The sequence below is a fragment of the Felis catus genome, chromosome E1 (assembly GCF_018350175.1).
Source record: "Felis catus isolate Fca126 chromosome E1, F.catus_Fca126_mat1.0, whole genome shotgun sequence".
Classification (NCBI taxonomy): Eukaryota; Metazoa; Chordata; class Mammalia; order Carnivora; family Felidae; genus Felis; species Felis catus.
The window spans coordinates 12,796,656-12,868,744 of NC_058381.1; the positions used below are offsets into that span (position 1 = coordinate 12,796,656).

Genomic DNA, 72,089 nt, shown 5'->3' on the forward strand with positions numbered 1-72,089 from the left:
TAAGCTAAGCCAATATACAAATAAAATTGAAAGAATATTTATAACATGTCCTTCCAAAAGGTTAATCTACTTAATGGAAAAGAGTTCTTAAAGTTGACAGAAAAAAAGAACAGTGAATGAAAATGGCTCATATGATACACTAAAGATTTTTAATTCACTTATTATATAAATGCAAAAGAAAAACTATATAAAATCTCACTTCTCACCTCTCAGATTGGCAAAAATTCCCAGACCTCAACTACACCCTCTGTAAGTGTGGGGTATGGATACAGTGTAGCAGCCATGGGGGGAAGTTTGACACTATCTATCTAACAAAACCACAAATGCATTGACCTTTTGACCCAGCAACTGCACTTCTAGGAGAAAGCTTGAAACTACACCTCAAAGGATAACCAGCCCCCCCCCCCCAACAAAACACAAAAACCAGTGCACATAAGCTTGCTAATGGCTGTATTGTTTGCAACAGCAAAATATTGAAACAGCCTAAACGTCCATGCTGAGAAGCCTTGTTGAATAAAATACGCTACATCTAAAACAAATTGCAAAACATGCATCTGTGAAAACTAATGAAAGCCATCTGCTTAACTGCTATGGAGTGATTTCAAGGATATACTGTTAAGTGAAAAAAGCAGTTTACAAAGGGTATGTGCATTTTGAAGAAAGAAGAAGAGTAAGAATATATAGATATAGATGCATATGTATTTGTTTCTTCTTTCAAAAAGAAACCCAAGAGGAATAAACAAGAAATTAATGAAAATGCTTTGCTCTCAGGGTTAGATGAATAGTACGGACAGGATAGGGATTGGAAGGCAATTTCTCCGGGTACACTTTCAAAAATATAATTTTGACTTTCTAACAGTGTCAACATTTTACCAATTTGCAAATAAAGCTAAATATAAAGTTGCATAAAAAACAAAATACAAAAATCAAATACAAACAGGAGAACACAAACCTGTGCAGCAAATTGATACCACAACTGAGCACGTTAAAAATAAATAATAAAATGATAAATAATAAATAAATAATTCAAGTGACTTTCAAAAACAACACTTCGAATATGTACTCTTCCCTAGTGGGATGTACTCTAAGAACCAAAAGATCAATAAGGAAATCTTCAACTTTGCTTGACAGTTTTGCTTTTGATGGTACAACAGGCATGGGAGTACTGAAACTATTTTGGGGGGTTATAGGATTGAGGAAATGCATACATTTCCTAATGTTGTGGGGTAACCAGGGCTGTCCCCATGGGAGAAAGGGAATACAAACCAGGAATGGGGAAAAATAGAGAGGAACCTGCTGGTGTTTGATTTAAATTGGAGGATTAGTATAAACCTATGATTTTAAAAACTTACAGGCACACACGCACACCTAGTGCCCTAACTAGTTCCTCAAAAGGTCCTAAAAGCAATGGCATCCTGGGAGCAGGAAGCATACCCTTCCCCCACCGAAAGATACCAGGGAACCTGGGGGAAATGGAAGGCTGGGGGCAAGCGATGTTCTAGATGATCCTGGAACATGTTGGAAAGTAGGACACGCTGAGAGAACTAGGGGGACCTGTCAAAAGGACAAGGCAGCCTGAAGGGGATCCCACTGGCTACATCTTGGACAGTTTGAATGTAAAAAATAAATAATGACAGCTATGGATGAAAAAGACTCCCTGAATAAAAGAAACTTCCACAGCCCCTTTCCATGTCTCCTATAAAAGAGTCTTTATACAACTACACAGGCACAGGGGCGCCTGGGTGGCTCAGTCGGTTAAGTGTCCGGCTTCGGCTCAGGTCATGATCTCGTGGTTCACGAGTTTGAGCCCCAGGTCGGGCTCTGTGCTGACAGCTCGGAGCCTGGAGCCTGCTTCCAATTCTGTGTCTCCCTCTCTCTCTGACCCTCACCCCATTCATGCTCTGTCTCTCTCTGTCTCAAAAATAAATAAACGTTAAAAAAAAATTTTTAAATAAAAAACAACTACACAGGCACAACAACCACTTACTTATAACATGGACTAGATTCATGTTATTTTTCTTTTGTGAGAGGCAAAATAGTCTGCGCCTCCAAGTTGGTGAGTATAAGAAATGCTGGGACAACTTTAGCCACCGAACAGTTTCTCCCAAGAAGGGTGTGGATTCATGTTCAGAGGGGCCTCACAGACCCACCTTTGTGGCGACCAGCACTGAACAATATTTGACTCAAAGGGTTAGAACTCTCCCAATTTCTCCTTGGAATGAGCCATTTGGGAGAGGCCATTGCTTTCTATTTCAAACCCAGTTTTCAGTCAAAATCCAGTATTCGGCCTCTTTGGTGGTGTCTATTCCACAAATGTCTTCTATCCTATGGTGAAAACAGAATCATGGAGGGAAGAGACAGGGAATGATTGACATGATATTGAAATGTGAGTAAGTCAGACATCTTTCCACCTTCTTTTTTTTTTCCCCCTCCATTGTTCATTATTCCTTTCAAATCTCCTTGCTCTCCTCCTGTGTCTGTCTCCATGTACATTTATAAATTAGGGAGGGCAGGGTTTTCCAAACAATGTATGTATTTTTCACATCATCTTTTTCCTAGGGCAGAGATGTCTGTTAAATAAAAATGTAATATCGGCCACCTATGTAAATTCACACTTTCCAGAAGCTACATCGAAACATTAAAGGAGTAAAATGCATTTTCATGGTATATTTTATTTACTTCACTACTTCAAAATATTATTCCAACATGTTATTAATATGAAATTATTAATGATATATTGTATATTCTTTTTATCATACGAAGTCTCAAAATCTGGATATGACACTCACAGCATATTTCAATTCAGATTAGCCCCGTTTCAAGTGCTACAGTAGCTATCGTACTGGACAATGACTTCTATACTTTGCAATTTGCCCACAGTCCACCCACGCAAGCAGCCACTGGTCCAGATTGCTGTTCACCTTCGGGGGCGCATGACTGGTCGCTTCCTTGTGGAGAGACAGGATCCTGTCTAGTAACGAGCGGCTGTCACTTGCCATTGGCCGTGGTGCCCGGTACTACCAGAAGCGTCTGCTTTGGCTGCTTTCTGCCCCGGGGTCTGAAGGGTGTAGACAGGTGAGAGGTCTGGCATCGCAGGGTCAGCTGGAGCTGCGGGATGACCCCTTCTCAGTGTGAGCTTTGGAAAACCGGTGTCCATGGCTGAGGGCCCGGTCATGGGGGAGTCTCCTAAGTGGGGTGAGGGCTGGGGGAGCCGGCAGGAACGCATCTGTGCAATGGTCCCCAAGACAGCGATTTAGGTTTGGGACCTCAGGGAGGCCTGGGTGGGGGAGTCCAGGCGCCTGGGTTGTGCGTCGGGGATCTCTGTGGTTGCAGTTTCTTCTCCTGGCTCGGGCTAAGTGGCGGTGCTGACCGCCCCTCCCCGGTACAAAGCTTCCATGGTAGGGGCTGTGTGGCAGGACAGCAGGCTAAGGGCTCAGTGCCAGCAGGCGTGCCCCGTCTCACCGCGACACGGTCCTTCAGTAAACGTTGGGGGTTGGGCAGGAGGGGTTAGGGCAGGAAGCAGTGGGCTGCAGACCACAGGGACAGTGGTACACTGGGCAATGCACCAGCACAGGGGACAGGAACTCCAGTCTTTTAAAACACGTAGTAGAAGAATCATGTAGTCAGGTCTCTATTCCTACAGATTTTCTTGTTATGATGGATTATTGAATATAGCCTATGTTACTTACACATAATACAAATCTAAACAAAGGCATGCACTTTATCATAAAGGCTGAATATTTGTGTTGATTATACTTTGGTTCCATGAAAACAAGAGTATTAAATATACTCTCTTTTTTTTAATTTAATTTACATCCAAGTTAGTTAGCTTATAGTGCAACAATGATTTCAGGGGTAGATTCCTTAGTGCCCCTTACCGATTAAGCCCATCACCCTTCCCACAACCCCTCCAGCAACCTTCTGTTTGTTCTCCATATTTAAGGGTCTCTTATGTTTTATCCCCCTCCCTGTTTTTATATTATTTTTGCTTCCCTTCCCTTGTGTTCATATGTTCTGTGTCTTAAAGGCCTCATGTGAGTGAAGTCATATGATATCTGTATTTCTCTAACTAATTTCGCTTAGCATAATACCCTCTAGTTCCATCCACGTAGTTGCAAATGGCAAGATTTCATTCTTTTTAATTGCTGAGTAATACTCCACTATCCATTTGGGCTCTTTCCATACTTTGGCTGTTGTTGATAGTGCTGCTATAAACACTGGGGTGCATGTGCCCCTTCGAAACAGCACACCTGTATCCCTTGGATAAATACCTAGTAGTGCAATTGCTGGGTCGTAGGGTAGTTCTATTTTTAATTTTTTGAGGAACCTCCATACTGTTTTCCAGAGTGGCTGCACCAGCTTGCATTCCCATCAACAATGCAGAAGAGATCCTCTTTCTCAGCATCCTCGCCCACACCTCTTGTTGCCTGAGTTGTTAATGTTAGCCATTCTGACAGGTGTGAGGTGGTATCTCACTGTGGTTTTGATTTGTGTTTCCCTGATGATGAGTGATGTGGAGCATTTTTCCATGTGTCAGTGGGCCATCAGGATGTCTTCTTTGGAGAAGTGTCTATTCATGTCTTTTGCCCATTTCTTTCCTGGATTATTTGTTTTTTGGGTGTTGAGTTTGATAAGTTCTTTATAGATTTTGGATACTAACCCTTTATCTGATATACCATTTGCAAATATCTTCTCCCATCCCGTCAGTTGCCTTTTAGTTCTGCTGATTGTTTCCTTCTCTGTGCAGAAGCTTTTTATTTTGATGAGGTCCCAATAGTTCATTTTTGCTTTTGTTTCTCTTGCCTCCAGAGATGTGTTGAGTAAGAAGTTGCTGCAGCCAAGATCAAAAAGGTTTTTTCCTGCTTTCTCCTGTAGCATTTGGATGGCTTCCTGACTTACATTTAGGTCTTTCTTCCATTTTGAGTTTATTTTTGTGTACGGTGTAAAAAAGTGGTCTAGGTTCATTCTCCTGCGTGTTGCTGTCCGGCTTTCCCAGCACCACTTGCTGAAGAGATTGTCTTTATTCTATTGGATAGTCTTTCCTGCTTTGTCAAAGATTAGTTGGCCATACGTTTGTGAGTCCATTTCTGGGTTCTCTATTCTGTTCCATTGATCTGAGTGTCTGTTTTTGTGCCAGTACCATACTGTCTTGATGATTACAGCTTTGTAGTACAGCCTGAAGTTGGGATTGTGATGCCTCCTGCTTTGGTTTTCTTTTTCAAGATTGCTTTGGCTATTCGGGGTCTTTTCTGGTTTCATACAAATTGTAGGATTGTTTGTTCTAGCTCTTTGAAGAATGCTGGTGTTATTTTGATAGGGATTACATTGAATATGTCGATTGCTTTGGGTAGTATCAACATTTTAACAATATTTGTTCTTCCTATCCAGGAGCATGGAATCTTTTTCCACTTTTTTGTGTCTTCTTCAATTTCTTGCATAAGCTTTCTATAGTTTGCATTGTATAGATTTTCCACCTCTTTGGTTAGATTTATTCCTAGGTGTTTTATGGACTTTGGTGCAATTGTAAATGGGATCGATTCCTTGATTTCTCTTTCTGTTGCTTCATTGTTGATGTATAGGAATGCAACTGATTTCTGTGCATTGATTTTATATCCTGCAACTTTGCTGAATTCATGAATCTGTTCTAGCAGTTTTTTGGTGGAATCATTTGGGTTTTCCATATAGAGTATCATGTCATCTGCGAAGAGTGAAAGTTTGACGTCCTCCTGGCTGACTTGGATGCCTTTTATTTATTTGTGTTGTCTGATTGCTGAGGCTAGGACTTCCAATACTAGGTTGAATAACAGTGGTGAGAGTGGACATCCCTGTTGTGTTTCTGACCTTAGGGGGAAAACTCTCAATTTTTCCCCATTGAGAATGATATTAGCATTGGGTCTTTTGTTATGGCTTTTATGATCTCAAGGTATGATCCTTCTATCCCTACTTTCTTGAGGTTTTTTTTTTTTTTTTTTTTTTTATCAAGAAAGGATGCTGTATTTTGCCAAATGATTTCTCTGCATCTATTGAGAGGATCATATGGTTCTTGTCCTTTCTTTTATGGATGTGATGAATCACACTGATTGTTTTGCGGATATGGAACCAGCCCTGCATCCCAGGTAAATATCCCACTTGGTCGTGGTGGATAATTTTTTTAATGTATTGTTGGATCCAATTGGCTAATATCTTGTTGAGGAGTTTTGCATGAATGTTGATCAGGGAAATTGGTCTCTAGTTCTCCTTTTTAGTGGGGTCTCTGGTTTTGGAATCAAGGTAATGCTGGCTTCATAGAAAGAGTTTGGAAGTTTTCCTTCCATTTCTATTTTTTGGAACAGCTTCAAGAGAATAGGTGTTAAGTCTTCCTTAAATGTTTGGTGGAATTCCCTTGGAAACTCTTGTTTTTTGGCAGATTTTTTATTACTAATTCGATTTCTTTACTGGTAATGGGTCTGTTGAAATTTTCTGTTTATTCCTGTTTCAGTCTTGGTAGTGTATATGTTTCTAGAAATTTGTCCATTCCTTCCAGATTGCCCATTTTATTGGTGTATAATTGCTCACACTATTCTCTTATTGTTTTTATTTCTGCTGGTTGGTTGTGATCTCTCCTTTTTCATTATTGATTTTATTTATTTGGGTCCTTTCCTTTTTCTTTTTTGTCCAACTGGCTAGTGGCTTATCAATTTTATGACTTCTTTCAAAGAACCAGTTTCTGGTTTCATTGATCTGTTCTACTGTTTTGTTTTTGTTTGTTTGTTTGTTTGTTTGTTTGTTTGTTTTGGTTTCGATAGCATTAATTTCTGGTCTAATCTTTATTATTTCCTGTCTTCTGCTGGTTTTAGATTTTATTTGCTATTCTTTTTCCAGCTCTTCAAAGTGTAAGGTTAGGTTGTGTATCTGAGATCTTTCTTCCTTTTTTAGGAAGGCCTGGATTGCTATACACTTTCCTCTTATGACCACCTTTCCTGCATCCCAGAAGTTTTGGGTTGTGGTGTTATCATTTTCATTGGCTTCCATGAACTTTTTAATTTCCTCTTTAACTTCTTGGTTAGCGCATTTATTCTTTAGTAGGATGTTCTTTAGTCTCCAAGTATTTGTTACCTTTCCAAAATTTTTCTTGTGATTGATTTCGAGTTTCATAGCATTGTGGTCTGAAAATATGCACTGTATGATCTCAATCTTTTTGTACTTGTTGAGGGATGATTTGTGTCCTGGTATGTGGTCTATTCTGGAGAACATTCCATGTGCACTGGAGAAGAATGTATATTCTGCTGCTTTAGGATGAAATGTTCTGAATATATCTGTTAAGTCCATCTTGTCCAGTGTGTCATTCAAAGCCACTGTTTCCTTGTTGATTTTCTGATTATATGATCTGTCCATTGCTGTAAGTGGGCTGTTAAAGTCCCCTACTATTATAGTATTATTATCAATGAGTTTCTTTATGTTTGTGATTAATTGATTTATGTATTTGGGTGCCACAACATTGGAACATAAGTGTTCATAATTGTTAGGTCCTCTTGGTGGATAGACCCCTTAATTATGATATGATGCCCTTCTTCATCTCTTGTTACAGTCTTTATTTTAAAGTCTAGATTGTCTGATACAAGTATGGCTACTCCAGCTTTCTTTTGTTGACCGTTAGCATGATAGGTGGTTCTCCATCACCTTACTTTCAATCTGAAGGTGCCTTTAGGTCTAAAGTGGGTCTCTTGTAAACAGCGTATGGATGCATCTTGTTTTCTTATCCATTCTGTTATCCTATGTCTTTTGGTTGGAGCATTTAGTCCATCGATGTTTAGAGTGACTACTGAAAGATATGAATGTATTACCATTATGTTGCTTGTAGAGTTGGAATTCCGGTGATGTTCTCTGGTCCTTTCTAATGTTTGTTGCTTTTGGTCTTTATTTATTTATTTTTTCCATCTTTTCTTCCCTCAGAGAGTCCCCCTCAAAATTTCTTGCAAGGCTGGTTTAGTGGTCACAAACTCCTTTAATTTTTGTTTGTCTGGGAAACTTTTTATCTCTCCTATTTTGAATGACAACCTCGCTGGATAAAGAATTCTTGGCTCCATATTTTTCTGATTCAGCATATTGAATATATCCTGCCACTCCTTCCTGGCGTGCCAAGTGTCTGTGGATAGGTCTGCTGCAAACCTGATCTGTCTTCCCTTGTAGTTTAAGGACTGTTTTTTCCCTTGCTGCTTTCATGATTCTTTCCTTCCCTGAGTATTTTGTGAATTTGACTATGGCATGTCTTGTTGATGGTCCGTTTTTGTTGCATCTAATGGGAGTCCTCTGTGCTTCCTAGATTTTGATGTCTGTGTCTTTCCCCAGGTTAGGAAAGTTTTCTGCTATGATTTGCTTACATAACCCTTCTACCCTTTTTTCTCCCTCTTCCTCTTCTGGGACCCATATGATTCTGATGTTGTTCCTTTTTAATGAGTCACTGATTTCTCTAATTCTTAAATCGTGCTCTTTTGCCTTAATCTCCCTCTTTTTTTTCTGCTTCATTATTCTCCATAAATTTGTCCTCTATATCACTGATTCTCTGTTCTGCCTCGTCCATTCTTGCTACCATGGCATCCATCGAGATTGCAGCTCAGTTATAGCATTTTTAAATTCCATTTTGTCTAGTTTTTACGTCTTTTATCTCTACAGATAGGGATTATAATCTATTTTAAACTTCAGCTAGTATTCTTATTATCGTGATTCTAAATTCTGGTTCAGACATCTTGCTTGTATCTGTGTTAGTTAAGTCCCTGGCTGTCGTTTCTTCCTGCTCTTTTTGTGGTGAATTCCTTCATTTCATCATTTTGCAGGAAGAAAAGGAATTAATGAGGTAAAAAATTATAAAACAATTAAAATTATAAAAAAATTAAAATTAAGACATTAAAAACAACAAACACAAAAAATCAAATAAATGATGCTAGATCCTAGGTTTGTTTTGGTCTGGGGGTTGAAAGGGGCCTGATAGATTAGAGAAAAAAGGAGAAAGAAAAAAAAATAAGGAAATCGTTTGAAAATTTGAAAAAAATGAATACACTGAATTAGAATAAAATGAAATGATGGAAGTAAAATACGATGTAAAAAATTTACACAAAAGTAAAAAATATAGTAAAAATATAAAGAAAAACATTTTTAATAAAAATTGAAAATAAAGATAATTTTTTTCTCTTTCTGTATTCAAGGAAAAGAAAAGAAACGAAAAAGAGGGAAAAAAGGAAAAAAAAAAGAAAATTGAATAGATGGACCAGCGAACAGACTGAAATACGATTGAAATCACTTTGTTTTCCCCTTAGAAGTCAAGCTATGAAGCACTTTATAGTCCATAAACTAAGCAGGCGGAGAGACATGTGTTCCTGAAGAGCGACGTTGGCCCAGTTGGCCGGGGCTTAGTGTAACAGCTCCTTTCTCCACTAGATGGCGCTGCTCAGCTTACTGGGATGGATTGTTGTGCCACTCGTAGGTGCGTGTTCGCATGCGTGGGAGCGGTGTTAATGGCGTCGCCCAGCTACCCGGTCTTTAGTATCTGAACTCTGTTCTCCCTGATTAGCAATTGCGCACAGGTCCTTTGTCTTTGGCTTCTGCCCACTCCCCGCTTTTACACAGTCTGTGACCAAGCCTCAGGCAGCACCTCCCTCCTGAGTTTTGTTTCAGATGTGGCTGTGTTTTCCGACCCCTTATTTCTGAGGGACTGCGGCCTTGACTCGTTCTGCCCCTCTGCAGGAGGGTCTCACCGAGCAGTGGCCAGTTGCCGGCCTCACCCAGGAACGTTTGTGGGACCGGGCTGTTGCCGGTGCCCCGATACTGTGGCCGGGTGCCAGCCCGCCCCAGAAAAAGCTCACGCGATCTTGCAGCAGCAGTGTTTCTGAGATTATGGTAAATTACAACATGAATCTGGCACCAGGCTTCACCCCCCAACGACCTCATTCCAGCACCAGCGAATGTGGTTGCTCTCCCAGGTCCATTGGGGCCTTTGCCTTTGGGGGACCCACACAGCCTCTACCAGCTGTCCTCCCAGCCGGAAAACCACCTCTCCCTGTGTGGCCTCAAGACCCCCGGACTCCACTCTGCTCCTGGGGATTTGCCCTTCTCACCAGAGCACCTCCAGGTATGGAGCAGTGGGGCCTCAGACTCTGCGGTCCCCTGTTTATAGAGTCTTGATGGAATTTAAACCCTCTCCTTTCTCCTTTGTCCCTTTTTAGTTCAGTCCCTATGGCTGTTTCCACTTTTCTACTTTCTCTCCAGCTGCTTTGCGGGGGGGGGGGGGCTTTTCCCATACCCGCCCCCCCATCTCCATCCTCTCTCCGCACACAAAATCAGCTCCCTGCCCTCTGTGGCTTCTCTCTCTCCCAGTTCACCTCTCCGCGCTGCATACCTGCTGAGTTCTGTGGTTCGGGTCGTGCAGATTGTTGCGTTAATCCTCAAATCAGCTTTCTAGGTGTGCAAGGTGGTTTAGTGTTGATCTGGCTGTATTTCATGGACGTGAGACACACAAAAAGCTTCCATGCTGTTCTGCCATCTTGGCTCCTCCTTCTAGTTTGCCTTTAAATATCTCTGACTCTCCCTTTTGGGGGAGGCAAATTTGAGGCTTGCTGTCCTGTCCTCATTTGGCTGCCTCTCCAATACACTCTTTCCTTGCTACGTATCCCATATCTCAGTGATTGGCTTTGCTGCCCCTCAGACAGATGAACTTGGGTTTGGTGACAGCACTAACTTTATAAAGACAGAATCCTTAACGAATGTATAGCAGGAATAGCTTCATTTGATAGCACCAACAAAATGATCAGTTAGCTAGTCATCCAAGTGGCTCGACCAGTTCCCCCCAAATTAACAGATTTCCCCGCCCCCACTTCTTTTCTTTTTCTAAACCATGTAATTAGCCTCTTCTTTCTTACAAAAACCTCTTGTTTTCCCCACAAAAGTGGGACACGTTTTTGGTTACTCTGGAGTCTGTACTCACTGAATTGCAATTCTGAGACCTCAGAGAAAAGCCTTTGTTCTGTATCGCTTTCACTTCCTTTTTTTCTGTTCCAAGTTCCCATGTGTCACGGTCTGCTGTTGTGACTATAGGCATTCTTTTCTTTTCTCTTTTCTTTTCTTTCTCTTTCTTCCACAATTTTAAATTTAGACTATGAGATTCTTGAGGGCAGAGACAGTGGGTTACTTGTTTATTTATTTATGCCTCAAAATTTTATTACATTTGTAGGACAATTAGCCACTCAGTAGTGAAAGGGCTTTGTGAGAGCACTGATCTTCCTGCTGAAAAGTGTTAAGGGTACAAATGGAGAAGGCAGAAGAAAAATAATACCGTACAGAGGAGCAATCATAAAAGTGAGGGGGAAGCATCAAAGACCCTGCTGCCTAGAGCAGGGAGGAAGCTGACTGCAGAGAATGCATATCCCTCATTTGCTGTATAAATTAGCCTACGTTGGAGAGCAGTGTTTGCTTTTGTCTTCAATATCTACTCTATTGAGGTATAATCTGCATACATTAACAGGCACTTTCAGTGTACAAGTCCATGACTTTTGATAAAATGTGCCCCCACTAGGCGGGCTATCATCACAATAAAGATCCAAAACGTTCCGATTACTCAGAAGGTTCGCTAGTGCCCCTTCGCCAAAGACCTAGTCTCTGCCCATTGCCTAGGGAGCCACTGACATCCGTCCTTCCGGTTACCTTGCCTGCTCTAGAATTTCGTATTACTAGACCGATACAGCAAACCATGCCTCCGTCTGTTGACAGACACAGTGGACTTTGCTGGGGCGGGGCGGTCAGGCCTCCACGCCCTGCCATGGTGGGGGCCCAGGGAGCGTGCACAGAGGGGAGGCTGCGACCCAGATGGCCATCTTAGGTGCTGGGAAGAACCCTGTGGTCAGGTTAGAATCCCTGGAGGCAGAGGTGGTGGGAGGGACAGTCCATTTTGTCAGTGTGGGCGGTGCGGGGGGGGGGGGAGGCAAGTAACTTGGGGATTGGGTGTCTGGAACATTCACAAAACTCCCTGAAAGACACAAATGGCTTTTAGGCATGCGAGGCTATCCCCAGGCCCCTTGCATATGAGGAGATAGATGCATCTCTGAACCACTTTAGCATCAGGTCAGACGGCAAAGGTGCGAGAGTTAAGTAATGTGCCACGTGAGCTCGGGGTGAGGGAAAGTAACTACGAGTTTCTCTCCAGTATCGCTTGGCACCATCATTTTGAAGGGCAACTTGGCAGTATCTTTCCATTTACCCACATTTCCTTTAACCAGGAGTTCCAGTCCTTGGGATTGCTGACTTTAAAAATAAAACTGTCAGGGTGTCCTTCTCCCTCATCCACTTTAGAGAGTCACTGTCTTGTAAATACTTTGAAGTCCCTTTCTTGCTGCTGTCTCCTTTCTCTGACACGGTTCCATCCCTGGATGAGCCCCCATCTTCTATTTACACGACCATACCACTCAGGTGAGCTGGAGACGATATCCAAAAGTGGACCCACAGACTGGTTCAAAATGACCTACACACCAAATCAGCCAGAAACATTGTCCAGAAATCAGTAAGCTCATGCTTCTTTCACAAAATACTTTCTCCAGAACCCCAGTATCTATAACCAATCTTCTTCATGTTCTTACATCCTAGATTTCCCTTCTTTTCCCATTATCGTGCCTCATCATTCATGAAAAAATTAGATCCCATCAGGCAAGAGCCAAATTATCTTCCCTGATAAAACAAGATGAACAAGGTCTGCACTCATATTGTCCTTCTTTTCCCCATCATATCAGAAATTGTGGAGTGACTTACAGTTACCTCTACCTCATTTGAATACTAAAGTCTCCATCCAATGGGGAGCAGAAGCCTCATTTACATAACATACGATGTACGGATAGGCATGTTTCTTTAAGGTGCATGCATCACCTTGTGCCCACCCCTATAGCCAGTGACAAAGTTCCCAAACCTAAATAGTCATCCTAACCCTAAATCAAAGGAATCCATCTACCGTTTGCTGGGGGAGTCACAGCTTTGGAAGTTATTCCCCGTGATCTCCTTATTTGCTGCAATAAAGTTGACTTTGTGCGATAACTCACCTGATGTAGTTTCTATCTGTGACTCATGGAGGAGAAAACTTGTGTTAGTTCAGCTACACATTTAGCAAGAAAACAAGAGAATCAGGCCTTTTAGAAACTAGACACAGAGAGTTTAGCTTTGGTCATTGGAGCAACTGGCACCTCAGTAGTAACAACAGAAGGTTCCCAGAATAAATCGAGTTGGAGGAGCTGGCATACCCTGCTGCCATCAGCCCCTCAGGCTCCAGGCAGGCAGCAGCTAACGTCACTGTTTGGTCAGGGTTCTGGATCAAACTGCACCCGCCCCCCCTTCTTCTCAGCCAGAGCGGTGCTTGGGAGGGTGGTCCCAGAACAAGTCTCCTCTCATCTGCAGACATCTTGCCAACACCTTGACCATTTTGCCTGAGATACCAACTCCGCTGTACCCATGTGTGATTTTCCTGCAGATCTGGGACCTAGTTCACTACTTAAGATGAAACCCTGGGCACTTGATTCAAATGCAGAAAGCTCTGGTAGAGTCAGAGCTTTTGACCTAGCTTGGGCTTCTCTCCAAGGAATGGCTTTCTTCACCCATCCCACCCTCATCCTTCAGCTTCCAAACTGCTGGGAGGGAGGGAGGGAGGGAGGGAGGGAGGGAGAGTGTCTGAGCCACTCACCTTGTCTGGGGCAAAAAGTCTCCTCCTTTTACTGCCCCAGGAAACCCCATTAAATCATTTAAGAATCGTGGATGTGAAGGCTGACGTCTCACTGCAAGCCTTCCTTGGGGGGCGGGGGGCAAGTCAAAGGAGGATGTTAAACAGGTAACATTGGTGACTTACAGTTCATAGTCCAAACACAAGTGGGAATGGTAAGGAAGGCCTGGTGGGGGGTGTTTTTGAGCCCTCAGCCCTGGGCTCTGGGCCCAGCACACTCCTAGTGCAGTACTCTGCTCAAAGTGATGGTTTTTGTCCTTAGTCTTCAAGTTCCACTACGTTCCTACTCTCCCACGGGCATTTGGCAGACGCTCCTTAACCAAACTTTCTCTTTACCCGTACTCCTCTGAGTCCTCTTTCTGACTAGGCCTGGGCCTTGCATTCTCTCCTTGGCCAGCTTCATCCAATTTTAGCAAGAATCCTCCTGCTCATTAAGTTTAGTAAAAATTCCCCATAATTGAATTCCGATCAAATTTCTCATTCTGCAGCAAGAATCCTGTTGAGTTGATTGAAGATTCCTCCTCACCGTGATGTTTCCTCTTAGTAATTTTCCGGCCGCTCGCCCCCATGTGTTCTCTGGCTATAAATTTCCACTTTTCCTTGTATTTGCCATTGATCTCAATCTCTCTTTCCCACTGCAAACCCCCACTGACTTCAGAGTGAGAGGGAGACACAGAATCTGAAGCAGCTCCAGGCTCTGAGCTGTCAGCACACAGCCCGATGCAGGACTGGAACTCATGAGCTGTGAGATCATGATGTGAGCTGAAATCAGACGCTTAACCAACTGAAACTTCCAGGCACCCCTGCAGTGGTCCCTCTTGAGTAAAGTCTTCCCTCTGCTATAACAAGTGTCTGAGACACAATACCCATGGGAAATCCTCAGTCTGAGTCCAGACACCCACAGGTACTCTGGCCAAGGGATTTCACTGCCTCCTGGCCATGTCAAAAAGGAAGATGGGCAAACATGAATGAACCTCAGAGACGGTACTTCCGAATGAAGCAGGGAGGGGGTGGGAGAGGTGGGGCTCTTACTGTGACTCAAAGTCATCATCCCAGGCTTGTTTCAAAAGTCAGACTAAGGGGCACCTGGGTGGCTCTGTTGGTTAAGCGTCCAACTTTGGCTCAGGTCATGATTGTGAGTCCAGCCTCGCATCGGACTCTGTGGCACAGCTGGGAGCCTGGAGCCTGCTTCCGGATTCTGTGTCTCCCTCTCTCTACCCCTGCCCTGCTCACACCCTGTCTCTCTGTCTCAAGAATAAATATTAAAAAAATTTTTTTAAATGTCAGACAAAAGAGTGAACACAGCAAGGGTGTGAATGTATTCAATGCCACCAAACCACACAATTAAAAGTAGCTAAAATGGTGGGGCACCTGGGGGACTCAGTCGGTTGAGTGTGCAACTCCTGATGTTGGCTCAGGCCTTGACCGCACATTTTGTGGGATCAAGCCCTGTGGTGGGTTCTGTGCTGATAGTACAAAGCCTGCCTGGGATTTGCTCTCTCCCTCTCTCAGTCCCTCCTCCCCCACCTCTCAAAATCAAAATCTTAAATAAAAATTTAAGAAAAATAGCTGAAGTGGTGATATGTATTTTTACCACAATTTAAAAAAACAAACTTCTTCTTCTTGGTTTGGAGTAAGGGAATTTCTGAAAGGCAGGGAGAATTTTAGCATTTAATAGCTAAAGTTCATCCACAGCAATTATACTATGAATTATATGTCTTTCTTTTCTTCCTTTTTTCCTTTATTTCTTCCCTTCCTTCCTTCCTCTCCTTCTCTTTCTCTCCTTTTCCCTTCCCTCCCTCCTTCCTTCCTTCCTTCCTTCCTTCCTTCCTTCCTTCCTTCCTTCCTTCCTTCCTAACTTCTTTCCTTCCTGGGAACACTGCAGACCAACCAAGGCTGTGTGTGTAGACTGTGTGTGACCCTGAGGATATGCAGAATCATGCTGGAGGGAAACTCTTTCAGTGTGTATATGCATTTAGCAGGGAAGGGTTCTTTCTTAATTTTACGAAAAGCTCACAGAAAAGCCTGGTATGTGCCAACATATACTACTTTAAAAATAGTTGATGTCACTTTATATGTTATTAATAACCCAATCATGTCTTTTATTAAACATATTTACTGAGGTATGATTGACAAAAATTGTGTATATTTAGGTTGTATGACGTGAGGGTTTATCTGTGTGTACATTGTGAAATGATTACCACAATCAAGTTAATTCACATAGCCATCACCTCACATGGTTAAATTTTGTAGGTGTGGTGAGAACACTGAAGGTCTACTCTCTTTGCAAATTTCAAGTATAAAATACTACAGTATTATTAACTGTAGTCACCACGCTGTACATTAGATCTCCAGAATGTTTTCATCTTACGATTGAGCTTTGTATGCTTTGCCCAATGTCTCCCCGTTTCCCCTAACCCCCAAACCCTGGTAACCACCATTTTATATTCTGGTTCTATGACTTTGACTTTTTAAGATTCCACATATAAGTGAGCCATACAGTATTTGTCTTTCTATGTCTGATTTATTTGTTTAGCACCGTGTCGTCAAGGATGTTGTCACAAATGGCGGATTTCCTTCTTTTTTTTATCGCTTAATAATATATACATGCACATATGCATATATATGTTACTGACCTTGGGGATTTTGACTCTAGAGCGTAGAAAGAGACATGAGGCCCGGGATGGTGTGGATAGCATTTAGTACAAGCTTATGCCCGGGCATGATGGAGACAGTCTTGGTAAGGAATACTAGGATGCTCCCTGAACAATGGCCAGGGAAAGTTTTTATTTTTTTAATGTTTACTTTTGAGAGAGAGAGAGAGAGAGAGAGAGAGAGAGAGAGAGAAAGGCAGAGAGGGAGACACAGAACCCGAAGCAGACTCCAGGTTCTGAGTTGTCAGCATAGAGACTGATGCGGGGCTCAAACCCATGAACTTCGAGATCATGACCTGAGCCGAAGTTGGATGTTTAACCTACTGAGCCACCAGGTGCCCCCATGGAAGGTTTTCGAAGGGTAGAAGGCAGGAAAGGAGTGACATCTAACCCTGTGAGGGTGGAGAAATATAGGAAGTTGGGTGTGCAGGTGCAGTTGACAGAACATGCTTTTTCATAGGTGGTATGTTTTATTTGTGTGATAACGCTCTGCCCCTGGGTGTGATTTTTAGCCTTATGAGGGGAAGTCAGGGAAAGGTAGGTGCTGGGGTCCACTGTCGCTCTGACTGGTCTGGTGTAGTCTTTGTCCCAGCAAGCCAGTTGTAAGTTGAGCCCCAGAGCCTGTTTCAAGCTTGGGGGTTTGGCTTCTTGATTGTATGCAGCACCTGCACGGTGGGCTAGAGAAATGAGTTATGTAAGGGGGCCCAAAGTTTTCCAGGAAAGAAATGTCTCAGAAAAAAGAATTGCAAATGGGCAGATAAAGAGCTTTCATTTCGAAACAGACTAAAACTGCAAGGAGATTAGGGCTTAGAGCAATTTCATTTCATGATGTTTTTATAGGCAGGTGCCTCAGAGACCCTGTCACACTCAAACACACACACACACACACACACACACACACACACACACACACACACCTGTTTAACACTTCATTTTGGCACCAGGGATGAAGTCTGTTTATTCCAAAAGCATCTTGGAACCAGAAGTGAGTCCAATTTTACAATCAACAGTGAGTGGCTGTACGCAAAAAGTTACTTCAAACCTCAAATAGATACAAATAATCCGTACACGAATCCTGACGGCTTGCTGGTCAACCGCCCAAAACTCCCTCAAGCCCCAGCCTAGCAGACTGCTGGTCAACCTGGACTGCGGAAGGAGGCATGCAAGGCAGCGTCCAACCTGGCTCTTTCGTCACACACGCTCCCTGCAACAGCCACATCAGTCGCACACTAGAAGTGTCGAGCCGCCCCCCATCCCCTTTCTCCATCATTGCCAAGGCTCCCCAACCCCGTCCCGCCCACGTTGAGCCACGGCGAGGTGGGGAAAGAAGCGGGAATCCAGGAGCATTCACGTTCGGCGGGTAAGTGCGACGGCAGTGATCCACGTAGGACCACGAGAAACCCCGTGGCGCCCGGTCCCCGTCTCGGAGCCCGGGCCGCCCTCTCCGCTTACCCGCCACGGTCGCGGTCGCTTCCCGCGAGCCGACAGGCGGCGAGCGGCGTGTGCTGGTCGACCCGTCTGGGCAGCCCCACAAGCCCTGCCGGAGACGCGACGACAGCCTCCCTAAGAGACCTACTCGCCCAATCCCCAGCGAAGGCAAGACCCGCCGACGCCGTGGCACCGCCCAGCACATCCTGCTGGCGCTGCCGGCCCCCTGGAACTCTGCGGCGCTGACTGCGGCCGAATCCCAGCCGTCGCTAGTCTTGCGGAGCTCCGGGGGAAAAGGCTAGAGAGGCGGGCGCCAGGTGGCGCTAGACAACCGGGCCGGCTCCGGACCGCAGGCGGGCGAGGGCGCACCACCGGCCGCCTGCGAGTCCGATCTCGTCCCGGTCCCCTCGGATGGCGCTTCCAAGCGCCAGGTGGGCGGAGGGTGTCCCGCGGGGCCCCGTGTAGTCTCTCCCCCCCCCCCAGCACACCCCCTCCCCACGAGTTCCCTGCCTGGATGGATCGGCCCTGCCTGACAGGGCTCGGCACCTACAGCCGAAGGGGGAGTTTGAAAACCTTTTTCTGGAAATCTCCCTGGAATCGCCTTCCCCTGCCTGGGACGGCGGACGGGAAGGGGACAGACTGGAGGCGGCGACTCGTGAGCCGGCGCAAAATTCCCCAGAGTCGCCGGCACGTCCGCGTCCCCTAGCCCACCTTCTTTCTCAGAGCGACAGCGGTGCTTCTCGGCGTCCTAGATGGACAGGACGTGTGCGGGGGTAGGGTGGGCCGGGACCGAAAAACTGAAACCATGAAAGTACTGGTAGAAAGCGTGGAGGGACGCCTCTCATTCTACGATGCTGGAGTGGAGGTCTCCCGAAAGCATAAAGCAAAGTCCAGAATCCATCGAAGAAATGATTCATCAACTTGCCCGTGTAATGAGTAACCAAAATTGACCTTTGCGTATACCACAGGGAAAGTCCCTTGGCAACAAGGGGGCGTGGGGAGCATTTGGGCACACGCATGGGTGATAAGAATATTGATGTCAGCACTATTTGTTACAAGAACAAAAAGTTGGGAAAAGATCATAGCCATGAAGGGGAGCCACGTGGAACTCTGGTGTACCCCATACAATGCCATACTATCAATTGTCTTCTGGTTTAGGGATTCGTCTACCCAGTCCTCTATAACAAGTATTATACACTTGGTGACTTATACAACAACGGAAATGTATTGCTCACATGTCTGGAGGCCAGAAGTCCAAGATCAGGGTGCTGGCATGCTTGGGTGAGGGCCCTCTTCTGGGTCACAGACTTTCCTTGGAATCTCATATGGTGGAAAGATCTAGGGAGCTTATTATAGGATCTTTTATTTTTAGTTTTTCATGTTTCATCTTATTTTTTAAACGTTATTTTTCTATTCTCTTGTATGTTGCAATATTTTAATTCATCTTTTGCATTTTATTTTATATTCTTCATTTCATTTAGTTCCTGTAGAGGTAACGTACAATGTTGATTCCTTTCCGGTGTCCGATGCAGTGATTCAACACTCCATACATCACCCAGGGCTCAGCAGGACAAGTGCACCCCTTAGTCTCCATCACCTGGTTCTCTCATTCCCCCAGCCACCTCCTCTCTGCTCACCATCCTTCTGTTTTTTACAGCCAAGAGTCTGTTTCTTGGTTTCTCTCTCTCTCTCTCTCTTTTTCCTTTGCTCATTTGTTTTGTTTCCTAAATTCTACATACGCGTGAAAACATAGGGCATTTGTCTTTCGCTGCCTTATATCACCTAGTTCCATCTATGTGTTGTTTTTCTCCCCCTGTGAAGGAAATTCTTTATTTTTTTTCTTTCTTTTTTTCAGGAACAGAATTTAGTGAGTCATCATTTACATGTAACACCCAGTGCTCATCCCAGTAAGTGTCCTCCTTAAAGCCTCTCTCTCCTTTAGGGGTTCCCCCCACCCAACTCCCCACCAGCACTCCTCAGTTTGTTCTCTGTATTTAAGAGTCTCTTATGGTTTGTCTCCCTCTGTGTTTTTACATTAGTTTTGCTTCTCTTTTCTTACGTTAATCTGTTTTGATCCTTAAATTCCACATATGAGTGAAACCATATGAGGTTTGTCTTTCTCTGTCTGATTTTGCATAGCGTAATACACTCTACTTCCATCCAATTTGTTACAAATGGCAAGATTTCATTCTTTTGGATCGCCAAGTACTATTCCACTGGGTCCATATACTACATCTTCTTCATCCATTCACCACTTGGTAGACATTTGGGCTCTTTGCATTCTTTGGCCATTGTTGATAGTGCCGCTAAGATCATCGGTGTGCATGTGCCCCTTCGAATCAGCACTCCTGTATCCTTTGGATAAATACCTAGTAGCGCAATTGCTGGGTCGCAGGGTAGTTCTCTTTGTAATTTTTGGAGGAACCTCCATACTGTTTTCCAGAGTGGCCGCACCAGTTTGCATTCCCACCAGCAGTGCAAAAGGGTTCCTCTTTTTCCGCATCCTCGCCAACATCTGTCATTGCCTGAGTTGTTGACGTTAGCCATCCTGACAGGTGTGAGGTGGTATCTCGTTGAGGTTTTGATTTGTAGTTCCCTGATGATGACTGACCTCGTGCATCTTTTCACGTGTCTGTTAGCCATCGGGATGTCTTCTTGGGAGAAGTGTCCGTTTGTGTCTTTTGTCCATTTCTTCCCTGGGTTCTTTCTTTCTTTTTTTTTTTTTTTTTGGATGTTGAGTTTGATAAGTTCCTTCTAGATTTTCGATACTAACCCTTCATCTGATACGTCATTTGCCAATATCTTCTCCGATTCCGTCGGTTGCCTTTTAGTTTTGCCGATTGTTTCCTTCGCTGTGCAGCTTTTTATCTTGATGAGGTCCCACTAGTTCATTCGTGCTTTTGTTTCCCTTGCCTCTGGAGACGTGTCAAGCAAGAAGGTGCTGCGGCTGACGCCAAAGATGTTTTTGCCTGCTTTCTCCTCCAGCATTTGGATGGCTTCCTGTCTTATGTTTAGTCTTTCCTCCGTTTTGAGTTTATTTTTGTGTATGGTGTAAGAAAGTGGTCCAGGTTCGTTCTCCTGCATGTCGCTGTCCAGTTTTCCCGACACCACGTGCTGAAGAGACTGTCTTTATTCCATTGGATATTCTTTCTTGCTTTGTCAAAGATCTGTTGGCCATACATCTGTGGGTCCATTTCTGGGTTCTCTATTCTGTTCCATTGATCTCGGTGTCTGTTCTTGTGCCAGTATCATACTGTCTTGATGATTACAGGTTTGTACCACATCTTGATGTGTGGAATTGGGATGCCTCCAGCTGTGGTTTTCTTTCTCAGGATTGCTTTTGGCTATTCAGGGTCTTTTCTGGTTCCGTACAAAATTTAGGATTTTTTCTTATAGCTCTGTCAAGAAAGCTGGGTTTCTTTCGGTAGGAGTTGCGTCGAATATGTAGATTGCTTTGGGTAGTATTGGCATTTTAACAATATTTGTTCTTCCGATCCAAGAGGATGGAATACTTTTCCCTTTTCTGTGTGTGTCTTCTTCAATTTTTTTCATAAGCTTTCTATAGTTTTCAGTGCATAGGTTTTTCACGCCTTCGGTTAGGTTTATTCCAAGGCATTTTATGGACTCGGTGCAATTGGAAATGGGATCGATTCCTTGATTTCTCTCGCTTTGTTTCATTATCGGTGTACAGGAATGCAACCGATCTCTGTACCTTGATTTGATATGCTGCGACTGTGCTGGACGCATAGGTCAGTTCTAGCAGTTTTGGGGGGAATCTTTTGGGTGTTCTGTACAGACTGTCACGTTGTTGGCAAAGAGTGAAAGTTTGACTTCCTCCTTGCCAGTTTGGATGCCTTCTAGTTCTTCTTGTTGCCTGATTGCTGAGGCTAGGACTTCCAATATAGGTTGAATAACCGTGGTGAGAGTGGACATCCCTGTCGTGTTCCTGACCCTAGGGGGAAAACTCTCAATTTCCCCATTGAGGATGATATTCGCATTGGTCTTTCCCATGTGGCTCTTATGATCTTGAGGTATGATCCTTCTATCCCTACTTTCTTAAGGGTTTTCATCAAGAAAGGATGCTGAGTTTTGTCAAATGCTTTCTCGGCATCTACTGAGAGGATCATGTGGTTCTTCTTTCTTTTATTGATGTAGTGTATCACACTGATCGATTTGCAGACATGGAACCAGCCCTGCATCCCAGGTATAAATCCCACTTGATCGTAGCGAAGAATTCTTTTCATGTATTGTTGGATTCGGTGGGCTAGTGTCTTGTGGGGCATTTTTGCCTCCATGTTCATCGGGGAAATTGGTCTCCAGTTTTCCTATTGAGTGGGGTCTTTGTCTGGTTTTGGAATCAAGGGAATTCTGGCCTCATCGAATGAGTTTGGAAGTTTTCCTTCCATGTCTATTTTTTGGAACAGCTTCAAAAGAATAGGTGTTAATTCTTAATTAAATGTTTGGTAGAATTCCCCTGAAAAGCTATCAGGCCCTGGACTCTAGGTTTTTGGGAGATTTTTGGTTACTAATTTAATTTTTTTAATGGCGACGAGTCTTTTCCATGTTTCTATTTCTTCCTGTTTCAGTTTTGGTGGTTTATGTTTCTAGGAATTTGTCCGTCTCTTCCAGAATGCCCCGTTTATTGGCATACAATTGCTCATAATATTCTGTTGCGACCGGCACAACAAACACCGAGATCAGGGTCCTGAGGGTAGGGGAATGTAAGAAAGAAAAGGAGAGAAGCCAGTTTGGGAACAGGAAGGTCCCCTGGGCTGATGGCCCAAGTGACGGCTTTATTGTTGCTGTACACAGTCTTTTATATCAAGACTCTTAGGGGTCAGGTCATTCTAAGAATAAACAGGTTTCGCATGATCGCTGCCAACCAAAACATTTTAGTTCTGTGTACGTTGTGAACTTTCTAAACGGGTCACAGCAAGGTCCTGTTGGTAGATTGCTAGCAAAACACAGTTCCCGTGTTTGTTTCTATTTGACCCGGGGTAGAAAGGGGGGTAACATTACTGCCAACACCCACAGACCGCAGGCTTCAGGAATTAGATTTCTCAGCCTTGGCGAGGCTTTCGTATGCCTTTGCAAGTGGGGGAATGGGAAGGGGAACCACCGGGTTGGCTGAGTCAACAGGGAGCCGTTGCTCAACCCGGTCTCAGCCTGGCTCCGGGGTCCGGCCTCCTACATTTCCCCCTATTGTTTGTAATTGCAACATGTGCATCCTGGCTTGGTATGTGGTAAAGGCAGTGAGACCCCATCTCCAGAATCAACACAGTAACATAAGTATAACAGATATTACGGAAACAATTTCAATAAAGATCCAAAAGGAATGCTGAAGAATATTAAATGGATTAAACCCATTAAGTTGGTGCAGTATGGTTCCAGCGAGATCTCCAGGGTCAGGGAAACTGAGTGAGTTACTTGCAATAGCATTTATCTCTTCTTGTAGCTGTAAGAGGTCTAAGCTAGTGATAGCGTCTTGCCAAACCCCTTGTAAATGACGACGCACTTGTCCCCGTGTCATATTGGTATACTCTAACGGGGTAACACAGATATGTTTATATGCATCATGACAAATTAAAGAAAGTCTGGTACGCAAAACAGCAAACTGATCACCAAGATACATCAATGCTTCTTGTAGTGCCTGCAACTGGGCTTCCAGTTTACGGTCTATTCACTCTTGAGTGGCAAGCACCTTGGATATATTATGAGCCAATTCATTTACATGGGATGCCGTTTGGGCACTTTCATGTAAGGATATCACAGATACAGTTGCAGAGGCAATTACAGTCACTGTTGCTATGAGTCCAGCAATCAAGAGTCCAAGAAACCGTCTGGTCCTGTGCAGCCGTTTACTGATTTCTAAGGCCAATTGAATCCCATAATTAGGATACCAAGGTCCTGTAACATTTACTGGCAACATCCAATAGGGAGGTTGTAAGACCAGATAAACCTTCATTTCACTTCTAGAGGGCCCCTCTACTAGTAGACAAGTGGTCAAAACACAAGCAGGACAAGTCAGCCGGTATAACTGATGACCATCTTCTTTCACTGGAGTAATGGCTCCATCTCCAACAATCAAATAGTAGGGAGGAGGAACACAGGCACGCAATTGTAGGACTGGAGAAAGATAATAATCTGGAAAACTAAAGCTGTCATCAGTATACATTTTATCAAAGGCAGCATATAACTTCCAAAGATCAGAATGAATTCTTCCTTCAGGGGATTGCAAAATGGTTTGTGGGATAACCTGGTGGTGTTCCTGCACCTCGTTAGGAGGTGGGCCCATATCTCTTAAAGGAGCCACTGAAGGTCTCCTTGTTTCCCTTTGCACTTCCAAAATAGCCATAGGTGTTTCTTGAAGGAATGAATGCCAGGCCTCTCGGGAATAATCTGTAATGATATAGTTTATGCCTTTAGGAGTCATCCTTAATGAAGAGGATTGGGCACATTTACCCCAAGGTGAGTCCCCAGTAAGGCCTTGACCAATTGAGGGACATACAGGAAGATTTTCAGGGGGATCACGTGGTCCAAAAAACATCCATTCTCCTAATAATTCTCTCTTTTGCCAATAAGCGGCAACGGAGCGAGATGTACATGTGGGGAATACTTTGTCTTTCCCTTTAATATCTCCCCGTCTTTAAGTTTTTGCAGATACTGTTTTAGTGTCAGGTGAGCGCGTTCAACAATAGCTTGTCCTGTGGAATCATAAGCGATGCCAGTTGTATGCTCAATTCGGAGTCGGTGGCAAAATTCTGCACAAGATTTACAAGTATAAGCACTACCATTGTCAGTTTTTATTTTATGAGGTTTGCCCATTGCTGCAAAGGCAGAAAATAGGTGATTTTGAACATCAACAAATGCTTCTCCTGAGTGGGCTGAAGCATGTATATAGCCTGAGCAAGTATCTACAGACACATGTATATATTGCAATTTCCCAAAAGGTAAATATTGGGTGACGTCCATTTGCCACAAATCATTGGGCCGAAGACCTCGGGGATTAATGGCATAGACCGGCTGTGGGAAGAATTGCGGACAGATGCCGCATTGCTTAACAATTTGTCTGGCCGCCTCACGAGATATTTTGAATTCTTGTCGAAGGGCTGCCGCATTCTGGTGAAAATTATCATGACTCCTTTTGGCTGTTTCCAAAGGAGTGGATATGGGCAGAACTCGCAATAAATGGGTTGCTGCCTCGGCTATCCGATTCCCAGCAACTAGGGGACCAGGTAGATCGGTGTGAGCTCGAATGTGGGAAATATAAATTGGACTGTGCCGTAAATTAAGAAGTTTTTGTGTAGCATGAAATAGATGATAAAGTTCCTCATCCGCTGTCAGTATAAAGGCCGTGGGAAGTTGCAACACGGCTTTGACAACGTATTGACTGTCAGAATAGATATTTATACCTTCCGGGTAAGTTTTTATGGCTACCTGTACAGCATAAAGCTCGGCCCTTTGGACAGATTTAGTCGTATAATTCAAAATGATCAAATTTTTATGTTGGGAAGTGACATAATACACTGCAATTTTACCCTCTTTACTAGCATCTACAAAAATGGAGGCAGCGTCTTCAATCGGCTGACAAACAATAGGATTATAGGGCAAAATATCTATAAGACTGAAACCTTGTATTAAAGAATCAGAAGGTAAATGAAATTTAATTTGACCTGTAAAATTAGCCAAGGCAAGTTGCCATTCGATGGACTGGGCAAAAGCACGTCCACCACCTTCTGTGTCAGAAAGGCACATGCAATAAATTCTGGATCGTGTCCAAAGAGCTGAGCAGCTCGGGATCTTCCTCTAATGATGAGAAGACAAACCATAGACAGCAAAGGATTAATGGCATGCAGGGAGTGTTAGGCTAACTGTAGCCATTCAAGTGGGCCATGAGATTGCCACAGAATTGCAAAGGGGATGACCTGAGGTTTTAATATTATTAGCTACAAAGGCTGAGAAGGGTCAATTCTAGTGACTTGGGCCTGCTGAATGGTCTGTTCTATATGTCTTATAGCTTCTTTAGCTTCTTGAGTGACACTTTGCGGGGACGCTGGAGAACTATCTCCTTTTAGAATATTAAACAAAGGCAGTAATTGTTCTGTGGTGACCCCTAGTGTATTTCTAATCCAGTTTATATCTCCTAATAATTTCTGAAAATCATTTACAGTAGTCAAATGTCTGGTTCTAACTGATCCTTTCTGAGGTCGAACAGTTGATTTGGAGATGAGATACCCTAGGTATTCAAAGGGGGCTTCCTTTTGAACTTTCTCAGGGGCAACAATCAAATTATATGCTTTAAGGCATCTTTGAAGAGAAATAAAAGCTTCCTGTAATAATTCCTCAGTTTCAGCAGCCAAAAGTAAGTCGTCCATATAATGGATGCAATATACATGGGGGAAGCTCTGTCTAAAAGGGGTCATTGCTCTGGCCACAAACTCTTGACATAAAGTTGGACTGTTAGCCACGCCTTGCGGTAAGACCTTCCACTGATACCGCTTAGCAGGTTCCTGTAAGTTAGTGGAAGGCAGGGAGAATGCAAAATGTTCTCCGTCGCCAGGGGCCAACGGAATGGTAAAAGAAACAATCTTCTAAGTCCAAAACTAGTAACTGATATTGCAAAGGAATGGCCGATGGGGAAGGGAGGCCGGGTTGCAAAGCCCCCATGGGCTTCAGGGCAGCATTAATTGCTCTCAAATCCTGCAGCAACCTCCAGGATCAAGGACCTCTTTAATACAGGTCCAAGTAGGCCATAAGGTCCTTGGAACGGCAGCCCCATGAATCTTCATTTGACTTTTAAGTTCCTGACCAACTCGCTGCCAAACCTTTAAATCAACTGTACCCCCGTCTGGAAACCATGGGCAATAATCGTGCCCTATGTCAAAAAATTCCCTAAGAGCTGACTGAGAAACCTTAATTCCCTTCTCCTTCATAAGAGCCTGCAAGGCAGTTACAAAATATCCCTGTTCCGTACACTGTTTCTGTCCCATAGTTTTACTCCCGTCGTCTGTGCTGCTGGCACAGTTCCCCTACCTGAATTAGACGCCATGCGATCTGCTTTCGCTTTCCTCCTTGTTGTCTCAGGTCCCTGTATTGCATTCACGACTCCTGAAACAGAATGCTACAGGCACCAGTGACAGTCACAACAAAGTTTATTACAATGAGAGGCAAGGCCAACCGATCGGGACCAACACTCTTGACAAGAGTGCGGCCCCGAACAGCCGGGGTACAGAGTTTTTATAACCGATCACATCGTTTTATCATCACCTGGGAACAGAACAAAGAAACAGGTTCCAGATGAGTTAGAAACAGTTGCCTAATGAGGTGTTTACTTTAGACTTTCTGCCTCTAAGTTGCAACCAGTGGATCTCCTTGACCCTGCCTCTGACGCTCTTTTCTTTGAACTTTTGTCTCCTTAATTGGTGAAGCCTAATTTACAAGGGTATGAGGCGTAGTTTACCAGAGCAAAGCAAGGCTGTTATCTCTTAACCTTCAGTGTCAACACAAAGCTGTTATTTTTCAAGCTAAGCATTAGCCCTACACTACAATTTAACCCTTACACCTGTTCGGGCGCCACTTGCTGCCACCGGCGCAACAAACACCGAGATCAGGGTCCTGAGGGTAGGGGAATGTAAGAAAGAAAAGGAGAGAAGCCAGTTTGGGAACAGGAGGGTCCCCTGGGCTGATGGCCCAAGTGACGGCTTTATTGTTGCTGTACACAATCTTTTATATCAAGACTCTTAGGGGTCAGGTCATTCTAAGAATAAACAGGTTCCGCATGATCGCTGCCAACCAAAACATTTAGTTCTGTGTACGTTGTGAACTTTCTAAACGGGTCACAGCAAGGTCCTGTTGGTAGATTGCTAGCAAAACACAGTTCCCATGTTTGTTTCTATTTGACCCGGGGTAGAAAGGGGGGTAACATTACTGCCAACACCCACAGACCGCAGGCTTCAGGAATTAGATTTCTCGGCCTTGGCGAGGCTTTCGTATGCCTTTGCAAGTGGGGGAATGGGAGGGGGAACCACCGGGTTGGCTGAGTCAACAGGGAGCCGTTGCTCAACCCGGTCTCAGCCTGGCACCGGGGTCCGGCCTCCTACAATATTCTCTTATTATTGCTTGTATTTCTGCAGTGTTGGTGGGGATCTCTCCTCATCCATCCTTGATTACATTTATTCGGGTCCTTTCCTTTTTCCTTTTGATCCACCTGGCTAGGGGGTTATCAGTTTGGTCAACGCTTTCAAAGAAACAGCTGCTGGTTTCATTGATCGGTGCTGCCGTTTTCCTTTTGTATTTCGAAAGTGTTCATTTCTGCCCTAATCTTTCTTGTTTTCCATCTTCTGCTGGTTTGGGGTTAGCTTACACTTGAAAGCTAGTTGATTCATCTGGGACTGTGTCATCTGCCTTGATTGACACTTCAGGTCCAGGGGCTGGCGAGAGACAAATTAGAGTCCCTGTGTCCCAGTGCGAATTCCCTGAAGATTACCCACATCTGGCTGCGTGTGGTCAGCACCCAGCCTTTCTCCAATTTGGAGTGCAGGCCAACTGAGAACAGGGGACAAAGGGTAGAGAGATATCAAGAACACCGTTTCGTTTCTGGACAGCTAGACTGTAGGATGCATCCTGTTCCTACTCAGGGAATGGGAACATTCTGCTCTGCCCTTGCTGAAGGGAACAGACGCACACATTGGCTTACCGGGCTAACTGGAACGTGTGGGCTGGTGGAGACTTCAGGATAAACTGGCAGAGCAGGGAGGACAAGAAGAGTACACAGCACGCAAACCAAGATTGAGGCAGAGACCCAACGGCAGGAGCCCCTTAAGAACTTGGCCATCATCGATCCCATCCAAGTGGACTAAGAGGCCAGTGGAGGCCAGTGGGCTTCCGCCTCCCCTCAGCACTATGCTTCCCTCCTTGTGTAGGCAGATCGGAACGAGAGTGCGGCACTGACGAGATTGCCCCCACACTGTTTTCTCTTGAAAGTGACCACGAAAGCACACAGGTAAAGAGATCGCTTCCTCAAAATCCCTTATCCAACTGGCGTCGTCTTCTCAAGAGGGATTATGGAAGCAGGAAGTTCTCTTCACATCTGGAGAGTTCTCCCAGAATAGTGCGTGGATACACGGACACTCCACAGGGTGTTCACAACTCCAGCCTTTGTTTTTTCCCCTCGGTGGTGCTGGGGCCTTATCGATTTTATCGTTTCACACACAAGTTGTTGACTTTTTTATTTTCTCTGTGGCTTATCTTTTTCCTGTGTAATTGATGTGCCCTTTGTCCTTCTTTTCCCCTCCGTGGGTCTGAGTTGTTGGTGGGTTTTCTAGCTCCTCAAAACGGAACTTAAACAAGTGATTCTCAACCCTTGCCCTCTGCTAACAGAAGCATTTGAAGCGACGGGCACTGCCCTAGTGGCATCTCACCACCAAATTCCATGTTGTATTTTGATTATCAGTCTGTTCTGTTTTACGTGTTCCATGTAATTTCCTCTCTAAACCGTGAGCCTTCAAGAAATCTACCATTGTTGTGCAAACATTTAGGGATTCTCTGGACGTCTTAGTGTTGTCGATTTCTACTTTATTCCCAATGTGTCAGAGAACATACTTTCTAATAGTTCGTTATCCTGATGATTATTGGGCCTGTGTCATGGCCCAGAATATCTGGGTGAATGTTCCATGTTTCTAGGAAAAAGTATGTTTGCTACAACAGTGAGGTGGTTAGTCTGTAAATGTCCGTTTCGTTCAGGCCAAGTGTCGCAGTCAGATCTCCTGTGTTATCCCTCGTGACACGAGCCTGTGTCCCTGGGATTTGACACCTACCCGTGCTTCTCAGACTTCTTTCCCCATCAGGTGAGAGAATGCTAGAGGGAGCTGGGTTCCTTCCTGCACAGGGAAAGCTGGAGGGGACTGGATTTGGGCATCTCCTTTCCCCCAGGCCGGCTGTGGATGGCAGAGGCAAGGTGGTTGCTCTGGGAGAACCGTGTCCCCCCAGGGAAGGCTTCCTTAAGGAGACCAAGGGCGCCCTGGGTGTGTTCAGAATGGTGGTTTCCTTCTCCCGCTGCCAGATGTACTGAGGATTTTGCTTTGCACTCTGAATGCGGGGGAGCTCCTGGAGGCGAGCTCATGAGTGTGGAAGTCCCGAACGGCTGCGTCCCCCTGGGGTTTAACCTGTCCGTCTTGCGGACACGGACACGGAGCCTGCACACAGTCATCAGCCACCGTGTGAGTGCTGCTGCCCAGATCCCGCTCCACCAGCGGCCTCTGCTCCGTGAAGCCGTGAGCCTCCGCGTTCACCCGTCTCCCCGCTTATTGCGGTGATGCTCACCCTGTGGTCTCAGTTCTCTGACGGATTTAAGGATTGTTGGTGTTCACGCCCTTCAGGTTTCTCTCGTGATGGCAGAGAAACCCCATTAAGGAGGTCCAAGGATAAAAGGCGTAAAGTAGGGTACGGGGACAGGGAGCCAAAATAAGTTACAGGCCTGTTTTTATTATGTGAGATTTTCACAGACATAACTCCATGATAGTGAACTTGGAAACAGATGAGATAGGTGATGTCTAGCAACACACAAATTATACGAATATTGTTGCAAGCAGCGGAGAGGAGTCCACCCACAACGTGGGGCCACTGAAGGGGCTGGAGGGAGTGGCCGCGGTCTGGAGACCCCCGGACCGGGAGCTAGTCGCGCATGGCAGAAGGGGCTGGTGGCCCTGAAGGGCAGTAGGGTGGGGCCAGTGAGGCGGCCAAGAGTCCTGTGGTCCTGCAGCAGGGGCGGCGGGGACCAGCTGGGGCAGGGGAAGGATGGGGATGAGACAGGAAACGCAGCGTTTGAGGAGAACGCAGGGTGCGACCCTGCAGGGTGAGGCGAGCGGGGACGCAGGCCCGTCCTGTCTGCGAGGGCACGGGCAGGTCTGGCTGCTGTGGTGATGACGCCCTGGGTGAGTGGGCTCAGGGGGCCAGCCTCTCCGAAGTGCCACCGATCCCCTGTGTCAGCTCTGTGACTTCATGTCTTAGAGGGTTTCCTGCAGATACACCAGCCTAGGAGACCCAAGATCTAGCTCTATCTCACCATTGTCCAAACCATGGGAATGAAGGAACGTAGAAGAGAGAATTCAGTTGGGAAGTCAAGGACCCAAGGACAATGTCCCAAATGTAGGGACTCTGAAGGAAGTCCGAAAAGCCTTGCTAGGGGAACAAAGCAACTGAAGAAGTCCGTGTGGTAAAATCCCTTGTTGGGTTAAAAACACGTTTCAAAAGGTATATAGAGACATGCTTGAATGGCATGGAGAATTTATGGAGCGCTACCCAAGTAAATGCTCCATGAAGCCTGTGTCTTCACCGAAGAACGAGAGCTGTGTTCTTTTTTTTGAGCCCATGGGCTCAGTAGAGAAATGATTCCTCGTTTACCATGTTCCTGACTGCGGTGGGCTTAGGTCCGTGGTGGACACAGCAATAGACATGAGTGAGAGCAGAAGTGTCTGGACGAGAGGGCAGGCAGTTGTTCCATCGGGTGAGGCCAGTGTCACAGAAGGTGGGTGGAGACTGTGCAGCCCTGAGGTGGGAGAAAAAAGTTTAGGCCAGACGGAGCAGTGAGGACCCACTCACTATGTGAACATTCTTGAACATACTCAAGTTTTTATAGATTGTACTTGAACATTGTGAGAGCTTCAAAAAAAAAAAGATGAATAAAATTCCCTCCAAAACTTGTCCCTCTGTGTTATTAACCTTGTTCAAAACTCAATGCAAATACACGCCGAGCACTGTTTTCTTGATTATGACTGTTGGATGAGGAGAAGGAATGGAGACCACAGAAGAAAATGTAGGCTCCTGGTCACAGCACAATGACAGACTAGGAAGTTTCGAGCTCCCTTCCCACAGGAAGCAGTAACATCGAACTAACAGAAACAACTCAACCAGATTGGAATCAGCTGGGGTTGTCAATTCAAGGGGCCAGGAAGTGGCAGCGATGGTCTCCCGAACATTTTCTGCCACCAGCACTGCTGGGCCCCAGGAGGAGGAACACTTGGAGCCTGGGGAGTGTGTGTGTTTGTGTGTCTGTCCCCTGCCTTCTGGAGACCTGGGACCTGCTGAATGCTCAGGCTACCCTGTGAGAGCAGGGGGAATGCACAGGACAGGGAAGGCATTGGTCATATTGTTTCTCCAGAGTGGGGGGCACACAAAGTTTGTAAGATAGGGTCCAGGAGCAAAGAGACACTGTCCCTTTCGCTCGTCCCTGCTGCAGGAGGGCATGCCCTTCCCCCAGAAGGTGGCCCGAGTCTCCAGGTGGGGGCTGTGCTGCCACAGGTGGGGGCCACCCGCCCTGGGGCTTGGATGGTCTGGGCTGCCGACTGAATTGCCAGGGGCTTGAGGTGTGGGAAGCGGCCGAAGACGTAGGGTGTTGGGGTCCTGTCCACTCTGGTTGGCTCCAGGCCTGGAGGGAGCAGTAGGGCTCAGAAGTTGGGATGCCACTGCGTGACTGGGCTTGTGGTGACGCGGACAGAGAGGCAGGTGGGGCTCATCTTTGTGTCTGAGGACACTCTCATTTCTGGCTCCTGACTCTAGGATCCTCTCCTTTTATTCCTAACTTTCTGGATGTTTCTCACAGTGCTGTTTGCCTGCATAGGCTCTCCTGCCTAGATTTTTAAATTTGACATGCATCATGGTACAAGTCTGGGCACTAGTCTTTTCTCTCTACATTTTCATCATTTTAAATAATCTCTGTGTGATCTAGTCCATTTCTAAGGCACTCTCACCTCAGTGCTTATAAACCCGATTTATCTCCACCCATAATCATACATAAACTGCCTGGTTGATTTTCTGATGTGGATGCCTCCTGGACATTACATTAAAAAATGACACACAAACTTGGGTCTCCTTCACCTTGGCCATTCTCCAGACTTCCCATCAGAATGGATGGTAGCACTGTTCACTTAGTGACCCTGTTCCAACTTCCAGAAGCCTTTCCTCATTCAGTCTCTCCCACGTTATAGAGAATGCATGGCTCCCTCCTGTCCATTCTTCCTCTCATGTGTCTCCAAACGCTTCCCTACATTTTTGCCACTACCTGCCCTATACCCTCCTACCCTCCCTCAAGTATTCACCCCTTGAAGGACATCCATGTTGTTTCCAGTTTGGGGCTGTGAGGTACAGAGCTGTTGAGATCATTCATGTCCAGGAACTTGTGGGAACGTAAGTGGTGTCGGGCCTGGGATGGGGGTCCTCCAGACCACCGTCAGGCTGGATGTCTCACTCCCTAGAAGGACTCGCAGGACTCTCACAAAATTCCAAGACGCTGACCTCCTGGAGGTCATCCTGATACCACATGGCCCAAGGCCCCCCACCAGAAGTCACATTGTGGGCCTAGATGACCCAAGGCCCCAGCTAAACAAAGGTCCAGGCAGGACCTTCCAAGGGCTTAGATGGGCAAGGAGACAGGCAAGGTCAGGCCTTTCTCTGGAATGTGCAATTTCCTTTCTGAACATCCCAGACTTGCTGAGTCAACCCTTTGCTGCACAATCTCTTCCATTCATCTGGGATAGTCGCAGGGTTATGCAATTTGCATGGTTTTTGTTTGTTTTGTTGTTTTTTGCTGTTGTTGTTTTAAACTGCCACCCTGTTTTTCAGAGCAGCCATTCCATTTTACGTCTCCGCCATCGGTGTGCGAGTGATCAAGTGTCTCCACATGTTTGCCAGCACTTGGTCCTACATTTTGAATGTAGTATGGAAAGTATGGAAAGAGCCCAAATGTCCATTGATGGATGAATGGATAAATAAGATGTGGTGTATATATACAATGGAGTATTACTGGGCAATCAAAAAGAATGAAATCTTGCCATTTGCATCAATGTGGATGGAACTAGAATGTATTATGCTAAGTGAAATAAGTCAGTCAGAGAAAGATAAATATCATATGATTTCACTCGTCTGTGGAATTTAAGGAACAAAACAGATGAACATAGAGGAAGAGAAGGAAAAATAAGATAGAAACAGAGAGGGAGATAAACCATAAGAGACTCTTAAATACAGAGAATAAACTGAAAGTTGGTGGTGGAGTATTGGGTGGGTGGATGGGCTAAATGGGTGATGGTCATTAAGGAGGGCACTTGTTGGGATGAGCACTGGGTGTTGTATGGAGTGATGAATGACTAAATTCTATTCGTGGAAATATTATTACACTATATGTTAACTAACTTGAATTTAAATAAAATTTAAAAAAGAAGTAAACAAGATGAAAAATATAAAACAGAAAATTAATAAAAAACAAGAACTAAACCCCAAAACCAAAATCTACAAATTAAAAAAAAAAATTATAAAATTTCAATCAACAAAATTGCCAATGCTAAAAAAATAAAATAAAATAAAAGGTCACGTCACTTGCAAGCTTTCGTGTTGGAATATATTCGAGATAAAAACCATGTTTTCATTACCACAGCATAATGCTTTTTTTTTTTTCACTAAACTTTAAAAAGCACAGGCAGGTTAGGCTGGGGTCTTAGAAAGAAAAGGATTAGTGGGAGAAAAAGGAGGAGCTCCAGGGAACTACCTGTCCACTTTGTGCACGTCCCACGCTGGGTCCTATTGTGTGTGGGACAGGGGCGGGCTTCCCACCCCCGACCTTGTGTCCTCAGACCTGCTGCTGCTCAGGGAGCCCAGGGGTGTGACTGGCCTTTTCATCCTGAGTCTAGAGGCTCCCCTTTCCTGGGTGGCAGTTCACCATCCAGGGTCCAGTTACTTAAGTCGGCCTGGCCGAATGCCCAGGAGAGATCACTCCTGGAGGACATTCCTAGACATTCTCAGCTGACAGACAACACAGTCAGCTGAGAGCAGCAAAAGGTCCTAGTGCCCAGCAGATCTGACTCCTGGGGATGCCAGGGCACAGAGTCACTTTCCAGAGATGTGGCGCCCTCTGGATCCCAGACACCCACCCAGGGGAGCCCTCCTCCATCTGTCTCTGTGCCTCCCCAGTCATTCCAGCACCTGTTTCCGATGCAGATTCTGGTCTGACACCTGTGAGGGAGGGGCCCTGGGGTGCTCAGCCTGGGCCTCCTGGGGGGTGGGGGTGGAGCTCACACAGGGCTGACAGGCTCATTCCCAACAGACACCAAGAATGGCCTCACTGCCTTTTGTCTCCCTGGGCACCTAATGTAGTACATTTAGGGTTTTATTGTATATGTGAAGTATATATTATACATTAGTATACATTAGTGTTAGATGTATGATCTGTATTTCCTATGGAAGGCTTTATACTAAATACTATTTATGTACTACTACTCGCTTTTAAAATATTTTTCTATAAAATCACTAAAAATGATAGAAAAATACCCTAAAGGAAGTTAGAATTTACTGAATCCATAAAAGACAGCCACCATAGTGACTCAGGGCATCACCAAGGTCACTCCCTCTCTCAGATAATCCTCATTCAGGTTAATTAAACAAAGTAATTGCAAATTTGGTACTTGCCTCTGTTCTGATGTCAATGTCTTTATAGGGATTTCCTGTACTCAAGTCTGTTCATCTCACTGATCTTGGGAACAATGTTAACCTAGGTCTTTCCTGATGACTTGGATGTCAGGGTCTTTGATACTAAGAAGTCAACTAGGCTGGTATGAAATTCATGACTCATCAGTTCTTTCCTTGAGTATCTTCAATATGTTGCCCTAGTGTTTCTCTCACAATGGTTGATGAAATTCTCAATGTTGTTTCTGTACATGTCACTTGCTCTTGTATTCCAGACACCCAAAGATTTTTCTGTTTCTTTAGGGGCACCTTGGTGTCTCAGTTGGTTGAGTGTCTGACTTTGGCTCAGGTCATGATCTCACGGTTTGTGGGTTCGAGCTCCGCATCGGGCTTGCTGCTGTCAGCTCAGAGCCTGAAGCCTGCTCCCTCTCTGTGTCTCAGTGTCTCCCTCTCTCTCTGCCCCTCCCCCACTCATGCTTCCTCCCTCTCCCTTCCTCTCTCTCTCAAAAATAAATATTTTTTTAAAAAGATTGTTCTTTTTCTTTAAAGCCCACTGATTTTACTTGAATACCCATATTGCTGTTAGTTATTACAAGAGATGCTCAGTGTTCTCTTTCCTAAAAGTGTCAGGTGATGATGTTTTGGGTGATGGTGGGGTTTGGAGCCAACAGCCAAGGAAGAATTCTTGAAGATGTCTTGGGTGCAAAAAGGTAATTTTATTAAAGCACAGGGACAGGACCCATGGGCAGAAAGAGCTGCACTGGGATTGTGACAAGTAACTGATTATAGTCCTACAGGTTGGGAGGGAATTAGGGATACACTAAGTCTCTAAGGTATTTTGGAAGCAACGTTTCCAGGACCTTGAGGGGCTAGCTGTTGTTAGGAAAATGCCATTTATTACCATTTAGTAAAACCTCAGTCATGAGACCCTTCAGATGTATATCGGGGGCCATAAGCTTGGAGTATGATTGCCAGCATATATCTTGGGGGAGTTGAGATAAAGGACATTTCCAAAGGAATTTTTATATGTTAAAGTAGATTTACAGGATCAGGGTGGGTCAGGATAATGTTAAGCCAGGTTTCCCTTTTGACCCTAGCAAAGTGTCATCCTTGAGGCAGCTGAGCTCCTAGAGGGAGGTCACTCTGCCTGTTTCAAGGACTAGTCAAAGGGCTGTAGGCAGTAAGGGAATTTAAGTTTTCATGTGCTTTATTTTCCCACATCACTACAGCAAGCACTTAAACCCCTTTACTCTGTTCTTGGGTAGCTGGGAGTGTGTGTGAGGAATATCACACGTATTCCACCTAGGTGGGAGGGGCTGGTGTTAGCTTGTACTTTGCCCTCAGCTTGCATTATGCTCCCTCATCATATCCCTCCTGAACAATTTTGACCCTTACATCTTTAAGGTTGCTGACGGTAGAGGTCTCGTTTTCCGTGGCTTCCTCCTGCTGAGTAGGGGCATAGAGATGTCCCCGCCTACGGATCAACATTGGTCGGTCGGGAAGGTATAGGGGAGTCATGAAAGGCAGAAGCAGCTGAATCCAACACTGACAATGTACACGAAGCTCCTGGAGTAGAAAGGATCATCTGTTGGCTTGAAGTTATTGCAGTGATGGAGTCTCGGCACGAGGCAGACAGACATGGGAGAAAACAGCAAAACATAATTAGAATAACTAGAAAGGTTAGCCCAAATAAAAGTCCTTTGGTAGCTGACAAAAAACCTCCAGTCTAGATGTTTAACCAATCATTCAGGAAAGAGAGGGATTGTTTAAAGCGCCAGTTTGAGTATTCATGTCAGTTAGAAATCCAGAAATAGTTTTGTGGTATTCTGGAATGTATACACAGCACTTTGTTTTTATGAGAGTATAAGTTCCACCTGTGCGGCAGTTAAAACATCGAATGTCATTCTATGTTGTAGAACTGTTTCATGCATTTGAGTTATTTTAGTATTTAGTAATATAATGTTATTGTGAGAGTCATTTAAGGCCTTAACTGGGTAACAGGTGGTGGTTAACCATCCTACAGATTATGTTTTGTTTAGTAAGCAATCAGGCAATTAATAAGTGCTGCCAGTGAGATTTTTAGATGTCAGGCTGGAAGCATCCTCACATGGGAGTGGGAACGGGCAGCAGGAATCAGATTGGTCTTTCTGTATTTGAGTGTGTAACTCAAATATCTGTGGTGATCCTTTTGAGTGGCCCATTGTAAGAAGGAATTATTAGTAGAAATTGGGGAAAGGAGAATGAAAAAGAAAGGTACAACCATCATAAGAGAAGTTTGATTTCTCCCACAGGTTCACAAGAATTAGAGGTCACATTAGTTCGCTCATTGATTTCCTGTAAAGGGGTACAGGTTTTATCTAGATGCAGGAGCCCATGAAGAGTGCCCTCTAACTTTACAGCAGTGGAAGTACATAATATGACCCTTTAATTTTGGAGTTAAATTCCCTGTTGTATTAGACTTTCGATCCTTTAAATAAAGCAGGCTTTGGGGTTTATATGGCATGGGTTGCTAGTAACTGTCAGATCAGGTTTAGAGACTATGGTTTGCATATTTAGAGACTCATGATTCAATCCGGCCGCAAGCGAATAATTTAATAAGGCACTATATTCTTTATCTGTTGATAGACTTACAGTGAGAAAAGTCATTTCATATACAATTGTTGGGGTAATCCATACCATTTTCCAGTTGTTTAAATCATATGCCCCTGGGGTTATTATTACCGCAGAATAACAAGCAAGAAGATTGTCCATGTCTGTACTATTGTGACCATTTTTCTGAAGTTTACCTCAAGTTGTCCAGTTTAGGCAAACAACAAACATTTAAAGACTAGATCAAAACTAAAGACTAAATCAAACTAAAGACTAAATCAAAACTAGAGTTTAAATTTTTTTTCAACGTTTTTTATTTATTTTTGGGACAGAGAGAGACAGAGCATGAACGGGGGAGGGGCAGAGAGAGAGGGAGACACAGAATCGAAAACAGGCTCCAGGCTCTGAGCCATCAGCCCAGAGCCTGACGCGGGGCTCGAACTCACGGACCGCGAGATAGTGACCTGGCTGAAGTCGGACGCTTAACCGACTGCGCCACCCAGGCGCCCCTCAAAACTAGAGTTTAACATCCATAAAAGTGCATTATCGAAAATAGATTTTCTGTCTAAAAACCCTCATATTCGGAGACAGCCGAATCCAGACTAATTCATTTGTAAAACAAGTCCGGTTCTAGCAAACTTGGCCTAATTACTCACATAAGCTCAGCAAGAATAGCGATTGATCATAAGGACCTTTAAAATTTTTTTTTTAATATTTATCTTTGAGACAGAGAGCGTGAGCAGGCAAGGGGCAGAGAGAGAGGGAAACACAGAATCCCAAGCAGGCTCCAGGCTCTGAGCTGTCAGCACAGAGCCTGACGCTGGGCTTGAATTCAGAAACGGAGAGATCATGACCTAAGTTGAAGTCAGACGCTTAACCAACTGAGCCACTCAAGGAGCCCCTAATCATAAGGATTTCTTAAAGTTTGCTTTGCTGCAAACTTTTCTAAGGAATCTCCAGATTGAATTTTTAGTAGCCTCTCCAAGCCAGAAGCCAAGCCAAGTACTTGCTGTCAGACATGCCCGCAATACCTGTAGAACTGGGCGAATCCCTCTTCACGAGGTCCCCAACGTACCCTGAGGTTCCTGCACCTGCCAGGAAGTGACGGTACATTCTTTACTCAGCTGGTGAGACTGCTGAGAACCCAGTAAGCAAGGTATCAGGCCAACATTTCCAAGGGGCTTTATGGCTCCATGTTTCATAAAGTCAACCTTAGTTCCTTAGAGCTATCCGGTCATATCTAAGTCTATGCATGTCTCTCAAATAGGACATTCCAGGCAAAGCCTTGGTAAAATCACCAGTATTTCCAATGGTGTCCTGTTATAAGGACAAGACTCTTATTGAACTGATGCAAATGAGTATGATTGCTAGAAGAATGCTCACTGAGACTTTTTGAATTTTAGAGGGTTTAGGTAGAGAGAAAAGATAAATGCTTCAGTTTACAAATCAATACTTTATGACATTTCTGTATATCATAGATATCTTAAGAGAAAGTTTCCTTAATCTGGACAGGAAACATTAGAGAACCAGCAATATTTCCAACAAGAGTCACAAAACTATAATCTTCCTCAATTCATTTAGTCTCATGTTCCTAATTCTTGTTCAGTATGAATGCAGCTTTTTACTTCTGGAAATTCTTACCCATTTCAGTATTAATCTTAAAGATGTCAAATACCTGTAATTGTCCTAAAAGTCCTTTTTATGAATCTCCTTGAAGATGAAATATGTTGTGTGAGAGAATAAGAACAATTCTAAATGACAAATGACAAAAGGGACATTGGTAAAGATCTGATGAGAGTTCATTATGATGCAATTGACAAGGGAATTCAGTTATTTCTGTGGCGCATAACACTTCAATAATCAGAATGTCAAAACAACAACTTTAGGAATTGCACATATATTTGACAGTTACAGCATTTACCCATGCAATACAACCTAAGGTTTACCATTATTGGACAGTGCCTTTCCAAGTAACTTAGCATCCCAAATAAAAAGGCCTAATTGTAAAAAAAAAAAAAAAAAAAAAAAAAAAATTCATTTACAATTTAAATCTTGGAAGTCCGTTAAAAACCTCAGACAGTTATAAAGCGCATCCTAAATAGGATTGCAGATCAGTATTTATTTAAATTATTTTTTTCACCAAGGTGGCAATAAAAGATTCCAAAGGCAAATAAGTATGGTTCTACAGTTGTCAGCAAAGCTAAGCTCGTTTAACATTGAGAAGTTTTAACAAAGTACTCAAGTACCTGAAAAAGACAAAACGTAAGCTTTGGTTTTTCAGGCAGAGAAAAGAGAGGGAAAAAACCCAAAAAACCCAAACCTTTGTTTACATTTTTTTAAATTTTATATATGAAATTTATTGTCAAATTGGTTTCCATACAACACCCAGTGCCCATCCCAAAAGATGCCCTCTTCAATACCCATCACCCACCTTCTCCTCCCTCCCACCCCCCCATCAACCCTCAGTTTGTTCTCAGTTTTTAACAGTCTCTTATGCTTTGGCTCTCTCCCACTCTAACCTCTTTTTTTTTTTTTTCCTTCCCCTCCCCCATGGGTTCCTGTTAAGTTTCTCAGGATCCACATAAGAGTGAAACCATATGGTATCTGTCTTTCTCTGTATAGCTTATTTCACTTAGCATCACACTCTCCAGTTCCATCCACGTTGCTACAAAAGGCCGTATTTCATTCTTTCTCATTGCCACGTAGTATTCCATTGTGTATATAAACCACAATTTCTTTATCCATTCATCAGTTGATGGACATTTAGGCTCTTTCCATCATTTGGCTATTGTTGAGAGTGCTGCTATGAACATTGGGGTACAAGTGCCCCTATGCATCAGCACTCCTGTATCCCTTGGATAAATTCCTAGCAGTGCTATTGCTGGGTCATAGGGTAGGTCTATGTTTAATTTTCTGAGGAACCTCCACACTGCTTTCCAGACCGCCTGCACCAATTTGCATTCCCACCAACAGTGCAAGAGGGTTCCCGTTTCTCCACATCCTCTCCAGCATCTATAGTCTCCTGATTTGTTCATTTTGGCCACTCTGACTGGCGTGAGGTGATACCTGAGTGTGGTTTTGATTTGTATTTCCCTGATGAGGAGCGACGTTGAACATCTTTCCATGTGCCTGTTGGCCATCCGGATGTCTTCTTTAGAGAAGTGTCTATTCATGTTTTCTGCCCGTTTCTTCACTGGGTTATTTGTTTTTCGGGTGTGGAGTTTGGTGAGCTCTTTATAGATTTTGGATACTAGCCCTTTGTCCGATATGTCATTTGCGAATATCTTTTCCCATTCCGTTGGTTGCCTTTTAGTTTTGTTGGTTGTTTCCTTTGCTGTGCAGAAGCTTTTTATCTTCATAAGGTCCCAGTAATTCACTTTTGCTTTTAATTCCCTTGCCTTTGGGGATGTGTCGAGTAAGACATTGCTACGGCTGAGGTCAGAGAGGTCTTTTCCTGCTTTCTCCTCTAAGGTTTTGATGGTTTCCTGTCTCACATTCAGGTCCTTTATCCATTTTGAGTTTATTTTTGTGAATGGTGTGAGAAAGTGGTCTAGTTTCAACCTTCTGCATGTTGCTGCCCAGTTCTCCCAGCACCATTTGTTAAAGAGGCTGTCTTTTTTCCATTGTATGTTCTTTCCTGCTTTGTCAAAGATGAGTTGGCCATACGTTTGTGGGTCTAGTTCTGGGGTTTCTATTCTATTCCATTGGTCTATGTGTCTGTTTTTGTGCCAATACCATGCTGTCTTGATGATGACAGCTTTGTAGTAGAGGCTAAAGTCTGGGATTGTGATGCCTCCTGCTTTGGTCTTCTTCTTCAAAATTACTTTGGCTATTCGGGGCCTTTTGTGGTTCCATATGAATTTTAGGATTGCTTGTTCTAGTTTCGAGAAGAATGCTGGTGCAATTTGGATTGGGATTGCATTGAATGTGTAGATAGCTTTGGGTAGTATTGACATTTTGACAATATTTATTCTTCCAATCCATGAGCAGGGAATGTCTTTCCATTTCTTTAAATCTTCTTCAATTACCTTCATAAGCTTTCTATAGTTTTCAGCATACAGATCCTTTACATCTTTGGTTAGATTTATTCCTAGGTATTTTATGCTTCTTGGTGCAATTGTGAATGGGATCAGTTTCTTTATTTGTCTTTCTGTTGCTTCATTGTTAGTGTATAAGAATGCAACTGATTTCTGTACATTGATTTTGTATCCTGCAACTTTGCTGAATTCATGTATCAGTTCTAGCAGACTTTTGGTGGAGTCTATCGGATTTTCCATGTATAATATCATGTCATCTGCAAAAAGCGAAAGCTTGACTTCATCTTTGCCAATTTTGATGCCTTTGATTTCCTTTTGTTGTCTGATTGCTGATGCTAGAACTACCAGCACTATGTTAAACAGCAGCGGTGAGAGTGGGCATCCCTGTCGTATTCCTGATCTCAGGGAGAAAGCTCTCAGTTTTTCCCCGTTGAGGATGATGTTAGCTGTGGGCTTTTCATAAATGGCTTTTATGATCTTTAAGTATGTTCCTTCTATCCCGAATTTCTCAAGGGTTTTTATTAAGAATGCGTGCTGGATTTTGTCAAAGGCCTTTTCTGCATCGATTGACAGGATCATATGGTTCTTCTCTTTTTTGTTGTTAATGTGATGTATCACGTTGATTGATTTGCGAATGTTGACCCAGCCCTGCATCCCAGGAATGAATCCCACTTGATCATGGTGAATAATTCTTTTTATATGCCGTTGAATTCGATTTGCTAGTATCTTATTGAGAATTTTTGCATCCATATTCATCAGGGATATTGGCCGGTAGTTCTCTTTTTTTACTGGGTCTCTGTCTGGTTTAGGAATCAAAGTAATACTGGCTTCATAGAATGAGTCTGGAAGTTTTCCTTCCCTTTCTATTTCTTGGAATAGCTTGAGAAGGATAGGTATTATCTCTGCTTTAAACGTCTGGTAGAACTCCCCTGGGAAGCCATCTGGTCCTGGACTCTTATTTGTTGGGAGATTTTTGATAACCGATTCAATTTCTTCGCTGGTTATAGGTCTGTTCAAGCTTTCTATTTCCTCCTGATTGAGTTTTGGAAGAGTGTGGGTGTTCAGGAATTTGTCCATTTCTTCCAGGTTGTCCAATTTGTTGGCATATAATTTTTCATAGTATTCCCTGATAATTGTTTGTATCTCTGAGGGATTGGTTGTAATAATTCCATTTTCATTCATGATTTTATCTCTTTGGGTCATCTCCCTTTTCTTTTTGAGAAGCCTGGCTAGAGGTTTGTCAATTTTGTTTATTTTTTCAAAAAACCAACTCTTGGTTTCATTGATCTGCTCTACAGTTTTTTTAGATTCTATATTGTTTATTTCTGCTCTGATCTTTATTATTTCTCTTCTTCTGCTGGGTTTAGGCTGCCTTTGCTGTTCTGCTTCTAGTTCCTTTAGGTGTGCTGTTAGATTTTGTATTTGGGATTTTTCTTGTTTCTTGAGATAGGCCTGGATTGCAATGTATTTTCCTCTCAGGACTGCCTTCGCTGCGTCCCAAAGCATTTGGATTGTTGTATTTTCATTTTCATTTGTTTCCATATATTTTTTAATTTCTTCTCTAATATCCTGGTTGACCCACTCATTTGTTAGTAGGGTGTTCTTTAACCTCCAGGCTTTTGGAGGTTTTCCAGACTTTTTTCTGTGGTTGATTTCAAGCTTCATAGCATTGTGGTCTGAAAGTATGCATGGTATAATTTCAATTCTTGTAAACTTATGAAGGGCTGTTTTGTGACCCAGTATATGATCTATCTTGGAGAATGTTCTGTGTGCACTCAAGAAGAAAGTATATTCTGTTGCTTTGGGATGCAGAGTTCTAAATATATCTGTCAAGTCCATCTGATCCAATGTCTCATTCAGGGCCCTTGTTTCTTTATTGACCGTGTGTCTAGATGATCTATCCATTTCTGTAAGTGGGGTGTTAAACTCCCCTGCAATTACCACATTCTTATCAATAAGGTTGCTTATGTTTATGAGTAATTGTTTTATATATTTGGGGGCTCTGGTATTCGGCGCATAGACATTTATAATTGTTAGCTCTTCCTGATGGATAGACCCTGCAACTATTATATAATGTCCTTCTTCATCTCTTGTTACAGCCTTTAATTTAAAGTCTAGTTTGTCTGATATAAGTATGGCTACTCCAGCTTTCTTTTGGCTTCCAGTAGCGCGATAAATAGTTCTCCATCCCCTCACTCTCAATCTAAAGGTGTCCTCAGGTCTAAAATGAGTCTCTTGTAGACAGCAAATAGATGGGTCTTGTTTTTTTATCCATTCTGATACCCTATGTCTTTTGGTTGGCGCATTTAATCCACTTACATTCAGTGTTATTATAGAAAGATACAGGTTTAGAGTCATTGTGATGTCTGTTTGTTTTATGCTTGTAGTGATGTCTCTGGTACTTTGTCTCACAGGGTCCCCCTTAGGATCTCTTGTAGGGCTGGTTTAGTGGTGACAAATTCCTTCAGTTTTTGTTTGTTTGGGAAAACCTTTATCTCTCCTTCTATTCTAAATGACAGACTTGCTGGATAAAGGATTCTCGGCTGCATATTTTTTCTGTCTAGCACCCTGAAAATCTCGTGCCAATTCTTTCTGGCCTGCCAAGTTTCAAAAGAGAGATCAGTCACGAGTCTTATAGGTCTCCCTTTATATGTGAGGGAACGTTTATCCCTTGCTGCTTTCAGAATTTTCTCTTTATCCTTGTATTTCGCCAGTTTCACTATGATATGTCGTGCAGAAGATCGATTCAAGTTACGTCTGAAGGGAGTTCTCTGTGCCTCTTGGATTTCAATGCCTTTTTCCTTCCCCAGTTCAGGGAAGTTCTCAGCTATTATTTCTTCAAGTACCCCTTCAGCACCTTTCCCTCTCTCTTCCTCCTCTGGGATACCAATTATGCGTATATTATTTCTTTTTAGTGTATCACTTAGTTCTCTAATTTTCCCCTCATACTCCTGGATTTTTTTATCTCTCTTTTTCTCAGCTTCCTCTTTTTCCATAACTTTATCTTCTAGTTCACCTATTCTCTCCTCTGCCTCTTCAATCCGAGCCGTGGTGGTTTCCATTTTGTTATGCATTTTGTTTAAAGCGTTTTTCAGCTCCTCGTGACTGCTCCTTAGTCCCTTGATCTCTGTAGCAAGAGATTCTCTGCTGTCCTGTATACTGTTTTCAAGCCCAGCGATTAATTTTATGACTATTATTCTAAATTCGCTTTCTGTTATATTATTTAAATCCTTTTTGATCAGCTCATTAGCTGTTGTTATTTCCTGGAGATTCTTCTGAGGGGAATTCTTCCGCTTGGTCATTTTGGATAGTCCCTGGCGTGGTGAGGACCTGCAGGGCACTTCCCCTGTGCTGTGGTGTATAACTGGAGTTGGTGGGCGGAGACGCAGTCAGACCCGATGTCTGCCCCCAGCCCACCGCTGGGGCCACAGTCAGACTGGTGTGTGCCTTCTCTTCCCCTCTCCTAGGGGCGGGATTCATTGTGGGGTGGCGTGGCCTGTCTGGGCTACTTGCACACTGCCAGGCTTGTGGTGCTGGGGATCTGGCATATTAGCTGGGGTGGGTAGGCAAGGTGCACAGGGGCAGGAGGGGCAGGCTTAGCTCGCTTCTCCTTAGGTGATCCACTTCAGGAGGGGCCCTGTGGCAGCAGGAGGGAGTCAGATCCGCTGCCGGAGGTTTGGCTCCGCAGAAGCGCAGAGTTGGGTGTTTGCTCGGAGAGCAAGTTCCCTGGCAGGAACTGGTTCCCTTTGGGATTTTGGCTGGGGATGGGCGGGGGAGATGGCGCTGGCGAGCGCCTTTGTTCCCTACCAAACTGAGCTCTGTCGTCAGGGGGCTCAGCAGCTCTCCCTCCCTTTGTCCTCCAGCCTTCCCGCTTTCTGAGCAGAGCTGCTAACTTATGACCTCCCAGACGCTAAGTCGCGCTTGTTGTGGGAACACAGTCCGTCAGGCCCCTGCGCTTTTGCCAGCCAGACTCGGGGGCTCTGCTTGGCCGGCGAGCCGCCCCTCCGCCCCGGCTCCCTCCCGCCAGTCCGTGGAGCGCGCACCGCCTCGCAGCCCTTCCTACCCTCTTCCCTGGGCCTCTCGTCTGTGTTTGGCTCCGGCGACTCCGTTCTGCTAATCCTCTGGCGGTTTTCTGGGTTATTTAGGCAGGTGTAGGTGGAATCTAAGTGATCAGCAGGACGCGCGGTGAGCCCAGCGTCCTCCTACGCCGCCATCTTCCCTCCCTTCCTTTGTTTACATTTTCTTATCGAGAGCAGCTCAACAGTCCAAGAAAACTTTGTCTTTCGAACAGAGAGAAAAGCAGAATTTTAATCTTATACCTGGTGCACCTTTACAATCCATTCACCTCTATCTTAGTCCATCCTGACCACACATAAAATTCCTTTCCAAAGATTTCCCTTTGGGAACCTTCTACAACTTTCCTTTGCATTCAGATTTTGCCCCAAGCTGTTTCTCTCCAAAGAACCAGTCTCATTTAGGACAAAATCACTTTCTTTTACCTCCAACAAAAAAATGCATTTGCCGTTCCTTCTATCTTTCTTATGCATCTCCTACTTTCCTACATACAGAGTTTCTTTCCTTATTTCCATCACTCTTAATTATACTTAACAGACTTTTAACTCTAGAAACCTTAGTCTCCAATGAGAAGTTAGTAACCACTTGAGAACTGTTACACCAGTTTTTTTTTTAAGATGGTAAATTTATCAATTAAGCACAAAGCAGGTGTTCCATAGTAAAAGCTTCATAAAGCACAAAGCACACTTACCAGACCCAAATAGTCTTAGTTACTCTGCAATAAGTCAAAAGCACAAACCTACATCTAGTAATCAGTCCTTTAGCTTTTTATCTCATTTGCTATCCAATGAATTCAATCCCATTTATTGTGCAAGCAAAACTTTAAAGTTTCAGGTTACCAAAGGCTTTGAAAGCTATCTTCACAATTACCCATGAAAACTTTGAGACAAATTTAAGCATTACCATTAGTCATCTTCTTGCTAACAACTTGCAGAGAGAACATGAGCTTTCTTGACCTTCAGCAAACCTAGGTAGAATAAAAAGTTTCATATTTAATGTTGATAATGCTAAAGGCATGTCTATCTTAATTAAAGCAAAAGCTTAAGTTAGTTTAAACAAATATGTTCCATTTGGGTCCACTTAAGAGACAATCTGTTCCCCATTGTCAATCTTTACCTGGGACGCCAGTGGGGGGATCTGAAGTGGGTGGTCCAAGTGGGTGCTCTTTGTTCCTTGACAGGAATCTGGGAGGAGGGACCAGTGGTGCCCGAGTCAGTGACGGTGGCATAGGAACCAGTTACATAAGCCCCACCCAAGGTGGTGCAGAAACAGGATGGGGAGGGGAAGGCAGAAGAGGCGAGGTGCCAGCAGAAGGCACAGAAGGAAGATTCCTGGCTCTAAACCTTGCCAGCCTGGACAGAGGAGCAGACACCATGGTTTATTTGTTTTTTTCTTTTTCTTTTTTTTTTTTTGTGTTTTGTTTTGTTTTTCTTTTTCTTTTTCTCCACCAAAGGGGAAATATGGAATCCATGTCTGGCTGGAGAAGACAGGGAAATGAATGGAGTTTAGGCAGCTGCTTGCGAATATTCCTTAAAGTCCCCGTCCTGAGGTAGACTAAGCACAGTTGGCTCTAATTATCACAGCCATTAGCCTGGGAAGTGAATGAGGGAGAAGCCCTCGCATGTATTAGGAGGAAGAAGAGAGAGAGTCAGTGTCCCCTTTATCAGGGGTGGCCTGTGTTTCCTCCAGCGACTGAGTTCTATCAGGAGGAGGCCTAGCTAGATAGTTATCATCCAATATTATCAGGGGGGAGTTTACTGGCCTGGTTACTGACCAGTCCGTGCAGCCTGGACCTAGGGTACCTCTGTCCATTTTCCCTGTTTACTAAGGCCATGCAGGGTTCCAGGAGATCAGCCCTTTTCTACATTTTGCAAGCCTAATTGTTTCCAGTGGGTTAAAAAGGCATCTCAAGGAAGAGTCCTTGGGGACCGAAAAGGAGCTCCCATGCTCCTCCCAGAGAGAGAGAAGTAGAGAAGTTCCATTACCACATTGCTGGTGTAGCCGTGCTAGATAATGTTAAGCCAAGATTCCCTTTTGGCCCTCGCAAAGTGTCGTCCTTGAGGCAGCTGAGCTCCTAGAGAGACGTCACTCTGCCTGTTCCAAGGACTTGTCAGTAGGCTGTGGGCAGTAAGGGAATTTAAGTTTTCATTTGCCTTAGTTTCCCGTGTCACCATGGCAAGCACTTAACCCCCTTTTCTTTGTTCTTGTGAAGCTGGGAGTGTCTGAGGAATATCACACATATTCCACCTGGCTGGGGGGGGGTGGGGGGTGGGGAGGGATGGCTGGTGCCAGCTTGTACTTACTCTCAGCTTGCATTATGCTCCCTCCTCAAAAGTGTTTTCCGTCTGCGGACAAAAGCGGAACTAGAATGTTTTCTACTTGTTTTCTATCTTGGCTTTGTCTTTGCTCTTTCAAGCACCTCAGTCATTCATATGGCCCATCTCTTTTCATTATCTTCAACTTTTGACACTTTTATCAAATCTCTTACAATCTCTTATTTAATTGCTTTTTCAATAGTTTCCTCTGTTTTGCCTTCTGTTGCTTGTAAGGCTTATTTGGCATTGTTTCTTCTGGTTTGAACTTCATTTAAGAGATGATTTTTCCAGGAGTGGCATCTGGGTGGCTTTGTGGGTTAAGCCTCTGACTTAGGCTCAGGTCATGATCTTGAGGTTCCTATGTTTAAGCCCCACGTCGGGCTCTGTGCTGACAGCTCAGAGCCTGAAGCCTGATTCAAATTCTATGTCCCCCCCTCTCTCTCTGCCCCTCCTCCATTTGCACTTTGTCTCTCTCTCTCAAACATAAGTAAACATTAAAAAAAAAAAAAAGAAGTGACTTCCCTTTTTTTTTTCTTATTCTTTCTTGAGTTCTGTCCCTTCATTACTAAATTTTTCTATTTCTGATTAATGATGTATATCTTACACTGAATCAGTTTCTTAATAACTTAAAATTATTTATTTATTTATGTATTCATTTATTTATTTATGTTTGAGAGAGAGAGTGCCTGTGCAAGAGGGGCAGAGAGAGAGGGGGAGAGAGAATCCCAAACAGGCTCCACACTGTTAGCACGAGAGCCCCATTGACGGCTCAAATGCACAAATCTGTCAGATCATGACCTGAGCTGAAACCAAGAGTCAGACTCTTAGTCCACTGAGCCACCCAGCTGCTCTGCTTTCTTAATAACTTTTATCTTATTTAAAAAAAATGTTTCTTTATTTTTGAGAGAAAGAGACGAGCAGGGGAGGCACAGAGAGGGGGACAGGGGATCCAAAGCAGGCTCTGCGCTGACAGCAGCGAGCCCGTTGTGGGGCTCGAACTCACAAACCCTGAGATCATGACCTCAGCCGAGGTCACACACTTAACCGACTGAGCCACCCAGGCGCCCCGACTTTTTTCTCGTTTTTAAAAGCTGCACCGCACAGCACATAAGGTTCATCGAGATGGGGACTCTTCGTGTTCTGCAGTGGTTACTCCGTACTTCCTCCTCTTACCCCTGAGGTACCTTTGTGTGGGGTGAGCCCATTCCCACGCTGCTAGAGTATGCAATATACTAGCAAAAATACTGCTAGAGAAATAGTATTTTTCTGCTAGTCGTTTATGTGACAATTGTGGAAAGCAGTATGCTTCTGAAAAGCATTTCCAACCTCACAGGGTTTCTTTCTGATGGGTCTGGAAAATGCTCATAAATGTGGCGGCCTCTTTCCAGATATTCGCTGTGGCCATTCTTCTCCCACTCCCTGCTCTGGGGCCTCTCTCCCGTCACCTCCTCCGTGGCACCTGGTCTTCTCTGGTTTGACTCTGCTTCTGATCCCTGCTCCCCGTGTGGGAGCCTGTCTTGGCAGGGAACAGCTCCCTCTCGCCAAACTGGGACTCAGTTGGCGATTTTTTGATGGATCTGCATTCTCACAGTCATTTACAGTTTAGTTACTTTTCACTACTTATTGAAAACCTTATTATGTCTGAATTACTTATGTTCGTTATCTCTGCCAGTGTTTCACTCTTAGAGCTACTAATTTTTCGTGTCTTCTGGTTTATCTCAGTCATGGTCTTTGCTTTTTGAGATTCACATTTGAGGCATTTGACTTTATAGCTATTCGTTGTCACTTTATTGTTAGCTGTCTCTATTTTCAGAGTGATCTGGCTTTAGCTGTGGGAATGGACTTTTGGTTGGTAAGTGACTGTTATTTCTTTCTAGCGCATTAGATTCCTAGCTCCAAGCACAGAGGGCCACTTCTACCTGGACCTACAGTTCCATCAGCAAATGGCTTTGCTATTCCCAGTCACAGAGAGCAGGCTCGCCATGGTGCCTGGTGAGTGTCACAGACTCCCCCAGGGTTGTCCTTAAATGCTTGCACATGTTATATTTAAAAGCAGAATTTTCAGCTTATTTATTTATTTTGCAAGACAGAAAACGTGTGCGCGAGCTGAGGAGGAGCAGGGAGAGAGGGAGACAGAGAACCCCAGGCAGCTTCCACCCGCATGTGGAGCCCGACTGCGGGCATCTCACCCCCGTGAGATCCTGACCTCAACCGGTATCAAGAGTCGGTCGCTTAACCAACTGAGCCACGCAGGCACCTCTAAAAGCAGAATTTTAGAAATAACATCTAAATGAAACAACTTTAAAGTTCTACTGATTTTTAAAAATCGAAGCCCACGTATAAAAAACACGTCACCCATATTGTGCTGTGAATCCTATTATGGAACAATTTGAAAGCATGAATATAAACAGAGGATTCCTTTGCAGAAACAAACTGTTGGGCTCGTACGAATGGGATTACCTTCCAGGATTTCAGAAATGCAACTCGCAGGCTTCCCCTAACGGGGGTACGTCCCGCTGCTCACTGGCCACGGACTGTGTTTGAAGCAGGTTCACACCTGCATCCGAAATGCCTCCTTGGCTTCTCTCCTTAGCAAAAGGGAAGAGCTACATAATACAAAGGCCTTCAAGCCCCTGACCCCTGCAGCCCTGAACAGGCCACCTGTCCCAAAGACTGGGTGAAGACTGGCTGCCTTGGTGGATGATGTGAGGCATACTGTGTCCTCACACACGCAGACGCAGCAGGAAGCACCCGGCATGGAGCCGAAGGGTGGGTCAGGCTGCCTGGTGCACATGTGTATGATGGGGACAGTCCTGGGACAGTGGGTCCCCAAGCAGTGATGGCAGCAGAGGTGGCAGCCGTTATAGCCTTAGGAGAGAGGACCAGGACCTCTGCAAGGGGGTGTGCCAGGACCCGCAGTGGCAGGCTGGCTGCTCTGGCTGTCCTGCTAGCCTTTCCCCAGGGCATCTGCACCAATACGAATGCCCACCCTGGATGCTGGCACGAGAACTGTGCTACTTGGGCAGCAAACTGGGTCAGTAGCTTGCTGCAAAATAACAATTCATTCCAATACATCACATCGGGGACCACTGAAGAATATTAGAATTCTTCAAGGGCTGAATATCTCTGGTATGAAAACTGCTACAACATTACAAATCCAGAAATCCACAACCTCAGAAATCATAGATTACATTTAACGGTCATTGCGTGCAGCAGAAAAGAACACTATTTTACAGGAAGCTTCAGAAGAACCATCTGTTAAGGAGGAAGACAATTCTAAAAGTAACATTCCAGAAAATTGAAGGTACAGTGTTAGAATGAACTGAAGGGCATTTTGTATTATATACCAACCTGGAACCCAGTTTTGGGTATTTGTACACCCTCAGCACGTGATGAGAAAGGTCAGCGGAAACTTTAAAATGCCAAAGTATATGAATTTACACCTCAAATTACATTCAGAATACCTGAAATCGATGGTTTGGCCTGATTTGTTCGAAGTTGACTTTCTTTTTAGAAAACTTGTTCCTCAAGGATCATGAGTTCTGTGGGTGATGCAATTCATATTTTGAAATAAGTTATCGGAAACCCATCCAATTTACCACAGCCTCAAAGATACTCTGAACAGCTCCACCTGCATTCACACCACCAAAAAGACGCTTCCCCAAACCACGAACTACAAGTGTGTGGGGTCTTCCACGTGCCAGTAGAGGCCAACACTACTCTCAACTACATCCACCAAAGATAAAAGTTGCTAAAAGTATCTATACATTTTCATGACACAGTAAGGGAACTTGCATAGAAGTGAGCCCTAAAATGATACCACGTTTCCATATAACATAGATAAGGTGTTATGTAGTGTATTCTATAAAAGAAGACCCTGGAAATATTGCTTTTAACGTGTCACCCTAGTTGTTGCTCATGTGCCTTTTATAACCTATTATGTTTCATAAGTAATATAGTATTAAGGAAAATGCCTTATATTTTAGTTCCAGTAACTGTATATTCCCCCTGCTTTTTGCATAAGGAATCTGAAAGTTCGCTTTGCCACGGTCCCTACAAAGTATGTAGCTGGGTCTGCAGACGGTTTTACGGTTTCCTGTCCTCAATGACAGCTCTAGCGAGTGGACAGCAGTGCAGCCAGCAGAGGGGCCTGGGGTCCCACACATGGACCCCAGCAGCTGCGAGGGGTTCTGCCCTGCTGGGACCTGCCTCGGGGACGAGTCCACGCAAGAAGCGGCCTGCCATGGTAGGGCGGACCCAGGACCAGCAGGCACGTCAGGACCGGCTCCATCGGCGCTGGGCGGGGGGCGGGGGGGAGACTCACTGTGCACGCAGAACCTCCCTCCTTGCAGCCCCCGAGCCCAGGATGGACAGCAGCAGAGAGGCGGGTGATGTCTCAAGAGAAATAACTCCCTGGGTTTCAGAATACTTGCCTGTCTTCAGTAGAATTGGACACTAGAAAGAGAAATAAATGGAACTTTTGGAAAATGAGGGCAGGTCTGTTTGCATACCTAGCTTTGTGTTAGAGGCTGTCCACACCTCACACAATGTTTCTAACTGTGCTCCGGGGTCCATGGGGTCTCCTGGGAGGCAGGATATCCCTTGGAAGAGGAGAAGAGAAAGAGTGTTTCCTTTAAACGATGTTTCATTCATAAAAGATTATAGTCTAGGGGCGCCTGGGTGACTCAGGGGGAGCATTCAACTCTTGAGCCCCCATTGCATGTAGCAAATACATACAAATAATATATCTTTAATAAAGAGATTATAGTCTAGAGGACACAGAGTGAAAATGTAAGTCTCCCCTTTCCCTGCACAGAGTATCTTCTAAAAGCATTTACTTGGGTAGCGCTCCATAAATTCTCCATGCCATTCAAGCATGTCTCTATATACCTTTTGAAACGTGTTTTTAACCCAACAAGGGATTTTACCACACGGACTTCTTCAGTTGCTTTGTTCCCCTAGCAAGGCTTTTCGGACTTCCTTCAGAGTCCCTACATTTGGGACATTGTCCTTGGGTCCTTGACTTCCCAACTGAATTCTCTCTTCTACGTTCCTTCATTCCCATGGTTTGGACAATGGTGAGATAGAGCTAGATCTTGGGTCTCCTAGGCTGGTGTATCTGCAGGAAACCCTCTAAGACATGAAGTCACAGAGCTGACACAGGGGATCGGTGGCACTTCGGAGAGGCTGGCCCCCTGAGCCCACTCACCCAGGGCGTCATCACCACAGCAGCCAGACCTGCCCGTGCCCTCGCAGACAGGACGGGCCTGCGTCCCCGCTCGCCTCACCCTGCAGGGTCGCACCCTGCGTTCTCCTCAAACGCTGCGTTTCCTGTCTCATCCCCATCCTTCCCCTGCCCCAGCTGGTCCCCGCCGCCCCTGCTGCAGGACCACAGGACTCTTGGCCGCCTCACTGGCCCCACCCTACTGCCCTTCAGGGCCACCAGCCCCTTCTGCCATGCGCGACTAGCTCCCGGTCCGGGGGTCTCCAGACCGCGGCCACTCCCTCCAGCCCCTTCAGTGGCCCCACGTTGTGGGTGGACTCCTCTCCGCTGCTTGCAACAATATTCGTATAATTTGTGTGTTGCTAGACATCACCTATCTCATCTGTTTCCAAGTTCACTATCATGGAGTTATGTCTGTGAAAATCTCACATAATAAAAACAGGCCTGTAACTTATTTTGGCTCCCTGTCCCCGTACCCTACTTTACGCCTTTTATCCTTGGACCTCCTTAATGGGGTTTCTCTGCCATCACGAGAGAAACCTGAAGGGCGTGAACACCAACAATCCTTAAATCCGTCAGAGAACTGAGACCACAGGGTGAGCATCACCGCAATAAGCGGGGAGACGGGTGAACGCGGAGGCTCACGGCTTCACGGAGCAGAGGCCGCTGGTGGAGCGGGATCTGGGCAGCAGCACTCACACGGTGGCTGATGACTGTGTGCAGGCTCCGTGTCCGTGTCCGCAAGACGGACAGGTTAAACCCCAGGGGGACGCAGCCGTTCGGGACTTCCACACTCATGAGCTCGCCTCCAGGAGCTCCCCCGCATTCAGAGTGCAAAGCAAAATCCTCAGTACATCTGGCAGCGGGAGAAGGAAACCACCATTCTGAACACACCCAGGGCGCCCTTGGTCTCCTTAAGGAAGCCTTCCCTGGGGGGACACGGTTCTCCCAGAGCAACCACCTTGCCTCTGCCATCCACAGCCGGCCTGGGGGAAAGGAGATGCCCAAATCCAGTCCCCTCCAGCTTTCCCTGTGCAGGAAGGAACCCAGCTCCCTCTAGCATTCTCTCACCTGATGGGGAAAGAAGTCTGAGAAGCACGGGTAGGTGTCAAATCCCAGGGACACAGGCTCGTGTCACGAGGGATAACACAGGAGATCTGACTGCGACACTTGGCCTGAACGAAACGGACATTTACAGACTAACCACCTCACTGTTGTAGCAAACATACTTTTTCCTAGAAACATGGAACATTCACCCAGATATTCTGGGCCATGACACAGGCCCAATAATCATCAGGATAACGAACTATTAGAAAGTATGTTCTCTGACACATTGGGAATAAAGTAGAAATCGACAACACTAAGACGTCCAGAGAATCCCTAAATGTTTGCACAACAATGGTAGATTTCTTGAAGGCTCACGGTTTAGAGAGGAAATTACATGGAACACGTAAAACAGAACAGACTGATAATCAAAATACAACATGGAATTTGGTGGTGAGATGCCACTAGGGCAGTGCCCGTCGCTTCAAATGCTTCTGTTAGCAGAGGGCAAGGGTTGAGAATCACTTGTTTAAGTTCCGTTTTGAGGAGCTAGAAAACCCACCAACAACTCAGACCCACGGAGGGGAAAAGAAGGACAAAGGGCACATCAATTACACAGGAAAAAGATAAGCCACAGAGAAAATAAAAAAGTCAACAACTTGTGTGTGAAACGATAAAATCGATAAGGCCCCAGCACCACCGAGGGGAAAAAACAAAGGCTGGAGTTGTGAACACCCTGTGGAGTGTCCGTGTATCCACGCACTATTCTGGGAGAACTCTCCAGATGTGAAGAGAACTTCCTGCTTCCATAATCCCTCTTGAGAAGACGACGCCAGTTGGATAAGGGATTTTGAGGAAGCGATCTCTTTACCTGTGTGCTTTCGTGGTCACTTTCAAGAGAAAACAGTGTGGGGGCAATCTCGTCAGTGCCGCACTCTCGTTCCGATCTGCCTACACAAGGAGGGAAGCATAGTGCTGAGGGGAGGCGGAAGCCCACTGGCCTCCACTGGCCTCTTAGTCCACTTGGATGGGATCGATGATGGCCAAGTTCTTAAGGGGCTCCTGCCGTTGGGTCTCTGCCTCAATCTTGGTTTGCGTGCTGTGTACTCTTCTTGTCCTCCCTGCTCTGCCAGTTTATCCTGAAGTCTCCACCAGCCCACACGTTCCAGTTAGCCCGGTAAGCCAATGTGTGCGTCTGTTCCCTTCAGCAAGGGCAGAGCAGAATGTTCCCATTCCCTGAGTAGGAACAGGATGCATCCTACAGTCTAGCTGTCCAGAAACGAAACGGTGTTCTTGATATCTCTCTACCCTTTGTCCCCTGTTCTCAGTTGGCCTGCACTCCAAATTGGAGAAAGGCTGGGTGCTGACCACACGCAGCCAGATGTGGGTAATCTTCAGGGAATTCGCACTGGGACACAGGGACTCTAATTTGTCTCTCGCCAGCCCCTGGACCTGAAGTGTCAATCAAGGCAGATGACACAGTCCCAGATGAATCAACTAGCTTTCAAGTGTAAGCTAACCCCAAACCAGCAGAAGATGGAAAACAAGAAAGATTAGGGCAGAAATGAACACTTTCGAAATACAAAAGGAAAACGGCAGCACCGATCAATGAAACCAGCAGCTGTTTCTTTGAAAGCGTTGACCAAACTGATAACCCCCTAGCCAGGTGGATCAAAAGGAAAAAGGAAAGGACCCGAATAAATGTAATCAAGGATGGATGAGGAGAGATCCCCACCAACACTGCAGAAATACAAGCAATAATAAGAGAATATTGTAGGAGGCCGGACCCCGGTGCCAGGCTGAGACCGGGTTGAGCAACGGCTCCCTGTTGACTCAGCCAACCCGGTGGTTCCCCCTCCCATTCCCCCACTTGCAAAGGCATACGAAAGCCTCGCCAAGGCCGAGAAATCTAATTCCTGAAGCCTGCGGTCTGTGGGTGTTGGCAGTAATGTTACCCCCCTTTCTACCCCGGGTCAAATAGAAACAAACATGGGAACTGTGTTTTGCTAGCAATCTACCAACAGGACCTTGCTGTGACCCGTTTAGAAAGTTCACAACGTACACAGAACTAAATGTTTTGGTTGGCAGCGATCATGCGGAACCTGTTTATTCTTAGAATGACCTGACCCCTAAGAGTCTTGATATAAAAGATTGTGTACAGCAACAATAAAGCCGTCACTTGGGCCATCAGCCCAGGGGACCCTCCTGTTCCCAAACTGGCTTCTCTCCTTTTCTTTCTTACATTCCCCTACCCTCAGGACCCTGATCTCGGTGTTTGTTGCGCCGGTGGCAGCAAGTGGCGCCCGAACAGGTGTAAGGGTTAAATTGTAGTGTAGGGCTAATGCTTAGCTTGAAAAATAACAGCTTTGTGTTGACACTGAAGGTTAAGAGATAACAGCCTTGCTTTGCTCTGGTAAACTACGCCTCATACCCTTGTAAATTAGGCTTCACCAATTAAGGAGACAAAAGTTCAAAGAAAAGAGCGTCAGAGGCAGGGTCAAGGAGATCCACTGGTTGCAACTTAGAGGCAGAAAGTCTAAAGTAAACACCTCATTAGGCAACTGTTTCTAACTCATCTGGAACCTGTTTCTTTGTTCTGTTCCCAGGTGATGATAAAACGATGTGATCGGTTATAAAAACTCTGTACCCCGGCTGTTCGGGGCCGCACTCTTGTCAAGAGTGTTGGTCCCGATCGGTTGGCCTTGCCTCTCATTGTAATAAACTTTGTTGTGACTGTCACTGGTGCCTGTAGCATTCTGTTTCAGGAGTCGTGAATGCAATACAGGGACCTGAGACAACAAGGAGGAAAGCGAAAGCAGATCGCATGGCGTCTAATTCAGGTAGGGGAACTGTGCCAGCAGCACAGACGACGGGAGTAAAACTATGGGACAGAAACAGTGTACGGAACAGGGATATTTTGTAACTGCCTTGCAGGCTCTTATGAAGGAGAAGGGAATTAAGGTTTCTCAGTCAGCTCTTAGGGAATTTTTTGACATAGGGCACGATTATTGCCCATGGTTTCCAGACGGGGGTACAGTTGATTTAAAGGTTTGGCAGCGAGTTGGTCAGGAACTTAAAAGTCAAATGAAGATTCATGGGGCTGCCGTTCCAAGGACCTTATGGCCTACTTGGACCTGTATTAAAGAGGTCCTTGATCCTGGAGGTTGCTGCAGGATTTGAGAGCAATTAATGCTGCCCTGAAGCCCATGGGGGCTTTGCAACCCGGCCTCCCTTCCCCATCGGCCATTCCTTTGCAATATCAGTTACTAGTTTTGGACTTAGAAGATTGTTTCTTTTACCATTCCGTTGGCCCCTGGCGACGGAGAACATTTTGCATTCTCCCTGCCTTCCACTAACTTACAGGAACCTGCTAAGCGGTATCAGTGGAAGGTCTTACCGCAAGGCGTGGCTAACAGTCCAACTTTATGTCAAGAGTTTGTGGCCAGAGCAATGACCCCTTTTAGACAGAGCTTCCCCCATGTATATTGCATCCATTATATGGACGACTTACTTTTGGCTGCTGAAACTGAGGAATTATTACAGGAAGCTTTTATTTCTCTTCAAAGATGCCTTAAAGCATATAATTTGATTGTTGCCCCTGAGAAAGTTCAAAAGGAAGCCCCCTTTGAATACCTAGGGTATCTCATCTCCAAATCAACTGTTCGACCTCAGAAAGGATCAGTTAGAACCAGACATTTGACTACTCTAAATGATTTTCAGAAATTATTAGGAGATATAAACTGGATTAGAAATACACTAGGGGTCACCACAGAACAATTACTGCCTTTGTTTAATATTCTAAAAGGAGATAGTTCTCCAGCGTCCCCGCAAAGTGTCACTCAAGAAGCTAAAGAAGCTATAAGACATATAGAACAGACCATTCAGCAGGCCCAAGTCACTAGAATTGACCCTTCTCAGCCTTTGTAGCTAATAATATTAAAACCTCAGGTCATCCCCTTTGCAATTCTGTGGCAATCTCATGGCCCACTTGAATGGCTACAGTTAGCCTAACACTCCCTGCATGTCATTAATCCTTTGCTGTCTATGGTTTGTCTTCTCATCATTAGAGGAAGATCCCGAGCTGCTCAGCTCTTTGGACACGATCCAGAATTTATTGCATGTGCCTTTCTGACACAGAAGGTGGTGGACGTGCTTTTGCCCAGTCCATCGAATGGCAACTTGCCTTGGCTAATTTTACAGGTCAAATTAAATTTCATTTACCTTCTGATTCTTTAATACAAGGTTTCAGTCTTATAGATATTTTGCCCTATAATCCTATTGTTTGTCAGCCGATTGAAGACGCTGCCTCCATTTTTGTAGATGCTAGTAAAGAGGGTAAAATTGCAGTGTATTATGTCACTTCCCAACATAAAAATTTGATCATTTTGAATTATACGACTAAATCTGTCCAAAGGGCCGAGCTTTATGCTGTACAGGTAGCCATAAAAACTTACCCGGAAGGTATAAATATCTATTCTGACAGTCAATACGTTGTCAAAGCCGTGTTGCAACTTCCCACGGCCTTTATACTGACAGCGGATGAGGAACTTTATCATCTATTTCATGCTACACAAAAACTTCTTAATTTACGGCACAGTCCAATTTATATTTCCCACATTCGAGCTCACACCGATCTACCTGGTCCCCTAGTTGCTGGGAATCGGATAGCCGAGGCAGCAACCCATTTATTGCGAGTTCTGCCCATATCCACTCCTTTGGAAACAGCCAAAAGGAGTCATGATAATTTTCACCAGAATGCGGCAGCCCTTCGACAAGAATTCAAAATATCTCGTGAGGCGGCCAGACAAATTGTTAAGCAATGCGGCATCTGTCCGCAATTCTTCCCACAGCCGGTCTATGCCATTAATCCCCGAGGTCTTCGGCCCAATGATTTGTGGCAAATGGACGTCACCCAATATTTACCTTTTGGGAAATTGCAATATATACATGTGTCTGTAGATACTTGCTCAGGCTATATACATGCTTCAGCCCACTCAGGAGAAGCATTTGTTGATGTTCAAAATCACCTATTTTCTGCCTTTGCAGCAATGGGCAAACCTCATAAAATAAAAACTGACAATGGTAGTGCTTATACTTGTAAATCTTGTGCAGAATTTTGCCACCGACTCCGAATTGAGCATACAACTGGCATCGCTTATGATTCCACAGGACAAGCTATTGTTGAACGCGCTCACCTGACACTAAAACAGTATCTGCAAAAACTTAAAGACGGGGAGATATTAAAGGGAAAGACAAAGTATTCCCCACATGTACATCTCGCTCCGTTGCCGCTTATTGGCAAAAGAGAGAATTATTAGGAGAATGGATGTTTTTTGGACCACGTGATCCCCCTGAAAATCTTCCTGTATGTCCCTCAATTGGTCAAGGCCTTACTGGGGACTCACCTTGGGGTAAATGTGCCCAATCCTCTTCATTAAGGATGACTCCTAAAGGCATAAACTATATCATTACAGATTATTCCCGAGAGGCCTGGCATTCATTCCTTCAAGAAACACCTATGGCTATTTTGGAAGTGCAAAGGGAAACAAGGAGACCTTCAGTGGCTCCTTTAAGAGATATGGGCCCACCTCCTAACGAGGTGCAGGAACACCACCAGGTTATCCCACAAACCATTTTGCAATCCCCTGAAGGAAGAATTCATTCTGATCTTTGGAAGTTATATGCTGCCTTTGATAAAATGTATACTGATGACAGCTTTAGTTTTCCAGATTATTATCTTTCTCCAGTCCTACAATTGCGTGCCTGTGTTCCTCCTCCCTACTATTTGATTGTTGGAGATGGAGCCATTACTCCAGTGAAAGAAGATGGTCATCAGTTATACCGGCTGACTTGTCCTGCTTGTGTTTTGACCACTTGTCTACTAGTAGAGGGGCCCTCTAGAAGTGAAATGAAGGTTTATCTGGTCTTACAACCTCCCTATTGGATGTTGCCAGTAAATGTTACAGGACCTTGGTATCCTAATTATGGGATTCAATTGGCCTTAGAAATCAGTAAACGGCTGCACAGGACCAGACGGTTTCTTGGACTCTTGATTGCTGGACTCATAGCAACAGTGACTGTAATTGCCTCTGCAACTGTATCTGTGATATCTTTACATGAAAGTGCCCAAACGGCATCCCATGTAAATGAATTGGCTCATAATATATCCAAGGTGCTTGCCACTCAAGAGTGAATAGACCGTAAACTGGAAGCCCAGTTGCAGGCACTACAAGAAGCATTGATGTATCTTGGTGATCAGTTTGCTGTTTTGCGTACCAGACTTTCTTTAATTTGTCATGATGCATATAAACATATCTGTGTTACCCCGTTAGAGTATACCAATATGACACGGGGACAAGTGCGTCGTCATTTACAAGGGGTTTGGCAAGACGCTATCACTAGCTTAGACCTCTTACAGCTACAAGAAGAGATAAATGCTATTGCAAGTAACTCACTCAGTTTCCCTGACCCTGGAGATCTCGCTGGAACCATACTGCACCAACTTAATGGGTTTAATCCATTTAATATTCTTCAGCATTCCTTTTGGATCTTTATTGAAATTGTTTCCGTAATATCTGTTATACTTATGTTACTGTGTTGATTCTGGAGATGGGGTCTCACTGCCTTTACCACATACCAAGCCAGGATGCACATGTTGCAATTACAAACAATAGGGGGAAATGTAGGAGGCCGGACCCCGGAGCCAGGCTGAGACCGGGTTGAGCAACGGCTCCCTGTTGACTCAGCCAACCCGGTGGTTCCCCTTCCCATTCCCCCACTTGCAAAGGCATACGAAAGCCTCGCCAAGGCTGAGAAATCTAATTCCTGAAGCCTGCGGTCTGTGGGTGTTGGCAGTAATGTTACCCCCCTTTCTACCCCGGGTCAAATAGAAACAAACACGGGAACTGTGTTTTGCTAGCAATCTACCAACAGGACCTTGCTGTGACCCGTTTAGAAAGTTCACAACGTACACAGAACTAAAATGTTTTGGTTGGCAGCGATCATGCGAAACCTGTTTATTCTTAGAATGACCTGACCCCTAAGAGTCTTGATATAAAAGACTGTGTACAGCAACAATAAAGCCGTCACTTGGGCCATCAGCCCAGGGGACCCTCCTGTTCCCAAACTGGCTTCTCTCCTTTTCTTTCTTACATTCCCCTACCCTCAGGACCCTGATCTCGGTGTTTGTTGTGCCGGTCGCAACAGAATATTATGAGCAATTGTATGCCAATAAACGGGGCATTCTGGAAGAGACGGACAAATTCCTAGAAACATAAACCACCAAAACTGAAACAGGAAGAAATAGAAACATGGAAAAGACTCGTCGCCATTAAAAAAATTAAATTAGTAACCAAAAATCTCCCAAAAACCTAGAGTCCAGGGCCTGATAGCTTTTCAGGGGAATTCTACCAAACATTTAATTAAGAATTAACACCTATTCTTTTGAAGCTGTTCCAAAAAATAGACATGGAAGGAAAACTTCCAAACTCATTCGATGAGGCCAGAATTCCCTTGATTCCAAAACCAGACAAAGACCCCACTCAATAGGAAAACTGGAGACCAATTTCCCCGATGAACATGGAGGCAAAAATGCCCCACAAGACACTAGCCCACCGAATCCAACAATACATGAAAAGAATTCTTCGCTACGATCAAGTGGGATTTATACCTGGGATGCAGGGCTGGTTCCATGTCTGCAAATCGATCAGTGTGATACACTACATCAATAAAAGAAAGAAGAACCACATGATCCTCTCAGTAGATGCCGAGAAAGCATTTGACAAAACTCAGCATCCTTTCTTGATGAAAACCCTTAAGAAAGTAGGGATAGAAGGATCATACCTCAAGATCATAAGAGCCACATGGGAAAGACCAATGCGAATATCATCCTCAATGGGGAAATTGAGAGTTTTCCCCCTAGGGTCAGGAACACGACAGGGATGTCCACTCTCACCACGGTTATTCAACCTATATTGGAAGTCCTAGCCTCAGCAATCAGGCAACAAGAAGAACTAGAAGGCATCCAAACTGGCAAGGAGGAAGTCAAACTTTCACTCTTTGCCAACAACGTGACAGTCTGTACAGAACACCCAAAAGATTCCCCCCAAAACTGCTAGAACTGACCTATGCGTCCAGCACAGTCGCAGCATATCAAATCAAGGTACAGAGATCGGTTGCATTCCTGTACACCGATAATGAAACAAAGCGAGAGAAATCAAGGAATCGATCCCATTTCCAATTGCACCGAGTCCATAAAATGCCTTGGAATAAACCTAACCGAAGGCGTGAAAAACCTATGCACTGAAAACTATAGAAAGCTTATGAAAAAAATTGAAGAAGACACACACAGAAAAGGGAAAAGTATTCCATCCTCTTGGATCGGAAGAACAAATATTGTTAAAATGCCAATACTACCCAAAGCAATCTACATATTCGACGCAACTCCTACCGAAAGAAACCCAGCTTTCTTGACAGAGCTATAAGAAAAAATCCTAAATTTTGTACGGAACCAGAAAAGACCCTGAATAGCCAAAAGCAATCCTGAGAAAGAAAACCACAGCTGGAGGCATCCCAATTCCACACATCAAGATGTGGTACAAACCTGTAATCATCAAGACAGTATGATACTGGCACAAGAACAGACACCGAGATCAATGGAACAGAATAGAGAACCCAGAAATGGACCCACAGATGTATGGCCAACAGATCTTTGACAAAGCAAGAAAGAATATCCAATGGAATAAAGACAGTCTCTTCAGCACGTGGTGTCGGGAAAACTGGACAGCGACATGCAGGAGAACGAACCTGGACCACTTTCTTACACCATACACAAAAATAAACTCAAAACGGAGGAAAGACTAAACATAAGACAGGAAGCCATCCAAATGCTGGAGGAGAAAGCAGGCAAAAACATCTTTGGCGTCAGCCGCAGCACCTTCTTGCTTGACACGTCTCCAGAGGCAAGGGAAACAAAAGCACGAATGAACTAGTGGGACCTCATCAAGATAAAAAGCTGCACAGCGAAGGAAACAATCGGCAAAACTAAAAGGCAACCGACGGAATCGGAGAAGATATTGGCAAATGACGTATCAGATGAAGGGTTAGTATCGAAAATCTAGAAGGAACTTATCAAACTCAACATCCAAAAAAAAAAAAAAAAAGAAAGAAAGAACCCAGGGAAGAAATGGACAAAAGACACAAACGGACACTTCTCCCAAGAAGACATCCCGATGGCTAACAGACACGTGAAAAGATGCACGAGGTCAGTCATCATCAGGGAACTACAAATCAAAACCTCAACGAGATACCACCTCACACCTGTCAGGATGGCTAACGTCAACAACTCAGGCAATGACAGATGTTGGCGAGGATGCGGAAAAAGAGGAACCCTTTTGCACTGCTGGTGGGAATGCAAACTGGTGCGGCCACTCTGGAAAACAGTATGGAGGTTCCTCCAAAAATTACAAAGAGAACTACCCTGCGACCCAGCAATTGCGCTACTAGGTATTTATCCAAAGGATACAGGAGTGCTGATTCGAAGGGGCACATGCACACCGATGATCTTAGCGGCACTATCAACAATGGCCAAAGAATGCAAAGAGCCCAAATGTCTACCAAGTGGTGAATGGATGAAGAAGATGTAGTATATGGACCCAGTGGAATAGTACTTGGCGATCCAAAAGAATGAAATCTTGCCATTTGTAACAAATTGGATGGAAGTAGAGTGTATTACGCTATGCAAAATCAGACAGAGAAAGACAAACCTCATATGGTTTCACTCATATGTGGAATTTAAGGATCAAAACAGATTAACGTAAGAAAAGAGAAGCAAAACTAATGTAAAAACACAGAGGGAGACAAACCATAAGAGACTCTTAAATACAGAGAACAAACTGAGGAGTGCTGGTGGGGAGTTGGGTGGGGGGAACCCCTAAAGGAGAGAGAGGCTTTAAGGAGGACACTTACTGGGATGAGCACTGGGTGTTACATGTAAATGATGACTCACTAAATTCTGTTCCTGAAAAAAAGAAAGAAAAAAAATAAAGAATTTCCTTCACAGGGGGAGAAAAACAACACATAGATGGAACTAGGTGATATAAGGCAGCGAAAGACAAATGCCCTATGTTTTCACGCGTATGTAGAATTTAGGAAACAAAACAAATGAGCAAAGGAAAAAGAGAGAGAGAGAGAGAGAGAGAGAGAGAGAGAGAGAGAGAAACCAAGAAACAGACTCTTGGTTGTAAAAAACAGAAGGATGGTGAGCAGAGAGGAGGTGGCTGGGGGAATGAGTGAACCAGGTGATGGAGACTAAGGGGTGCACTTGTCCTGCTGAGCCCTGGGTGATGTATGGAGTGTTGAATCACTGCATCGGACACCGGAAAGGAATCAACATTGTACGTTACCTCTACAGGAACTAAATGAAATGAAGAATATAAAATAAAATGCAAAAGCTGAATTAAAATATTGCAACATACAAGAGAATAGAAAAATAACGTTTAAAAAATAAGATGAAACATGAAAAACTAAAAATAAAAGATCCTATAATAAGCTCCCTAGATCTTTCCACCATATGAGATTCCAAGGAAAGTCTGTGACCCAGAAGAGGGCCCTCACCCAAGCATGCCAGCACCCTGATCTTGGACTTCTGGCCTCCAGACATGTGAGCAATACATTTCCGTTGTTGTATAAGTCACCAAGTGTATAATACTTGTTATAGAGGACTGGGTAGACGAATCCCTAAACCAGAAGACAATTGATAGTATGGCATTGTATGGGGTACACCAGAGTTCCACGTGGCTCCCCTTCATGGCTATGATCTTTTCCCAACTTTTTGTTCTTGTAACAAATAGTGCTGACATCAATATTCTTATCACCCATGCGTGTGCCCAAATGCTCCCCACGCCCCCTTGTTGCCAAGGGACTTTCCCTGTGGTATATGCAAAGGTCAATTTTGGTTACTCATTACACGGGCAAGTTGATGAATCATTTCTTCGATGGATTCTGGACTTTGCTTTATGCTTTCGGGAGACCTCCACTCCAGCATCGTAGAATGAGAGGCGTCCCTCCACGCTTTCTACCAGTACTTTCATGGTTTCAGTTTTTCGGTCCCGGCCCACCCTACCCCCGCACACGTCCTGTCCATCTAGGACGCCGAGAAGCACCGCTGTCGCTCTGAGAAAGAAGGTGGGCTAGGGGACGCGGACGTGCCGGCGACTCTGGGGAATTTTGCGCCGGCTCAGAGTCGCCGCCTCCAGTCTGTCCCCTTCCCGTCCGCCGTCCCAGGCAGGGGAAGGCGATTCCAGGGAGATTTCCAGAAAAAGGTTTTCAAACTCCCCCTTCGGCTGTAGGTGCCGAGCCCTGTCAGGCAGGGCCGATCCATCCAGGCAGGGAACTCGTGGGGAGGGGGTGTGCTGGGGGGGGTGGGGGGGAGAGACTACACGGGGCCCCGCGGGACACCCTCCGCCCACCTGGCGCTTGGAAGCGCCATCCGAGGGGACCGGGACGAGATCGGACTCGCAGGCGGCCGGTGGTGCGCCCTCGCCCGCCTGCGGTCCGGAGCCGGCCCGGTTGTCTAGCGCCACCTGGCGCCCGCCTCTCTAGCCTTTTCCCCCGGAGCTCCGCAAGACTAGCGACGGCTGGGATTCGGCCGCAGTCAGCGCCGCAGAGTTCCAGGGGGCCGGCAGCGCCAGCAGGATGTGCTGGGCGGTGCCACGGCGTCGGCGGGTCTTGCCTTCGCTGGGGATTGGGCGAGTAGGTCTCTTAGGGAGGCTGTCGTCGCGTCTCCGGCAGGGCTTGTGGGGCTGCCCAGACGGGTCGACCAGCACACGCCGCTCGCCCCCTGTCGGCTCCCGGGAAGCGACCGCGACCGTGGCGGGTAAGGGGAGAGGGCGGCCGGTGCTCCGAGACGGGGACCGGGCGCCACGGGGTTTCTCGTGGTCCTACGTGGATCACTGCCGTCGCACTTACCCGCCGAACGTGAATGCTCCTGGATTCCCGCTTCTTTCCCCACCTCGCTGTGGCTCAACGTGGGCGGGGACGGGGTTGGGGAGCCTTGGCAATGATGGAGAAAGGGGATGGGGGCGGCTCGACACTTCTAGTGTGCGACTGATGTGGCTGTTGCAGGGAGCGTGTGTGACGAAAGAGCCAGGTTGGACGCTGCCTTGCATGCCTCTTTCCGCAGTCCAGGTTGACCAGCAGTCTGCTAGGCTGGGGCTTGGGGGGCAGGGGCTTGGGGGGGGCTTGGGGGGGAGGGGCTTGGGGGGGGCTTGGGGGGGAGGGGCTTGGGGGGGGCTTGGGGGGGGCTTGGGGGGGAGGGGCTTGGGGGGGGCTTGGGGGGGGCTTGGGGGGGGGGGCTTGGGGGGGGGGGGGTTGGGCGGTTGACCAGCAAGCCGTCAGGATTCGTGCATGGATTATTTCCATATATTTGAGGTTTCAAATAATTCTTTGCACACAGTCACCCCCTGGGTCATTGGAAAATCGGTCTTCGACTCTGGCTCCAAGATTCCTTCGAAATAAGCGGACTTCATCTCTGGTGCCAAAATGAGACATCCAAAATTTTTTTGGTCTCTCTCTCTCTCTGTCTCTCTGTCTCTGTCTCTGTCTCTCTCTCTCTCGCGCGCGTGCACACACACACACACACACACACACACACACACACAGAAGGTAGACCAGATGGAGGGACTGTTACCTAAAATAGACACTTTGACAGTTAAGGGTGAGATTTGTCTGGCAGGTGGAATAGGTAAGTGTCCTGAGATTCACATCAATGATCATTTTTATTACCAACATAGTTTATTATAAATACACAAATGGTAGACATTTTATATACATAGGAATTCTATGAATTTCTAAAACTATAAATATGGAATACTAGAAATAGTAAAGAATGACGATTTTTGTCATTGCTCTAATCACATTATCGTGATGACTAGGACTATTATTTGTTAGTTTCTCTACCCACGAAGGGTATCCAATGGACCGCAGATGAGGAAGAAAGATAGAGTTTTGGTCTGTGGAAATTTCTGAATGATACCCGTGAGACCGGGGAGCACTCACACCGGTTGGGGGGGGCAAGAAACGGTCCAAGTTGGACCAGGATGTGCCTGGGAGAGTCCATCCTTTACCTGGCCGACGTCCCTGGCCCGGGGCCCCACGGACAAATTTTCCAAGGCCCCCTTGATTGTCGGTGTTGCACCTTTACAGCCAGTGCGGGCTGGGGAGCTCAGTAAAATACACTAGCCGTTAATGGATGAATACACAGGTGATTCTAGCTTTGTTACCTCTGTGAAATCCATACCCGCTTAAACTTTAGCTCGTATAAACTATCCTCCCTTTGGCGGTGTAAAACAATTCTTTTATCTATTCTTTTAAAAATCATTTTTCTCTATTTCAAACGTTCAAGACTTTTAGGCAAATATTCCTATGTGATATGCAGAGTGGTCTAGTCCATGAAAAAATACTTGAAGGTCATATAATAGTAATTAGAGATGCCACATGCATTGTGCCTAAGTTTCCTCTAATTCCTCTCCAAAACTAAACTATGTCTGCTCTGAGGAGTGGAGTGAGGCTTCTGATGTAATCAAGGAAATGGACTTGCTGTCTTTAAGGCTCTTGAAGTGAATTTTACTAAGGCGGGATGCTCCTTCTGATAAAGCGATTCACTGACATTTTTGGCACTTATTTTTCTCCTGACATATAAGGCTCCTATTTTTCCAAAAATGAAAAATGAAAACCCAAGAGATCTTGAAACCAATAGAGATAAGTACGGAAAGCACCGGTCACAGCACACTCCCCCCGGAGACCTAGGCTGAATTCTTCATAAGGGATTTGATTTTCCTGAGCCACAAAAGCCATCCATGTGAGCACAGAATTTAGAGGAAAAACTTACAACAGAAGGAGGAGGCATGCGGTGAGGATAATGAGTGGTAAGCAGAGACTCCATTCTCTCTGGGTTGTTTGTGCTTAATGTTAAGGCCAATGATAAATTGCCCGATTTACAGAATATTCACTTGCATAGAGAGAGGAGAGTCTGAGATAGGTAGAGGCATATTGAAAGCAATATGGACTTGACATCAAAATAAAATCATTATGAGAAACTAACATGATAGGTTCATGACCTCGGGGAACCTATTTTCTTTGCCAGATTTCACATTCTCACGGCTTCACACTGATTTTTTTCTTGTAACGAATTCATCAACTGAGAGAAGCTGTGTTTCAGTGCAGCCGTGTCATCTGGTGAGTCGAGCTGAAGATTCCAGAATTTTCCACATACCAGCGATTCAAATTCAAAATACTTTTGGCCTCTTGTACTGAGTGAGCACATGGCTTGTCTTGGACCATTGGCAAATCAGAAAAGGGATACATTGTATAACTGTGGGTGCCGGAGACCTGAGTGCAGTTCATTTCTAGCATTTCTCAGTCATCTTCCCGAGAGGCACTGCCACACAACTATTACCTCTGAGATCCTTGGTAGTACTTCCAGTTTTTCAAGCTATTATCCGCCTTCAAGTTTTCTTACATTCAAATGGCATTCTCACTTTTTTTTTTTAAGTAATGTCTACAGCCACTGTGGGGAGACCCTGATATCTAGAGTTGCGTGCCACACCGCCTAAGCCAGCCAGGCAGCCGTCAAGATGGCATTCTCCAATGGCACTGCCTTGACGCAAAATCTGTGGTCAGCACGACCACTGTCAGGGCTTTCGCTACGGAACTTTGAGCACACACTGGTCTCGCCAGAGTTCACGAGGCCTCCATAAATCATCGTAGTCTGGTCATGGAGGTGGCGGTCCCTTACAGCAAGGTGCTCTAAAATACTGATAATCCAGGTACAGAAACACCTCAGTTATTGGAGAGCAGACATCTGGCAGCCCGAAGTACTGAGAATAGCTCGGAACAAGGGGGCAAAAGCAGCATCTCTGATGCCAGTGCGCCAATGAGTTTTATTATAAAAATTTGATTATCACTTTGTTGATTTACCAACTACTTTATTAATTTAGTACATTACTCATAAATATCATATTTATTATAAAAATTTTTAATGTTTCTTTATTTTTGAGAGAGGCAGTGGGGGCAGGGCAGAGAGAGAAGGTGGTGGAGGACCCTATGCAGGCTCCGCGCTGACAGCAGAGAACCCGATGCAGGGGCTCAAACCCATGGACTATGAGATCATGATTCAAATGAATCATGACCTGTGAGATCATGACCTGAGCTGAAGCCAGACACTTAACTGAGTGAGCCACCCAGGTGTCCTTATCATAATTATAAATATGTGCAATTACATATGTATTACAAACTTGTGTGATAGAAATATAGATTATACAATTTTATAGCTATTAACATTTACATCTCTCAAACAACATGTATATGATTACAATTATTTTATCATTTTGTTTCACTGTGACAAATACGCAAAAGAAGCTATAGAACCTCAAACCTCACGTTGAGGAACGGTGCCATCAGGTGAGCCCATATCCTCCCTGGGGCTTCAGGGATGCTGAGAGGACCACGAATGGGACACCTAGCTTCCAGTCAGCCTGGGACCCTACAGTGTCCCCTCCTTGATACCAGGCCCTACCAAGCGCCCACAGGGATGGCACATGGGGCTAGGTGAGTTGTCTGCATGAGCGCTGGGGTCCCGTGTCTCCTTCATGCTGTTCGCAGGAGGCCTGAATTGGGGAAGTCTCATCACACCTAATGATTCACTGGGGATGCTCCCTGCTGACGTGAGCAGGTTGGGAGGGTAGGGCTGGACGGAGCAGACTAAGACTTTGGGCAAGTGCAGGGGCACTCTCCTCACATGGAGTAATGCACAGCTCATCCTCCAGTCCTGCCCATGGTGGTGCTCCAGGCACCCACAGCCCTCCCTCCAAATGAAGCAGCCATCGGAGGAGGTAGCCCAGCACCCCCAGTGGGCTCCTAGGCATGGGGCACCCCTTCCCTGGGGAAGATGTGCTCAGGGCATCCTTGAGTTGCCTGCGCGGATCATCACCATCCTGTTGTCTGCACTTCTGTGGCCACATGCCACAGAGACCACCCCAGTGTTTCGGCTGGTTTCCCAGAAGGGCCAACCAGAAAGTCAGGGAATTGATGGAGAATATGTGCACCTGTTGGCCTTACCCTTCACATCCCAAACACCCCACATTCTCGTTTCCTTCTCCTGTTCTTCTTCACCACAGATTCCTTCCTGTTCTCTCCTCTTGAATCCAGAATTGACAAGCCGAAGAAAGAGGAGGGGGGGCAGAGCCAGAGCCACCCAGGGCAGGAAAAGACCATGTGGGGAGTGCCCAGGGCACAGCAGACTTCCCGGGGTTCCCCAGCAGGGATGGGCTTCCCTCTTCTGGCTCCCAGCCCAGCTCCCTGCTGGGGACAGTCAGGGCTGCTCAGCAGGATTCAGTGGTGCAGACCCAGGCTCGGGAGCCAGGACACTACCGTGAGTGTGGGTGAGGGGTGCTGCAGAGCGATTTATGGACATTGTAGATTCAAGGACCTCAAGTACCTGACTGAGCCCTGGTCCTTCAGGATGAGCATCATAAGGGGAGGAAAAGGGGAAGAGCTACAAGGAGGAGCTTATGGGTGGAAAGGACAAATGAAAAAGTGTGGAGGGAAGAAATGCTCACCTGAAGGATGCTGTTCCTGCCGCTGGAATCATCCAAACCCACGAGTGGTCTTCAGGTGTCCAGGCAGCAACGGTGTTGGGGTGGCCAAGGGAATGGGAAGAGATTTTGTTGAGGTGAGAACTCAGGTTCCCACTGCTCCTGGGATTACGTCCTCAGCCGTGCAGTCCTCCTATGGTCACGGTCCCTTCACCTCTGCAATGAGGGAGGTGATCGCTGATCTCAGCCCTCCCATTCTCTAAATGACCGGGAGTGAATGCCTGGGTCTTCCTGTCCCTCCTACAGGCGGTCACGGTCCCCATGCCCTCCTGTGTGTGGGGGGTGGGGGTGGGGAGGGAGCATTGTTTTTCCTCTCTCCTGGCTCCCTGTCCCCACTGCTCACCTTCCTCTCATCTCTCCTAATTATGGTCCACTTGCTTTCTGCCTGTCCACCTCCAGCAATCATATTGTTGTCCACTGTGGGAACACTGGGAAAGGTAAAAGAGACACCACTATCTACCCCAATAAACCCATCCATCCCTTCCTGTGTCCGGAGCACTGGTAAGGGGGCTGGGATTCCTGTGGACCTGAGGGACAGACTGACAACCAACTCCACATGTGCAGTGTCCGCTCTGTGCCCGCGGTGACCTTACCTGGGAGACATCTTAACCTTAGACAAGACCAAACATTCCTGGAACCATTATAGAGGATGAACCCGAAATCAGAGTAAAAAACTTGTCCAGTGTCTCTTAGTCTATGTCCCTTAGACAGTCCCCAACCTCAGACACAAGAACCCACACCACCTCAATGTCATAGTTGTTTCCAGGGACTGTAGAACATGGCTGGCTGTAGCTCTTTCCTGGATAATCGTGTTTTCACTACATCCCCAATCCTCCCTGAAAGCAGAAAGGTGAAATCAGGGCTTCTCTCTAGACCAAAGCAGGCAAGAAAGCCC

The 72,089-nt window shown here is 45.3% G+C and overlaps 3 long non-coding RNA genes across 3 annotated transcripts; 1 reads left to right on the top strand and 2 right to left on the bottom strand.

Annotated features, from left to right (window-relative positions):
* Window positions 1-23,358: 23,358 nt before the first annotated feature.
* Window positions 23,359-27,034, bottom strand: LOC111557797. Its single transcript, XR_002738119.2, has 2 exons — window positions 26,842-27,034; window positions 23,359-24,207 (listed from the first exon to the last, which is right to left on the bottom strand). It is a non-coding gene; the product is annotated as an uncharacterized LOC111557797 (long non-coding RNA).
* Window positions 27,035-30,271: 3,237 nt separating this feature from the next.
* On the bottom strand, window positions 30,272-38,623 carry LOC123381977. The gene is made up of 2 exons (XR_006589667.1): window positions 36,655-38,623; window positions 30,272-31,354 (listed from the first exon to the last, which is right to left on the bottom strand). It is a non-coding gene; the product is annotated as an uncharacterized LOC123381977 (long non-coding RNA).
* An 18,566-nt stretch (window positions 38,624-57,189) lies between these two features.
* Window positions 57,190-61,668, top strand: LOC123381982. The gene is made up of 2 exons (XR_006589674.1): window positions 57,190-57,382; window positions 60,017-61,668. It is a non-coding gene; the product is annotated as an uncharacterized LOC123381982 (long non-coding RNA).
* Window positions 61,669-72,089: the final 10,421 nt, after the last annotated feature.